Here is a 69,897-nt window from a genome sequence, read left to right on the forward strand (position 1 = left end):
TTCTGCAGAAATAAACTTATCACATTTTAAGAGTAACTCAATGTCGACAGATGAAAAAAAAAAGTTTGTCCCTAAGTTGCATGGAATTGCTATTTTAAATTTAAGGGTGGGAGCAATCTCCAGATTCTGTCCTAGTGATTCCTTTGAGTGGCACCAATGTTTGGGGATAAATGACAAGTGATTCCCTTGGCACAAATGGTAACAAGCCTTTGGATTTCTGACTTACAGTCTTACAGTCTGCCTTACAGTCCAAAAAGGCCAAGCAGAAGCAGGGATGAAACAGAAGGACAGGAATTTGCTATGAGTCAAGGCAACCATCCACCCAAAAGACTCTAAAGGCTGGTGCCCATCTCCATTTCCTAATGAAGGGAGCCAGTGTTGTCCAAAGATCCTTCCATGGTCATATTGCAACATGACTATACGCCAGTGCTTCTCAATTATTTTCTGTCATGCCCCCCCTAGGACGAAGAAAACATTTCGCGCGCCCCGCGCAACTGTAAATAGTATCATTTGTCTATAAAATTGTTATAAGTACACCTCTGCATAACACTGTATCCTTATTAACGTATAAGAGAATAAAAAAAGAAAGAAATGTGGATCAATTTACAACAAAGAATAGCTTTATTAACTGTAGCAGAAAAGATTTAAAGGAGCACAGGATTTAAAGGAACACAATATTAAAAAAAACTTTAACCTGCAAAACAAAAATATATAAAATAATTTGAGCTGAGCCCCCCTTTACGGAGCCTCGCGCCCCCCCTGGGGGGCCCGCCCCACTATTTGAGAAGCACTGCTATACGCCAAGGTGCACGTTCTGTTACCTTCCCAGTGTGGTGCCTATAAATCAATAGGTGGTACCTATCTATCTACTCGCATCTGCATGCTTTTGAACAGCAAGGTTGCCAGGAGGTGAGCCAAAAACAGGAGCTCACCCCATCACTCAGTACTTGGGTCTTGAACAGTCAAGTCCAACATCTTAACCACTAAGCCACTGTGCCCCAAACCATCTTCTACATCATCTTAATAAGAAGGCTACAGTTAGAAAAGCTGATATGGCCTCTTCAGTATCTGCTCTTGGCCTAAGAAGTTTCTTCCTTCGGGCTCCATAATGAGACCTGATCAGTGCTGGCCTTCAAAAATTTTTACTACCAGTTCTGTGTGTGTGGTTTGGTGGGCGTGGTTTGGTGGGTCTGAGAGGAGAAGGATACTGTAAATCTCCATTCCCTCCCCACTCCAGGGGAAGGTTACTGCAAAATCCCCATTTCCTCCCAATCAGCTGGGACTCGGGAGGCAGAGAATAGATGGGGGCAGGGCCAGTCAGAAGTGGTATTTACCGGTTCTCTCAACTACTCAAAATTTCTGCTACCGGTTCTCCAGAACTGGTCAGAACCTGCTGAATGTCACCTCTGGCCCTGATCTATGTATCATGAGTTGAATTTCAAGTGCTTTGCCCTGCCTGGGAACGTGCAAGAGAGGAAGGCATTGTCTTGCATTGTCTCCTGCAGAGTGAACTAATTTAAGACACCTTTACTAATGCCACAAGGGATGCAGTTGTTCAGTGGCTAAGACTCTGAGCTTTTCAATCAGAAAGGATGGCAGTTCAGCGGTTTGAATCCCTAGCACCGTGTAATGGAGTGAGCTCCAGTTACTTGTCCCAGCTTCTGCCAACGTAGCAGTTCGAAAGCACGTAAAAATGCAAGTAGAAAAAGAGGAACCATCTTTGGTGAGAAGGTAACAGCGTTCCTTGCGCCTTCAGCGTTTCATCATGCTGGCCACATGATCATGGAGACTTCTTCGGACAGCACTGGCTCTTCGGCTTTGAAATGGAGATGAGCACCGCCCCCTAGAGTCAGGAACGACTAGCACATATGTGGGAGGGGAACCTTTACCTTTTTACTAATGCCACTGTATTAGAACACCAGAATATATGTTCATCCAAATTTTAAAATGTAATGAAAGTACCCTCTTTTATGAATACAGAAGGTATAATCTCACCATGGCGCTGTGAGTAAAAATATTTATTCTTTTGGAAGGCAGATGGGTGGGCAGGAACCAAATGCTACATATAGACAGTTGCTGTTTTCTTGAAGGGCAATTCTAAAAGTATCTCCCAGAGACCATGATGGTGAAAAAGTAAAGCCCTAAGGATGTTCTTTCTCCTTCTCCTTTCATTCCAGCAGGGGCTTCTCAAGAACTCGAGAACTTCGGATGCCAACTGGAAGACATTCTCAGCTTCTCCATGACCATGATGTGATTAGTGATAATGTTAATCCAGTCTGGAGACTGTTCTTTCAGGAGGTCCCTGGAGATGAAGCTTCCATTACAGCATCACACAACCTGTTCTCCAAAAAGCCAGATGGAAAAACACAGGAATGAGATCCAAGAGGTACCAATTAGTCAGGGAATTAGGTTGCAAAGTTTGGACTGTAACATTCTCTATTTATAATGTTCTTATGTCTCTATGTGCAGTTAAAAGCAATGGATAGTATATTGGATTTGAGTGGCATGGTGGCCTAATGGTGAGAATGCTCACCTCCCAATCAGAAGGTTGAGATTTCAGTCCTAAGTAGTGGCAGATGTTTCTCTCTCCTAGGATGCAAAGAAAAAAAAATCTGCTGTGAACTCCACATGGCATCAGGAAGGGCATCCAGCCAGGAAATGCTCAGCTCTATTCTGTTGTCCCAACACTATCCTGAATTAAGGGATTATAGCAGTGGTGATTTTTTTTTACTACCGGTTCTATGGGCGTGGCTTGGTGGGCGTGCAGGGGAAGGATACTGCAAAATCCCCATTCCCTCCCCACTCCAGGGGAAGGATATTTCCTCCCCACTCCTGGGGGAAGGTTCTGTGGGCGTGGCTTGGTGGGCATGGCAGGGGAAGGATACTGCAAAATCCCCATTCCCACCCCACTCTGGGGCCAGCCACAGGTGGTATGTGCTACTGGTTCTCCAGAACCTGTCAGAACCTGCTGAATTTGACCCCTGGATTATAGGATCATAAGAGGGGAGCTTTTATTGTATATTGAACTTTTTTCTGCGTAGAGGGAGCCTCATGTTACTGCAGCCTCAGTACTAACTAAGCTTGGGAAATATTCTCTGGGGTTCCTTCTTATAGCTTATTCCAACTGGAGCAAAGAAACCCAGTGGAGAAAATATCCTTGAGTGTTGGAAAGTGGATTGAATCAAGCCATTCTTAAATTGAAGTCCTCAAGAAGTTTTGGGATAATAACTCTTTACGTCCCCACCCACCCCAGGTTTGGTATTAGTTGCTGAGTATTGTTCCTATTGGGATACAGTGGCTCAGTGGCTGAGACGATCAGAAAGGTCAGCAGTTTGGCGGTTCGAATCCCTAGTGCTGTGTAACAGAGTGAGCTCCCATTACTTGTCCCAGCTTCTGCCAACCTAGCAGTTCAAAAGCATGTAAGCATGCAAGTAGAAAAATAGGAAACACCTTTGGTGGGAAGGTTAACAGCATTCCATGCACCTTCGGCATTTAGTCATGCCGGCCACATGACCATGGAGACGTCTTCGGATAGCGCTGGCTCTTCGGATTTGAAACGGAGATGAGCACCACCTCCTAGAGTTGGAAATGACTAACACATGTGCGAGGGGAAACTTTACCTATTGTTCCTATCAGCAGATATAATGTTCATCAGAATTGGTCTTGGAAGGTTTAGTGATGTTAATTTTGTTGTAAGGATACTTGCAGTCATCTTCTTTATTAAGTCATAGACAGTTTGATTAGAACTAAATTTTTAGTTCCACCATTTAGTTCTTTCTTTTATAGCTCAAACTAACTTTCCATTGGGTAGAGGCTCTTGGCAACTGGACAATCTAACCTAAAAATGTTCATAATGAAAGGAATGTGATTGGTTTTTAAGGCTCAAAAAGCATAGTGCTAATCAGAAGACAGTCTCTGCTGCTGATGTCACAGGGGCTACCAGCTCTGGGCTGCTAAATTCCAGTCATCACCAAGACATCCATCAGCATAAAGATTTTGCATTCTTGGTAAAAAAAAAAAAAAAAGAGGAAGAAAGTTACTGAGAATTTCACTCTGCACAATTTATAATCATCCCTTCACTGCAAACAGATGCAAAAACAGAAGCTGTGGCTCAACTTCCTGTTAGGGCAGCCACCTCCGATTGCAAAATCCTGGTGAGAAATATCTTTGGCTCAAAACAATAGGCATGGGCAAAAATTTGAGACTGAGCGGAGACACAATAGAGGTTGTCTCTTGGGGTCTTCTTCGAATCAAATCTATGAGAGAATTTCCCCATGATCAGATCAGGACTGCCACAGTGCAGAGAGACACCAGGTGGCAGCAGAGAGACAATGAAACCATTGGCTCATTGCTGCTCTCCAGCCTTCATCTCTGGTTTTACAACCCCAATTAGAGCGTTACCTGCTAGAAAGGACCAAATGAGCCAACCTTTTTGAAGACCAAAAGAACTCAGGGCCAGGACAATCACCTGACACTCCTTACCTCTGATTTCTGCACTGGTTTTGTGCATTGAGATCAACAACCAGATTGCTGTCTGAAATAACTAGTTTGGTTGCTGGGAACAAAAACTGCTGATTCCTCTGACCATGTCAAGTGATAAATTATGTTTTGAATAAGTCCCCCCTCTATGTGGGAGACTCAAATCATTCACCCTATTGTCTCCTTGATGCCCTGAATGGCTGTGAGCAATGACATATGCAAAGGCAATTGGATACATCTCTTCAGGTTTACTGCTTTACTGGCTGGGGATTATAAAAATTTAAGATAACTTAAGCCAATAATGATTGGACAATCATTTGTTTGAAATGGTATAGAGTGTCATGCCTGAGCAGAAGTTTGGACTTGAAGACCTCCAACATCCTGTAGGAAGTTAGCACCCACCCCTCTCCTAGAAAAATGAAATATTCTAGGAAATATTAAAAAGGCAGAATATTGTATTTCTCTGGATGAGAAATGGAGAAACATGTTTTTAGGCGGGAAACAAATTCACTCTTAATAGCCGCCACCATCCTCAATAGCCCACAGCATATGTCCGTACTTAGGAGATAAAGAGATAGCTAGGTCTATTCATAGGCAAATGCCCTCACCCAAGATCCAACAAAGGTAGGATTAGCCCTCTACACCTCTCACCACATGGCACCTGGGAAGATTACATCACCCAGCAAGGCTCAACCAAGCTTGGGACTCAGAACAGCCTACAGAGTTGCCCTGCATGGCCCCATGGGAATCTGACAACCAATCAGAATACAAGCTGAAATCCAAAAGCCCAGAGAGGGTATAAAGCTCAGGCACTTTCATCATCTCTTCCTTTTTTTCTTCTTCTTCACCCAACATCTTCAAGGCACGTGATCCTGTCCACCATTAAAACCATCTTTCCAAACAGCCTCCATTGTTTCCAGTGTCTTTTTCCCCACTTGGAGCTGAACGCAGAAGGGCATTTCTTCCAACACTCCCTTCCAACATTGTTATTCTGTTATTCTGTCAGAGCAAGAAACAGACTTAACTTAGACTTAAAATAACTTTATTGTCACTTTGAATGTACACTAATTGGCATACATTAAAATGTATCTTAAGGGCATTTGGAAAGCCTGGGGTTTTCCCTGAATATTAAATCTCTTAGATTGTAGAAGTGAGCATGCAAAGATCTTTCACAGCACAGCTAATAGATTCATACGGATTGCATCAGACACCTCAAGGAAGCAGAAGTGAGAAAACGTCTAGTTTTTCTTTAAGGTTTGGTGATGTCTTTGGCTCTGTTTTTTTGTTTTTGTTTTTTGTCAAATACCTTTTTTAGAGCTTCAGGAAACTACAAGTATTTGTCTGGCTTTTTTTAAAAAAAAGATTCAGCTTCCAGAGAAAAGGAATATGGCTCTCTCTCTCTTTAAGCGTTGAGCTCTGTTTTTGTTTGGTTTTGTCTTTTGAATTTCGTCTGAAAGCTTTGCTGCTGCTATTCCGAGTTGAATCTGGGAAAAAGAAAGAAAATTCAGCCTGGCACAGAAGGCCGATGCTTGGAAAAATCTGACAGTTGCAGGGAGCACTCCATGAAGTATAAAAGCGACAAAGTTTTTTAAAAATCCACCAACCCACGAAAAGCAAAAGGCAAGGACTGCAGACTCGGTAAAATGTATTCAACAATAATTGTGGAGGAAGAAGAGGAGGAGTCATTAATCAAACTTCTCTTTGACATTTTTCAGTAGGTGGTGAAGGGGGGGGGTGAAGATCAGGAAAAAAAGAGCAAAAAGAGCTAACTAATTTTCGAGAAAGGTTCTTTCCCTGCCTGCAAACATGTTTTGAAGTGGGGGTGAAATCCAGAAGGTTCTGACAAGTTCTGGAGAACTGGTAGTGGAAATTTTGAGTAGTTTGGAGAACCGGTAGCGGAAATTTTGAGTAGTCCCGAGAACCAGCAAATACCATCTCTGGCTGGCCCCAGAGTGGGGTGGGAATGGGGATTTTGCAGTATCCTTCCCCTGGAATGGGGTTGGATTGGAGATTTTGCAGTATCCTTCCCTGCTATACCCACCACACCACACCCACCAAGCCACATCCACAGAACCGGTAGTAAAAAAAAAATTGAATTTCACCACTGCTTTGAAGCTCACCTCCTCAAAGACAACGTGGGGGAAGAAACTGCCCAAATTGGAGGAGGGAGGAGCAAGAGCAGTAAATAAGTTGTTGTTGGTTCCCAGAGGTCTCCCTACAAATGCTGTTGGGGCTCACTGCACAACCACAGCTTAGGCAACTGTGGTCGGAGGGATTTCAGCACAGTTCCTGCCCGAGAGAGAAAACAACCCACATCTGGACAGACAGGAGGATCTCTGTGGCCAGTGGTTGGCTGAGACCTCTTGGATGCTTCTTTGGTTGATGAGAGGGTAGGATGGGATGCTCAGAAGGCTTCTTTTGAATGCACAAAGGAAACGCTATTTCTTGAAAAGTCCTAGCTTGGCCAGATGCTGAATCTGAATTTCAAGGAGCAAAAACTTCAGTGACAAAAGGGTCCATTTCTGAACTTTAATTGAAGCTGGTGGGACTTGTGAATGGTGTCTATATTCTCTTCTGTTGGAAGATTCACATGTTCCTGTGTGTTTATGAATTCTTCTCTCCCATCAATAAATCTGGGAGTCTTACAATAGCTCATTACTCTTACTTGAACTTCTGGGCTGGAAACCCTGTCGCCCTCCAGCCATTACCAAACTGCCATGCCACTTCCTTCCTGTCAAGCACAGGAAATCAAGAGCCAAGTCTCCAGGTTTATTGCCCGCTAACATTCTGTACAAGAATCTGTACTACCTAAGAAATTTGGCGGTGGATAAGGGTCAATGGAATTCAAGGTAGCTTGGACTTAGATCTCTTATGGGCAGGAAGGGACTCAAGAATGATCAAGACACTTGAACCCAAGCCTGGTCATCTCCTATATCAGCATTCCCCAACATTTTGGGCACCAGGGACTGGTTCCATGGAGAGAGGTTTTTCCATGGACAGGAGGGGGTGTGGTTACATGTGCTGCCTGCATCCCACGGATGGGGCTTCCCTTGTTTGTGTGGTCCCGTTGTTGGCATGCCGCGGACCAAGGCCAGTCCACAGATTGGGGATTGGGGACCCCTGTCCTACATCTTCATGCTGATGAGCACTGGGAGGGTACAACTTCTAGCTCAGCTAACACTTGTCCAAACTGTACTTTACGACTGTCAATTTTATGCTACGGCCCCCATTCATATCTTAGGACTGTTTGAGACCTCTCGCAACTCCCATTTGCGCTGCCCTTTCCAAAGGACCAACCCCAAATATGGGTTGTGTGTGCAGGCAGATCGCAGGGGGAGCTTCTCCGCTGTGAGCAAAAGCTGAGCTGCCACTAATTATCCATACTATGCAGTTTTGTGCTACCTCGATGTGCTCTTCACACCACACTTCCTGTTCCCCATAGCAGCTCTGGAGTTGGGCCCACAGGTTTATCCCCCACGGAAACTCCTGCACATCTTCGAGACTCTTCATGGACGACACTTCCCTTTTCTGTTTGTGTGTGGCATTGTGAAACTGTTCAGCTCCCTTTGAGGATCCTGCTGAGTGCAAAGAAAACTGGCTAAACTTGAGAGTGCAACAAGAAAAAGTAGCCAGCTTGCTTTTTAAATCAGCATAGACGGTGTGCCCTCTGTGTTTTTTCCTCCCTTTACTTTACTAGTCAAGTCACATCCTAACCTTGGAACTTCTAGTCAGTTTCACTTGAAATTGATAGGATTCAGAAATAGAATAGAGCAGAGCAGAACAGAACAGAACAGAACAGAATAACAGAGTTCAAAGGGACCTTGGAGGTCTTCTAGTCGAACCCCTTGTTCTTGCAGGAAACCCTATACCATTTCAGGCAAATGGTTGTTCAATCTCTTCTTAAAAACTTCCAGTGTTAGAGAATCCGCAACCTCTGGAGGCAAGTTGTTCCACTGATTAATTGTTCTAACTGTCAGGAAATTTCTCCTTAGTTCCAGGTTGCTTCTCTCCTTGATTAGTTTCCACCCATTGCTTCTTGTTCTGCCCTCAGGTGCTTTGGAGAATAGTTTGACTCCCTCTTCTTTGTGGCAGCCCCTGAGATATTGGAACACTGCTATCATGTCTCCCCTAGTCCTTCTTTTCATCAGATTAGACATACCCAGTTTTAGCAACAGTTCTTTGTGTCTCTCCTTTGGCATCCTCTATTCTATTCTATTCTATTCTATTCCATTCCATTCCATTCCATTCTACTGCATTCCATTCCATTCCATTCCACTCCACTCCACTCCACTTTACTTTACTTTACTTTACTCTACTCTACTCTACTCCATTCTACTCCACTCCACTCTACTCATTTCCAATCACAAACAGCCCATAAAACTACTCTACTCTACTCATTTCCAATCACACACAGCCAATAAAGCTACTCTACTCTATTCTATATATTCTACTCTACTCTACTGTACTCTACTCTACTCATTTCCAATCACACACAGCCAATAACCTACTCTACTCCTACTCTACTCTACTCTATTTCTTATTCTACTCCACTCCACTCCATTCCACTATTAATTTGATATTAGTATAACTCTTGTCCTAAGCGAGTTGTCCCGTGACAAGTTGGTCATGATAAATTGTTCCCTGGTAAATTGGCCGCAGCACGTTGGCTGTGGCAAGTTGGCATAGACCCCCTCATCTATGCCCGTTTGAAGGACAGAGACCCAGATCATGTCTAGAAAAATTCCAGTTGGACACACACGCTACATCAAATTGTCACACAATAGCCCAGGAACATTTTTATCAGGAAAGCATTATGTCAAACTGCGAAATTTTTAACCTTCAAAGCTCTACCTGACCCTGGCCCAAATGATCTCAGGGGCCATCTCCAATCAGAAGAAAAGCCTGCCATCAGCGAGAAATATTTCAAGCATACCGTTTTCAGCAGTAATCATGCAAGCTCAGCCTTTTATTTAAATATCTGCTTCCTCTTGGGGATTTTCAGCAAGCAAAAAAATATATATATTCAAGATCTAGGCTGGTCATTTGCTTAAAAATGTCTAAGCCACTAAAAATAATGTGGTTCATTTGCCTGAATACAGATGCCAAACTTTACTAAATTCATTTCTGTTTTTTTTTTAAAAAAACATAGTTAATTAAGGTTGCACTAATTCTGAAGGAATGCAGTGACTCAGTGGCTAAGATGCTGAGCTTGTTGATCAGAAAGGTCGGCAGTTCGGCAGTTCGAATCCCTAGCGTAACGGAATGAGTTCCCGTTACTTGTCCCAGCTTCTGCCAACCTAGCAGTTGGAAAGCATGTAAAAATGAAAGTAGAAAAATAAGGACCACCTTTGGTGGTAAAGTAACAGCATTCCGTGCTCCTTCAGCATTTAGTCATGCCAGCCATATGACTACGGAGACGACTTCAGACAGGGCTGGCTCTTCGGCTTTGAAACGGATTATGAGCACAGCCCCCTAGACTCGGGAACAACTAACACATATGTGCAAGGGGAACCTTTACTTTTACCTAATTCTGTGGTCTCATTTATACCATTTCTGTTGACACAAACTTCAGAAAGATTTAGAAGTATACTCTGATGATTATCTCAAGTGCCGTCTAGCAAAGAAACTGCAGATATCTGAGCTGAGCTGGTATCATCAATCAATAAATTAGATTTTGGGTTTCAACCCGCTATGATTTCTGAAAAAAAATCCTGGTACATCCATCTTCAGAAAACAAAACTCACAAGCGAATATTTAGTAAGTTCTGTGAACTATCACAGAAGTGCGCTCTTTTTCTTAATTTTCAAGCAAGACAGACTGTTCTGACCGAGGCTTCCCAAAAGCATGAAGCAAACTCCTTGTCCCGACAAAAAACCCTTTTATTAATTGACTGTGAATTCTGCTCATTCACATCCAGCACGCATGCATACTTACTGCCCACGATGCTCCGTGATGCCTCCGCGATGCTCCAGCTGCTCGGGGGGGGGGGATGTACCTTTGGGACAGTCTTATACTATAGCAATAGCACGCTTTACAATGTTTTACAGCCCTCTCTAAGTGGTTTACAGAGTCAGCGTATTGCCCGTAACAATCTGGGCCCTAATTTTACTGGCCTTGGAGGGATGGAAGGCTGAGTCAACCTTGAGCCGGTCAGGATCAAACTGCTGACAGTTAGCAGAATTAGCCTGCAATACTATATTCTAACCTCTGTGCCACTATGGTTTGTTTCCTTCCTTCCTTCCTTCCTTCCTTCCTTCCTTCCGCCACTCATGCGGAACCATCCCTTCTTCTCCCCCCCTGCCAATCCGCAAAGCAGAAAACTTTGGGGAACTCTTGCTTGATGGTACCCCATCTCATTTCTGCTGCATTCAGCCACCAACTTTCCATTCCTTACACAAATCACTCTGCAATGCCGTTATTTACTTTACACCGTCTCTAAATCAGCAAACACACAACACATCCGCCCACGCTTCTCCACAATCTGAGGAGCAGCCAAAACCTCTTCTGTGCGCGTCCTGTGCGAGACTGTGAAACCGTTCCAGTGTTCCCAGAGGGTGGGGCTTTCTCATTGATCCCCCCCCCCCGTTTCATGTAGGATTCTGCAAAATGGAAAGGGACAACTCATCACAGCCTACAAATGGTCTCCCCGGGCTCTGGAGGCTGGAATCCCGAACCTGCGGTAGGCCCGTTTTTTCACTCTCCCAGAGCCTCCGTGCTCACCTTGCACTTACCTGCATCCAAAAGGGGCTACATGGGGACTCCTGGAAGGGTGGGGCGAGGTGGGAAGGGGTGGGCGTGGCCAGCCAGGAGTGGGATTCGGAGGTTCTCCGAACTGCACAGAATCTTAACTAGAGGTTCTCCCGAACCCCTGCAAACCCCCAGCAGCCCACTCCTGCCTACACCATTTCAGACAAGTGGTTCTCCAATCTCCAATCTCAGTGATGACCGAATAAGATTAATGTGATTCTCACTGGCCTTGCCCTTAGCAAGAAATTATGTATACGGCATGAATGGCAGCTTTTTCTACCAAAAATAAACAAGAAAAGGATTTGTGTCTGCAACATTAAGCCTAAGTAAAAAGTGAGCTGAAATGGACCTGATCTTCTGGAGCAAAACTGATGCATACAGAAGAGGAAAATGAGGGTTTAATGTATGAACAAAAGGGCTACCTGGTACAAATTGGTATCATCAAGATTGTTGTGGATGTGAATCAAAGGATACGTTGGTGATTGCCTTTCTCTGCCCATGATGACAGTGTAAGAGCCAGAGGGGAAATTATGCAATATTCTGAATGAGGAATATGACACAGAGAAATGGAATGATCAAATGAAAAGGATTGCAGTGAGAGAGAGAAACCCAGGCAAAATATAAACGTCATAAATAATAAAGTTAGAACTACCTTAAAAGGTAAAAGAGCAAGTGAACCTTACCCCACAGAAGGAAGATTTGGTTCATCAGAAGGATCGTAGGGCAAAGCTACCTCCACTCAAGGCCCAAGGAAGAACTTTGCATTACTGTTGCTGGTGGAAAAACGGGACATAAATGAAATAAAAAAGGAATTGATTGTAAATTTGATAACGGCAGCTAGATGAGCGATGGCAAAAATATCGGGGACGAAATTGGGATATTCAAAGAAATGAGCGATATAATGATATTTGGAGTACGGCAACAAATGATAAAGTAACAGCAGAAATTAAATTTTAAAAAGGGATGATCAAAGCAAATAATTATAATGAAAGATGGGGGCATTTTACAAAATCAGTGGGTGGAAGGCAAGGGAAATAAACCTATTCAAGAATATATGTTGTTTTGGGGGGGGTAAGGGCACAATTGGAATCTATTGCATCTTTTAGTTGCTTCTCAACCTTGGTCACCTGAAGATGTGTGGACTTGAACTCCAAGAATTCCCCAGCCAGGTCTGCTGGCTGGGGAATTCTGGGAGTTGAAGTCCACGCATCTTCAGGTGGGCCAAGGTTGAGAAGCACTGTTATAGATGAAGAAATATAAAGGGGGGGGAGGAGTCTCCAGAAGGTGGAGGCACATGGTAATATTTGGTTTTTTTCCCTTTTCCTTTCTTTTTTTTGTATCTAGATTGTATTATGTTTGTATCATTTGTATTAAAATAAAAATAAAAATATTATTTTTCTTAAAAAAGGAGCCAGCTTCCCAGGCAGTTGTGGGATTCACTTAGGTTTACCACCGGTTCACAATTGCAAACCTGCACACACATGCTTGCATTGTGCGCAGGCACACCTTCTGCACATGCATGATGCCTTCTGCACATGCATGATGCCTTCTACGCATGCGCTTTGCTCCTGTGGGTAGTGTGCACGCATGCGCGTAGTAGCAAAAATTAGACTACATAGTACGTTTTGGAGCTGGGTCAGGTGGCACTTGCACTTTGCCACTACCAGTTCAATGAATCGGTCCGAATCAGCTGAATACCCTCTCTGTTCCCAGCAGTGACGTGCGGTGAGGGTTATGGCTGGGGAGGCTGGTGACGTCATCAGGAAGGCGGGGAATGGGATGTGTGCAGCACACGTGGTCTCATTCTCCGCCTTCCTGAGTGAACATTAAGGGGACCGCGGCGTAGCATTGCTTCCTCCACCGGCACCAGTCCCTTCTGCCCCCCACTCCTTCAAGGTCTCCCACCAACCCAAAGCCCGATCCCCAGCTCCCTCGGGCAAGGTTTGAGCGGGGTGAATGGGAAAGCAACGAAAGGGGCTGCGCTTTCACCCCGCTCAAGCCTTGCCGCCTGCAGCCACCGCCCGCCCTCGCTGCCCCTTTCGTTGCTTGCCCGCCCGCCAAAGCCTCCTTCGTCCCCCCCCAGCGCGCGCCCTTTTTATTTCCCGTGACACCCCCCCCCCCATTTCGGGAAAGCTTTCCCCATTGCCTGGGGGGTGAGGGGGGCGGCTCCTCTCCTCCCACTCCCTCCATCCCTGAATGGGGCCGAGGCAGTCCGGTGGACGAGTGACCAAAGATCTCGCTGCCTCGCTCGCTCGCTCGCTCGTTCGCTCGCCGGACTGCTTCGGCGCCATTCTGGCTACCTCCGTCCATCCGCGCCCGGGAGCTGCGGAGGCAGAAATGTTGTCGGCGCCTCCGGATGACGAACCAGTCGCTTGCTTTCGTCATCGGGAGGCCGATAACATTTCTGCCTCCGCAGCTCCCGGGCGCGGATGGACGGAGGTAGCCAGAATGGCGCCGAGGCAGTCCGGTGGACGAGTGACCGAAGATCTCGCTGCCTCGCTCGCTCGCTCGCTCGTTTGCCCGCCGGACTGCTTTGGTGCCATTCTGGCTACCTCCGTCCATCCGCGCCCCGGAGCTGCAGAGGCAGAAATGTTATCGGCCTCCCGATGACGAAAGCAAGCGACTGGTTCGTCATCCGGAGGCGACGACAACATTTCTGCCTCCGCAGCTCCCGGGCACGGCCGGACGGATGTATATAATATTATATATATATAGTATATAATATTATATACTATTATTCCATGAAGAGAGGTGAGGCCCTGCCTCCCTTGCCTCCACTGACCGCACGTCACTGGTTCCCAGGTACTCCAAAGCCAGGCTGCCTTGGGGCAGAAGCTCCCCCGCCATCTCCTCAATTATGCCTCCTTCCCAATTCGGAGCAGGCCTTCCTGAAGATCTACCTTGACAGGTCCACACCTGGAGAAGGGGGTGGGTTTTATTTTTAGCCTTAGAGGTTGTGCCTTAAAACCCTCCCAGGAGTGTGCAGGTAACTAGGGCTGCTCCCTTCCAATAGGTGTGCTTGGATCAGTGGTGGGATATGACCGGTACGCCCCAGTACGGGCTTACCGGTGCCTGCTGGGAGCACCAGGTACCGTTCTGGTACGGTGCTCCAAAGAGCCTACCTGCCCGCCCACGCTCCTTACCACTATTTGAGCCGATCGGGGCATTTGTGCATGCACACGTAGCGCATGGTACCTGCCTGACATTCCACCGAGCTGCTGGAGCGTTGCGGGCAGTAGGTATGCGTGCGCATGACGTGCGCATGACGTGCGCATGCCGTGCGCATGCCGTGCGCATGTTCCGTGCGCATGTTCCGTGCGCATGTTCCGTGCGCATGTTCCGTGCACGTTTTTGTGCGCATGTTCCGTGCGCATGTTCCGTGCACATTTTCTGTGTGCATGTTCCGTGCGCATGTTCCGTGCACATGTTCCGTGCACATGTTGCATGCACATGTTGCATGCACATGTTGCATGCACATGTTGCATGCATGGCATGCACATGGTGTGTGCATGCTGTTTGTGTGTACATGGTGGACGCCCAGCCCCATTGCACCGTACCAGTTGCAATGGGATCCGGAACCCACCACTGGCTTGGATCCCTAGAACATATTGATATTTAGGGGGAATCCTGCAAATTCTGCACCAAGAGAGGCCCTAAGGAGAGACCCATAAGAAATGGTTCAAAAGATGCTGCAACAATCAAATCTTCACCACTGAAAATCAGGAAGCAGCTCCAGAAGCCACTCAAGATGCCCAGGGTTGACATCCTCAATGCTAAATGCTGGCAGCAGCTGCTCTCAGATAAAGCTCCAAGTGCTTCAACCACCCTCTAAAATGATGCAAGTGACTAGATGTCTACAAGGAATATAAATCCTTCCATTCCCCACTATCCTGTCAGAGCTGAAGAAGCTTCTTGGATGAGAAGTGAAGCGTCTTCAAAAGAAGGAACGAGAGGGTCGCCTCCTGAAAAAACACCTTTGGGACAACCATGGATGACTGAGAATCTCTCCAGATGTTTTGCTATATAATTTGGGATGGACACCCTTGGAATGATGTGGGAGTAGGAATGGATTTCCAGAGGGAAAATTGCAGACTGCAGGAATCAGGAGCACCCCTCAGGTGACTCTGAGGACACAGAGAAACTTCCAAGTGCTTCAACCACCCTCTAAAAGGAGGCAAATTCCTTGCTGTCTGCAAGGAATATAAATCCTTTCATTCCCTACCATCCTGTCAGAACTGAAGACGCTTCTTGGATGAGTCTTCAAAAGGGAAAAACCAGAAAGTCCAGTTGCCTCCTGAAAATGCACCTTTGGGACAACCATGACCTGGATAACTGAGAATCTACAGACTCTCAGGGGAAGTAGTTGGAGCAATAGATGGATAACAAGTTGGAAGGCTGAACTGGCTGCTTTAATGAGTAGTAGAGAGGGATTGATTTTTCACATTGTCCAAATTGCTATGTTCTCCAGATGATCTGAGGGACGTCAAACACTGTTGCTAAGTATTTAGCTCATGCAGTGTTTGTTACCCAGAGCACAACCATTAGAAATCTCCAGTTATTTTATTATATCTGTTTTATTTGAAAAATAATAATAGGAGCTTTAGAATACTCTGCTTTCAAACACACATTCATGGATAAAAATACAAGAATCTTCCTGTATATATTTTGCAAAACGAGGGGTTGCATTTTAGCTTCACAAGGAATTTAGCTGTTGATTCAACTTCAAGCAAATAATTGTAGACATATATTTTCATAATTCCATTTATATTCATACTGAAGTCTTCCCCATATAAATCGATACAGGAACACAGTTTCATATTAAAGCATTTCATCCAGGTACAGTTTACAGCATATGAAATTTTTTTATAGCACTAATAAATGAATAAAAAACTAAATGATTCGTGTAAAATGTTTATACACTTTATGTACACACACCAAGTCACAAAATTCAATTCAAAACACCTCCATTCATGACTACCGTGACAGACTTAATAAGCTACAGTACAAGATTTATTTTTGGGAAAAAAAACAGGAAAAAAAGAAGAAGCTTAGAACTTATTTAAGCACTTACTGAAATCTGGATTGTTTACAAAAATTTAGAAAACACAGTTCAGAGAGAAATACTCCACGTGTAACTAGAAAAGTCTTGCAACCGCCTTTTGGGAATGACGTCTTAACAATGAATTTCAACCCATATCTTCTCAACTGCAATCGAGCTGAAATATGCACAAATGGGATCATTTTAGAGTAAGGCTTAGAGTAAGAGGGATATATCTCTTTTCTGGAAGCTCTCCACAATGCAGTAGCTTATTGCTTATCCTTTTTAAAAAATCTCTCTCTCTCTCTCTCTCTTTCTCTTCCTCCTTTCCTCCCTTCCTCCTTCTCTCACTCACTCACTCTCCCTTGCTGACTTCTAAAAAATAACCCTAATTCCCAATTTACAGACAGTTCCCACTAAATGAAGCTACCAGACTCAAATGTTTCAGCATTTGGGAAAATGCGACTGGTTTTAATAAAACTTCAGCTAGAATTTGCCTATGGAGATTCACAATTTTTCAGGTCAAGGTTGTGCCAAAGGTGCTTCCCCCCCCCCCCCCCAAAAAGTAACTGGACTGGACTGTTTTTTTTTTCTCCTTGAAAACATTTCGCTTCTCATCCAGGAAGCTTGTTCAATATTTTCAAGGAAAAAAACGAAGGAAGTCCAGTTGCTGGTTGAAAAGCACCTTTGGTCCAGCTGGACTCCTAAAAGTTTTGTTTTTTAAAGTCACTAAGCAACTTCCCACTCATGAAGGGAGATGCACTCTAAAGCAGCGGTCATCAACTGGTGGTCCATGGACCACTGGTGATCCATGAGAAAATTTTGGTGGTCCACAGAAAAATTATTTGCATTTTTTATATTGCACTAAATACTATTTATCTTTTTTTTTAAAAAAAAAAAAAAGTAGTCCATGGGATTTAAAATTATGAATTTAGTGGTCCCTGAGGTCCGAAAAGTTGGTAATTTCTGCTCTTAAAGGATGATGTGGTCCAACAAATAGGAGACCTTCAGTGTCTTCCTTAACTAGAAGAGAAACAAAACAGGCTTGCTGTTGGAAACAAGCCAGGAATCAGGGTTTTACAGAGATTCTGGTTGAGTAAGCAAGCCAGTTAAGCCAGCATTTCTGGTTCCTTAAGTAGCAAAAATATCAGGAAAGAATGAGACCAACCGGAATCTCGATTATTTCCCCCCTTTCTCTTTATGCATATAGACCGAAACCCCAGGGTTATTTTTTTTAAAAAAAAATCTCTAATAGGCAAGCCCTGGATTAAAATCATCTCTCTCTCTTAAAAAATAAAAAGCACTAAACCTCAAGCAACCGTAAAAGGGGGAGAAAAAATTAAAACACGGGAGAATTCTTTGGTTAAAATAACTCATCCGAGTCTGCAAGAATCAAAACACTGTATGAGCCGAATTTTGAAGGACCAGGAGATTATATTGCAGCATACCCTAATTTGGGAATTAGGCAAGAAATATCTGATTTAGTCTGGGCAAGAGAGAGCAGTGGCCTTGGGTGCTTAAATGCCAAAAAGATGAACTCAACGGGTGGGGGGGGGAGAGGAGAGGGAGGAAGATGTCCTGCTGTTGTGCTTGTCTTTATTTAGTTAAAATTCTGCATCCTGATCTGGCGGGGGGGGGGCGGGGGGGGCGAGAGAAATACTTTTGGAGGGTTCTTTCGATGTAGCACCAACGCCAGCCAGCTCCTCAAGCACTCAAGTCCTATTTCTACACCGAGGAAGAGGATGATGTCCTCTTGTCTCGGCTGTCATGTCTCTTGTCATGTCTCGGCTGCCTTTGGGGAGGCAACCCTCACCCCCACCCTCGCTCTGAAAGCAGCCCACTTCAGCAACCTGCCCCCACCCCGTCCCACGACCCACCCGCAGGTTCTTTCAACCCTAAAGCGGGGAGGGGCTGCTGCAGGAGGCCCGGGGGGTTCGATCCCCGGAATCCTGCGTGGGGGGGAAGGATGTGATAATTCCACGGAGGTCTGCTTTTTCCAGCTCGGATCGAGGACCCCGCGTCCCCCCAGCCCTCCACCCCCAGCCTGCCGATGCAGTGCGCAAAGCTCGCCTTCTGGTGAGAGAGGAAGGTGCGAGGAGCTGAGCCACTTCTCCGAGTCCCACGTGGCGCCCGTCGGGAGATGCTGCTTCGAGATGCCGGGGCGCTCGGATGCCGGCGGAACGGAGTCCCCTCCGCTCGCTCGTTACCCCGGGCAGCTTTGGCTCCAAAGCCATTGAAGCAACCGGGGTGGGTGGGGAGCCAAAGGAACGGACGAGAGGGAGAGCGGGGGTGCAGCAACAAGGAAGCCGTCGGCCTCAAAGAGGAGAAGCAAGCCACCGGGCAATTGGGCAACGTTGAGCAGAGGAGGCCAGCTTAAAAGTCTCCATTGCCCGCCGCTAGTCCCGGGAGCAGCGCGCCGCCTCGTCTGGGAACAGGGGGACTCCCCTCCACACGGGGACGGCTGGGGAATCTTGTTTGGAGGGGGGATGCTTTAAACTGGGGCGGGGTCCCCCATTGAGACCCAAGGACCCTCGAGGGGCTGGGCTGATGGAGGTCCGCATTTCTGGTCAGCTTTGCTGGACGGGAAGAGCAGCGCCGACGGCCGGCGGGCAGGGCAACAGGAGAGCCGGCCCGTGGGAGGTTCCGCTAGGGCAAAGCGGGGGTTCTCCGGCGAGGACCCGGATCTGTCTGCCGCAACAGCCCCGCAGACGGCCGCCTTCTCTCCCCCCAGCCCCTCTCCGCCCCGGGGACGGGCCTCGGCGGCGCTCACTCGCGGCAGAAGACGTACTCGGTGTAGCTGGTCCAGATCTTGTCTTCGGCGGGGCCGCCTTGCTCGGGCCCGAAGGCGCAGGTGCCCGTGGAGGAGCAGGCGGCCATGCGGAAGCCGGCTTCGCTCAGCCGGTCGAAGGCCTGCTCCAAGAAGTTGAACTTGAGGTAGTAGCGGGCCGTGTAACGCTCGGGGGGCCGGTCCGGGTCGCGGCTCTCGTTCAACGTCTCCCCGAAGACTTCTTTGGCCAGCGCCGTCTTGCCGCAGACCGTGATGCGCGCCACCCGTCGGAACTTGGCGTCGGCTTGCGCGTCCCGACCGATGGTGTAGGAGCCCCGGTAGCCGATGGTGATGTAGCCCGAGCGGCGCCCGCCCGCGACGCCCCCGCCGGCGTCCAGGGAGAGCGAGGCCGCCAGCATCGGCGGAGGCCCCGACGGGCTGCGGCCTGAAGTCGGCGAGGTGGCCGAGGCCGGCGTCTCGGTGTAATCCGCTTCTAAGTAGCCCAGCCCCGACGGAGGCTCCTCGACGCAGACCGAAGAGTCGCGCAGCAGCCCGGCGAAGCGCGGCGGGCCCGGGGAGGAACCCGAGGCGGCCAGACGGCGCACCAGCTCGGGCAGCTGGAAGTACTCGGCCTCGCGGCGCAGGCGGCTGCGCTCCGGGAAGCCCTCGGGCAGCACCAGCTCCTGGTCGCGCAGGTAGTCCAGGACGTAGCGGAAGAGGAAGCCGTCGCGATCGAGAAAGAAGCGGCCTTTGGCGTCGCGGGGCAGGTCGGCCGGCTCCTGCTGGGAGAAGAGGCGCCACAGAAGCGAGCCGCGCACCGACAGCACCGTCCCTCGGCGGGTCACGTACACCTGCCCGCCCACGTTCAGCTCCACGATCTCCGGGATGGGCTCCGACGACGGGGACGAGGCCAGCTCAGTGGCCATTGGGGCTCGAGGGACGCCGCTCCGGGCGCCGCCGCCGCCGCCTCCCCCGCCGTTGGGGAGCCCCCGGGCGCTGTCGGCTAAGGCCATACCGATGGTCCCGGGCGAGGAGGAGGCCCTCGGCCGCCGCCTGCGCTCCCGGGGACTGCGACCGTCGACGGCCCTGCTCCGCTTGTTTTAAACCGGCCGTTCCGCGACCCTCCGACGGTTCTGCGTCCCTTTTCGCGCGTGGCTCCGCTGGGCTGCGGCCTCCGGGCACTGCCGGCGAGCCAAAGGACGGGGCGGCGGGGCTGGCTTTATGTAGCTCCGCCGCGCTGCCACCGGCGGGAGGAGCGAACGGAGGAGCCGGAGGCGGCCGGAGGCTGACGTCGCTCGGGCGCTTCCCTCCCTGCCTGCCTCCACCGCTTGCGCGGAGCCGCGGACGACGCGCCCGAGCGCCCACCCTGGCCGCGCGGCGCCTTGAGCGTCTGGAGGATGCCGGACAGCAGCGCTTAGCAAGGACGCCGCCGCGGGTCTCCGGCTCCCGTCACTCCCACGCGAGACCCGGGAGGAGCGCGGGCTGCGCGGGCGTCCAGCCCCCGCGTGGGCTGCCGCGGCCCGGGGAGGAGCCTGGCTTGGTTGGGTTGGCAGAGGGGGATGTTGGCCGGAGTCGTCGCGCGGGAACGTGGAGCGAAGGGGGTGGGTGGGAAAGTTCCGCTCCCCGCGGAGTGACGGCTGGCCGCTCGGGACTACCCGCTCCTGGTTTCTGGCAGCGCTTCCTCTGACCCCCCCCCCCCCAAACCCCTCCGGGCCGGTTTCCCTTCCTCTCTATTCCTAGAATAAGGGTAGAATCAGGGCTTCGCTTTTATTTTCTAAGCCTATTCAGACAATGTGTCCGTGTTAGGGTGGGATGGGATGGGATGGGATAAAGTAGGGTAGGATAGGAATAGGAATAGGAATAGATGGGTAGGGTAGGACAGGACAGAACAGAACAGAATAGAGGATAGGATAGGATAGGATAGGATAGGATAGGATAGGATAGGATAGAACCGAATATAGAATAGAACAGAAGAGAACAGAACAGAACATAGAATATAGAACAGAACAGAACAGAATAGAATAGAATAGAATTCTTTATTGGCCAAGTGTGATTGGACACACAAGGAATTTGTCTTTGGTGCAGATGCTCTCAGTGTACATAAAAAGACAAGATACATTCGTCAAGAATCATAAGAATCATATTCGGTCCTTCAGAGAGGTTTCTCCGGTGATGCTCACACCAGTCGAGTGGCTTGCCTCCAGAAAGATGCTGAGACTCTAGAAAAAGTGCAGAGAAGAGCAACCAGGATGATTAGGGGACTGGAGGTTGAAACATGAAGAACGATTGCTGGAACAGACCTGATAGCAGTGTTCCAATATTTGAGGGGCTGCCACAGAGAGGAGGGGGTCAACCTGTTTTCCAAGGTACCTGAAGGCCAGACAAGGAATAATGAATGGAAACTGAACAAGGAGAGATTCAGCCTAGAAATAAGGAGGAACTTTCTGACAGTGAGAACAACCAATCCATGGAACAGAAGTTGCCTTCAGAAGTTGTGGGAGCTTCATCCCTGGAAGCTTTCAAAAGGAGACTGGACTGCCATCTGTCAGAAATGGTATAGGGTTTCCTGCTTGGGTGATGCAGGGAGGGAGTGTAGGACTACACCCACAAGGTCCCTTTCAATTCTGTTGATCTGTTAAATTGTGAGTGCTGCAATACTGGAGGTTTTTAAGAAGTGATTGGACAACTATTTGTCTGAATTGTTGTAGACTCTCCTGCTTGAGTAGGTGGTTGGACTAGAAGACCTCCAAGGTCCCTTCCTACTCTGTTATTTTGTTATTCTGCTTTGTCTACCCATTTCACGGTCTTTCCCCTAATTCCAACAGCTAGTTTTCCACTTCTGGATTCTGGAAAGTTTGCCATCCATACTCTCTGCACCCTTCTCCAGCACCTCCAGATCCTTATCGTGTTTAATCTCCTTTATTAGCTTTCTGGGTCTTCTAGAGTTGGGGGGAGGGTGTTGCAATATTCTGATTGAAGCTGCAAAAACTCACAAATTTCTCTGCTACAGACACAGGTGGGTTGCTGCATTATAGCCTGAAGGCAGGTAAAATAAAGGAGAAATGCATTTCTCTTCTTAAAGCTACACCCTCCCCTCTATCAGTAACTGCCATAAATCTGTGTGTAGGGTGGGTTGCCTGCTTAGATAAGAGTTCAGTTTTTCCATATTTGGACTGGGTGAGTGAAATGGCTAATGCCTCAGAAAGCCATACAACTGGTCAAAGGTGAATATCTATTTAAAACTGTAGGAAGTTAAAACCCATCCCTCTCCTAGAAGAATGAAATATCCTAGGAAACACTGAAAAGGCAGAATATTATGTTTCCCTGGATGTGAAAAGGGAGAAACATGTTTTAAAGACAAAGTAGCTCCCTGCAGCTTCTTGCCCACCCCGCTTTGTCAATGGGCCACTAAAGCCTGAGGCAGTCTACTTTACATAATAAAGGTAATATCATCCTTTCACAGAAACTCACCATGTGGCATCTGGAAACTCATGCTCCCATGGGAGTCTGACTGCATGGCCCCATGGGAATCTGACAACCAATCAGTATACATTTCTTATACAGGAAACAGAGAGCTGGGGCTGAACACGTTATAAAAAGCCCAGTAAGCCCCTTCCCTAGCTCTCTTCTTCTTCACCTAACATTGAAGCATGTGATCCTCCTTTTCTGTTCAGGACTCGAGCCATGTGGTCCTGTCCACCATTAAACCATATTTCCAAGCAGCCTCCATGTCTCCACTTGGAGCCGAACCCAGAAGGAAATTTCTTCCAACAAAACAATTAAAATAGGTACAGTTGAAAATAACAAGCAAAGAGCACTGGAATCAACCACCTCTTCAAGAAAGGAATTTCCCTACGTGCTTTTTTTGGAGTGGAGGTGAACTGTCAGGCACAAGAAATCAGCAGCCAAGGAGGTTTGAACAAATACAGGTTTAATGCATGTGCACACCTTCTACAAAGGTTGGAACTATTAATGTTCAAACCAAATTGGTGATAGATAATAGACAATAGAATTCAAGGTGGGCTGGACTTAGGTCTCTGGTGGGTGCGAAGGGGCTCGAGACTGATTACATGTTTGACTCCTCCCTTGGGTTCAGCCTGGTCATCAACTTGTATTCCTTGAGCTTTTTAATCTTCAGTCTCTACAGCCAGACTTCTCAGGCAGGCTGACTAAAGGATGCATGTCAGGAAATCTCAGAAAAAGAAAAAGAAAGAAAGAAAGAAAAAGAAAGAAAGAAAGAAAGAAAGAAAGAAAGAAAGAAAGAAAGAAAGAAAGAAAGAAAGAAAAAGAGAGGGGAGGGAGGAAAGAACAAGAAAAGAAAAAGAAAGAGGAAAGAAGAAAGGGAGGGAGGGAAGGAAGGAAAGAAAAGGGAAGAGAATAAAGGAAAGGAATTAAAGAAAGAAGGAAGGGAAGGAAGGAAAAGAGAAAAAGAGAAGGGAGGAAGGAAGGAAAGCAGGAAAAAATGATAAGAAAGAAAAGGAAGGAAAGAAAGAAAATAAAATAAAAAGAAGGGAATGGAGGAAAGAAAGAAAAAAGGGAAGGAAGGAAAGAGAGAGAAAGAAGAAAGAAAGATGGAGGGAGGGGTAAGGAAAGAACAAGAAAACAAAGAAAAGAGAATAAGAAAGGAAAGAGGAAAGAAGGGAGGGAGGAAAGGAAGGAAGGAAAAAGGAAGAAAAAGAAAGGAATGAAAAAGAGAGGAAAGGAAGGAAAGAAAAGAGAAAGAAAGAGAAGGGAGAGAGGAAGGAAGGAAAGCAGGAAAATGATAAGAAAGAAAGGAAGGAAGGAAAGAAAGAAAAAAGGAAGGAAGGAAAAGAGAGAAAGAAAGAAAGCCCACCCCAGAAAAAAAGGGATAAGAGCAGAAGTTCGGTGACCACAGACCCTCAGGCTACAACGATGCAGCTCCGGGACAGGAAGGAACTCTGAGCTCCTCAAATTCATTTGAACGTGGAAAGCCCAAGGAGCCAAGGCGCCTGGCTAGAGGGATCCCAGCACCTAGAGAGCCAACATTGAGCAGAATGCTACCAAAGTGAATTGCTAGTGAGGTCCAGAGAGATGAGGAGCATCCTGTTGTCTGGAGGCAATACAGCATCTTTGGTTGTCTTTCAGTGGAGGAAGGTGTCAAGGAAGCTGGCAGAGTCCATGTTGGGAGGGCATCTCCTTTCCCAGCAAAAATCTCTTCGGGGTCCAAGCAGGCAAGCTGGGCTCTCAGAAGGAAGAGGTGGTGTCTCCCCCCCCCCCCCCCAACAGCCCCCAAAGTTGACCTTTAGGAATAAATAACTAGCAAAGATGCTGAACTTATTGATCAGAAAGGGTGGCAGTTTGGCGGTTCAAATCCCTAGTGCCGCATAACGGAGTGAGCTCCCATTACCTGTCCCAGCTTCTGCCACCCTAATAATTCAAAAGCACATAATAATGCAAGTAGAAAAATAGGAACCACCATTGGTGGGAAGGTAAGAGCGTTCTGTGCCCTTTGGCGTTTCGTCATGCCAGCCACATGACCACGGAGACTTCTTCGGACAGTGCTCTTCGGCTTTGAAACGAGGATGAGCACCGCCCCCTAGAGTCAGGAATGACTAGCACGATTAGATGTGTGAGGGGAACCTTTACCTTAACATCGGAAAAGCTAAGAGATCTTTGAGCTGCTTGGAGGTCAATGCTTGCCGACCCTCTTGGCAGAAACAAGGAAGGGCTGACCATTGGCCATTGTTTTCTTCTAGGAGATGGGTATCCAGGCCATTCCCCAATGGGAGAAATAACCAGGATCTGGTTTTGGCTTTGCTCCGGAATTAGTCAATGTTGGTTAACTGTGGGTAGTTGCTGCCCTCTGCTGATGACAAGGAAGGAACAGACCTGAGAATCTCTACAGACTTTTGAAGAAACAGAGCAATTTCACCATCAGGCTGGCAGTCAGTCTCTCGTCACTGGTGTATTTGACAAGTTACAACCCCCGGATGAAGGATGATTATGGTCAGGGTGTCTCTCTGAGCTCAGGTAATCAGAGTAACAGCATCCAGAAGGTAAACAACAATACGTGAAAAATCGCACAACGTGGAAGACGGGAATGAAAGGAGGGATTGTAGAAACAGATTTGGGGGCCATTCAGAGACCAAAAGTACAACTAAAGATGGTTGTTTAATGTATTAGGTATAAATGAGCAGGTCTGACTCCTCTATTAATTATAACTAAGGATGTGCATCCTCTCTCTCTCTCTCTCTCTCTCTCTCTCTCTCTCATTTTTTCTCTCATTCTCTTTCATTCTTTCTCTATCTCGTTCTCTTTCATTCTCCCTCTTTCATTCTCATTCTCTTTCTCATTCTCTCTCTTTTATTCTTTCTCCTCTCTCTCATTCTTTCTCTCATTCTCTGTATTACTTTCATCTTTCTTTCTCCTTCATTTTTTCTCTCATCTCATTCTCTCTATTTCATCCTCTCTCTGTGTCTGTATCTCTCTTATTCTTTCTCTCATTCTCTCTCTTTCAGATTCTCGTTCTCCCTTTATTCTCTCTCACATCTCATTCTATCTTTTTCATTAATTCTCTCTCTTTCAGACTCTCTCTCTCATTCTCTCCTTCATTCTCTCTCTTTCTTTCATTCTCTTTCATTCTTTCTCTCTCATTCTTTCTCTATCTCATTCTCTTTCATTCTCCCTCTTTCATTCTCATTCTTTCTCATTCTTTCTCATTCTCTCATTCTTTCTTTCTCCTTCATTTTTTCTCTATCTCATTCTCTCTTTTTCATTCTCTCTCATTCTCTCTCTACTTCATTCTCTCTCTACTTCATTCTGTGTGTGTGTGTGAAAGAGAGAGAGAGAGAGAGAGAGAGAGAGAGAAAGAGAGAGAGAGAGAGAGAGAGAGAGAGTGAAAGTGAGTGAGTGAGAGAGAGAGAGAACTTCACCACTCCAGCACAGGCTTCCCCTTTCCTTGAAGGCTGCCCTGTGGGATTCTGAACAGAGGAGAAAATCACAGGGGCAAATTATTCTGATCAGCAGCTGACGATTAGGAAGCCAAATATTTGCCATCCTTTTGAGGGTGAAGATTCCCTCTGGAGCTGCTCCCACTATCTCCAGAAAGGACCACCAAGAGCCACAGCAGAGTTAGGAAATACCCTCCCCACAGGTCTTCTTTTCCTTCCGAGACCAAATGCTGGCATGCAGATCCTTCCTCGCCCTTCCCAAGAGACCCTCAAGGCTCAAATCCACCATGGAATGAGCTGGGAAAGAGACCCTTCTGTGGGCAGCACAGGCACCTGGCTGGACCCCGCTAGGAAAATATGGGAGGGGCACTTTCCAGGAACAGGCGGAGGAGGCAGATGAGGACACGTTCGGGGGACGCCACGAAAAATTCATTATGGATTTTAATTTAAGCAAACCAGGATCTGTTTTTAACAGGTTAACAGAGTTGGAAGGGACCTTGTAGGTCATCTAGTCCAACCCCCTGCCCAAGCAGGACACTCTACACCATACTTACTGTTTGCAAGTGCGACAAGCCTGGGAAGCTGCAACACGGCAAGCAAGTGAAAAACCAGAAGAGGGGCTCTTGGCCCGGCCTCCCCATTTCCCACCTCTGAATGGTGAGGCCGGAGGCGACTTGGCCTTGGAACCGCCACTTTCGATGGATGAAGGGGACGGAGCTGTCAGCCTTCTCAGAAGTGCTGAAGGAAACGGCGGAGGCAGGAGGGTGACTCACCTTTTGACAGTCAAGAGTTTCCACGCCACCATCAAACTTCGGATTTCTTCTCTCTCTTTTTCTTTTTAAAAAGTCAAGGAAAGCTTCCTCTTCATTTTATATTTATTAAGAGGCGGTAAATCTTCTTTTGGTACCAATTTTTTTAAAATGGTGGGATCTTCTTCTTCTTCTCCTCCTCCTCCTCCTCATTCCCCCTCCTCCTCCTCTTCTTCTTCTACCTCTCTTTCTCCTCCTCCTCATTCCCTTTGCTTCCTCCTCCTCTTCTTCTTCCTCTTCCTCCTCTTCTTCTTCCTCTCCTCCTCCTCATTCCCCCTCCTCCTCCTCCTCTTCTTCTTCTTCCTCCCTTTCTTCTCCTCCTCCTCATTCTCCCTGCTTCCTCGTCCTCCTCTTCTTCTTCTACGTCTCTTCCTCCTCCTCCTCCTCCTCCTCCTCCTCCTCCTCCTCCTCCTCCTCTTCCCCCCTGCTTCCTCCTCCTCCTCATCTCCTCCTCCTCCTCCTCCTCACCCCCCCCCCACTACCTTCTCCTCTTCCTTTCCTTCAGATTGCTACCAAATGAAACAGAAAAGGTGGAGGAAGCGGAAATTAAGGGGATTTTTAATCAATTGTTTTTTAACAGTTTTAAGGGATTCCAGGGTAGGGGGGAGGGTGAATCAGGCCAGGAGTGAAAGTAGAGCCAGGCAAATAGGTGTGGTCGGGAGGGGAGGGAGCGGAGTGGGGGAGGAGAGGGAAAATAGCATTCCAGCACAGGGCTCTGTCATACCAACGGTCGTGGGGAGGGGTGGGTGCAAGGACAGACTAAGAACCTGCAGTCGGTTGGGAGACCGTGGCTGTTGGTCACACCCGGTCGCTTGTACCAACCCCCGCACTCTAGGTGGCCAGGATCTACAGAGCCAGGGCCTGAGGCTGATGTTATGCAATGCGAGGTCCGTTGTTAACAAGGCCCCCCTCATTAATGATCTGATTTTGGAGGGGGAGCCAGACCTCGCAGGAATAACAGAGACCTGGTTGGGCCACGAGGGAGGTGTACCCCTCGTGGACATGTGCCCACCAGGCTATCGAGCATTCCACCAGCCACGGGCCCAGGGTAGGGGCGGTGGGGTAGCGGTGATTATCCGGGAAGACCTGGAGCCGAGAGAGTTCACTGTGCCACAGACATCCGGGGGTGAATCTCTTGTCGTGAGATGGGGCCCAGGGAGACAGTTGGGCCTGCTGATAGTATACCTGGCTCCTCGCTATACATCAGTGGCCCTGCCTGAGCTCCTCGAGCTGATCACAGCGATGGCAGTTGAGACCCCCAAACTTTTAGTTATGGGGGACTTCAATCTGCCATCGATGGAAGAAGCATCCGAGGCAGTTCGGGAGTTCATGGCTTCCATGACAGCCATGGACCTGACTCAATTAATTCAGGGTCCCACGCATGAGGGAGGCCACACACTGGATCTTGTTTTTGTCTCTGGCCAGTGGACGAGTGATCTGGGAATAGGGGACTTAGCTATTATTCCCCTGTCATGGTCAGACCACTCACTTCTCTGACTTGACTTCCTGGTGCTACCCCCCGCTGCGGGGAGGCGGAACTGGAATGTCCTAGATGGTTCTGCCCCAGGCGCCTGATGGAACCGGATAGGTTCCAGATGGAGCTTGGGCCACCTCCTGTAGACCTGACCCGCTCCCGGATAGAGGACCTGGTAGCCGCATGGAATAATGCGGCCGCCGGGGCCTTAGACCAGGTGGCGCCTTTGCGGCCTCTCCTGCGGCAATGAACCACCCTGGCCCCTTGGTTTACCGAGGAGCTAAGGGTGATGAAACGCCACAAGAGACGCCTAGAGAGCCGATGGAGATCCTCCCGTTCCGAACTTGACCGAACACAGGTACGAACCTATTTAAGGACATACCTTGTGGCAATAAGAGCGGCCAGACGTTGACATTGTGCTGCTCTTATTGCGTCCGCAGATAACCGCCCTGCTGCCATGTTTCGGGTGACCTGCTCCCTTCTGTCGCAGAGGCCGCGGGAAGCCCCTCTACAGGGCAGAGCAGAGGAATTTGGGAAATATCTGCAGGATAAAATCGCTCAAATCCGGAGGGAATGGGTCCCCCTCAGTGGGCTAGGAGGGACGCCCGTGGCGAGTCTTGAGAGACCATTTTGGGAGGAGTTTGACGTTGTTGCCATCGAGGATTTAGACAGGTTGTGTGGGCGACTACGAGCTACCACATGTTCATTGGACCCGTGTCCCTCCTGGCTTGTACTGGCATCCTGGGAGGTTACACGAGACTGGCTCTTGGGACTAGTGAACGCTTCATTGGGCGAGGGGTCTCTACCGGCCGCCTTGAAAGAGGCGGTTGTGAGACCCTTACTCAAGAAGCCTTCCCTGGACCCAACGGAGCTAGCCAATTACCGTCCTGTCTCCAACCTTCCCTTTTTAGCGAAGGTTGTAGAGAGTGTGGTGGCCCAACAGTTCCCACATCACCTGGAGGAAAATGATTATCTAGACCCGCGCCAGTCCGGCTTCCGACCCGGGCACACCACAGAGACGGCCTTGGTCACGCTGGTAGATGATCTCTGGAGGGCCAGGGATAGGGGTTGTTCCTCTATCCTGGTCCTATTAGATCTCTCAGCGGCTTTTGATACCATCGACCATGGTATCCTATTGCACCGGCTGAAGGGGCTGGGGGTAAGGGGCACCATTTTACAGTGGTTCTGCTCCCTCTCCGACCGGACGCAACATGTGTTGGCAGGGGAGCAGAGGTCGACCCTGAGGCCTCTCACTTGTAGGGTGCCACAGGGGTCGGTCCTCTCGCCTCTCCTGTTCAACACATATATGAAGCCGCTGGGTGAGATCATTCGTGGTTTTGGGGTGGGATATCATCTGTACGCTGATGATACACAGCTGTACATCTCCACCCCGAACCACCCCAACGAGGCCGTCGAAATGATGTCCCGGTGTTTGGAAGCCGTACGGGTCTGGATGGGTGACAACAGACTCAAGCTCAACCCCTCCAAGACGGAGTGGCTGTGGCTTCCGGCCCCCCGGTTCAACCAGATGATTCCATCTCTGGCCATTGGGGGTGAGCAACTGGCCCCCATGGAGCGGGCGCGCAATTTGGGCATCCTCCTGGATGCCCGGCTGTCCATGGATGACCATGTGGCAGCCGTGGCGAGGGGGGGCGTTCCACCAGGTTCGCCTGGTGCGCCAAATGCGCCCCCTATTGGACCGGGATGCCCTTCGCACAGTCACCTACGCGCTGGTGACATCCCGCCTAGACTACTGCAATGCTCTCTACATGGGGCTTCCCTTGAGATGCACCCGAAGACTACAGCTGATCCAGAATGCGGCCACGTGGGTGATTATGGGGAGTACCAGATACTCCCATATAACACCTCTCCTGCGCGAGCTGCACTGGCTCCCTTGGTCTATCGGGTGCGTTTCAAGGTGTTGATCACCATCTTCAAAGCGCTCCATGGCACAGGACCTAGCTACCTGCGGGATCGCATCCTACCCCATACATCCCTACGACCAATTCGCTCTCACAGAGAGGGACTTCTCCGGGTGCCGTCCACTAAGCAGTGCCAAAGGGCGGCGCCCAGGAGCAGGGCCTTCTCTGTGATGGGCCCAGCCCTCTGGAATGACCTCCCCCCCGACATTAGGATTACTACCGACCTCCGCTCCTTCCGTTCAAAACTCAAGACCCACCTTTTTCAACTAGCCGCCCTGGCTCAACCATAGTTCCAGTTTAATCCTCCTGGCAATCTTTTAAACTTGTAATTTTATATTGGGGTATTTTAATTTTTAATCTTATTTCTATGTACTGTAATGATTGTTGTGTGATTTTTTACCTCCTCCGTGGAATGTTTAATTGTATATTATATGCTTTTTTATTTATTGTACGCCGCCCCGAGTCCCTTTGTGGAGAGGGAGCGGCTAACAAATCTAATAAATTCAAAATTCAGATTCAAAACCCTTTCCCAATGCATAGGACCGACATTTATCAAGATCTGTTTTAAACCATGGGCTTGAAGTAGAGGTTTCTGCCACGTGTTATTAATCTGCTGTGTTTCTGTTCTGCTAACGGCAGCAAAAAAAAAATACTGTTCCTGAGGCCGGTTCCTCTTCTGCAAAGGTTAGCCCACAAATTCCTTTCAATGCTTCTGCTATAGTATCAGAAGTTAATGGCTATATTTAGCCTCCATCATCCGGTTATGGGGTCTTATATGTATCAAGATATATTCTCTGTTTAAACCTTCACCAAGTTCTCTCCCCAGCGATCTTCCCTTCCTTCATCAAAGCAGCTCTCTAGTGACCAGACCCTCAAGCCTGGGACTCAGCTGCCTGGCTGGGTGAAAAATCCTGAGGAGCCATGCTTAGTAGGTGAATTCATGGTCCTCATTCCCATTAAGTGGCACAGAAAGCTGCTCCTTCAAGTCTAGATTTAATGTGCATAGAAGACCCTGTGGATGTCACAAAATATCCCATCCAGCCTGTAGAATGATGCTATGAGCCACAGTAGCAGTACTGCAGGCTACTTCTGCTGACTGCCCTGCAATTTGGCAGTTCGAATCTCACCAAGGTTGACTCAGCCTTCCATCCTTCCAAGGTGGGTAAAATGGGGATCCAAATTGTTGGGGGAAATATGGTGACTCTGTAAACCACTTAGAGAGGACTGTAAGGCACTGTAAAGCGGTATATAAGTCTAAGTGCTGTTGCTCTTGCTATGAGAGGTAGACCCTTTTGAATCTGAACATGGGACTCAACCTTGAGAACCAAGGAAAACTAATGGGAGGACCTGTAGGCTTAGAAGATATCACTTGCTGTGGGGATTTCACCCTATTGGACCAGTGGTTGAAATAAATTTGAATGTTTTTGAAATGAAGAAGCCAATAGAAGAATTTGATCTACCATTCTACTTGAATCTATTCACCAGAAATCTTAAGAACGCTAAATCTCCGAAACATCCAGCTGGAGACCCATCTATCCTGGCTTTGATTTCAACCCTTGATAAACAATAGACTTCATGCATTTCTCCAAGGGTTGGAAAAGACAAAAGAGGAAGGAAATCATCAGCCATCATGCAGCCATCATTGGTCAAGAGACGAAAGGGTGTTTGGGGCTGTATCTATGTTTAATCTTTTCTGCAGAAGATCTAGCAGATGTGTGTGTGTGTGTTTGTTTGTGTGTGTGTGTGTAAATAGTGTTTTGCCAGAAGGCTGTTTTTGAGATATTCTCTGTATTTTCCATCTACTAACTTTAATGATTGCACAACCAAGCTCCTTGAAGTATACCTCTCTCCCCACCTCTTCCTCGACTTTCTCTTCCCTGTCCTCTCGTTTTCTCCTCCTCCTCCTCCTCCTCCTCCTCCTCCTCCTCCTCCTCCTCCTCCATGTTGTCTAGAGGGATAACATTTTAGGGAATGGTAACATCGTGGTCAGCCCAGGTTGTCAACTGACCTTACATTTGTGACTCCAATAGATTTGCAGGCCAACTTGGGAGGAGAGTTAGTAGCCCCCTCTGCTTTTGTTTCATTTGTATGAGAAAATAAGACATATTCACAAAATGTTTACCCTTGAACTGTGAAGGTCTCACTGCTCAGAAAACTAGCATGTCCCTTTTCAATGGGTGAATCCAGAATTTTTTTTTGTTTTTTATTTATTTTTATTTTTTACAAACATATCACTGTGCGAACAGTGTGGCACCTGGGTGTCATGTCAGGGGAAGTTTCACCCTGAATTAATGAGGTGTGGACCGTTGGTTTTCCAAGCAGCATATTTCTGAATAAGCAGAAAATAAAAGGCGGAGCATATTCTAATTAAAAATACTTTAATATAAAATAAAATAAAATACAAATCTTATTAACTTAATTAAGTACATTTTGGCGGAGTTATGTTTGCCTGCGTCCTCTTGGCAGGCGAACGGAAGATCAGAAGGAAAGTAAAGAATGTGTGACGTATTATGTGACATGCCCATTAATCATTGTCAGATAAGAAACAGTTCAGTCTACTGTATAACTCAGAATATAAGCACAAGTTGGCAAACCAATTAACGCAGTGACATGTCATATATTCTAATACAAATGAAACTAATAGCATTAGTCATAGTTATTACTTTCAACCAACTTATATATTTCTAATAGTAATACATATTTATATAAAGTTACAATCTGTCATTGTTCGATTATTCCACGTTTTCTCTTATTATTGCTCTTAAATTATTATATAAACGTGTATACACTAATATTCCCCTTTTCTCTTATTTCTATCTCTTATTCTAACTTTTAATAATGTCATCCTTTGTTTAAAAAAAACATTTTCTTTCTATCCTACCTAACTTCTAATCATGTCGTCTACTTACAAAGAAAAGAAAGGAGAGAGGAAAAGAGAAGCAAATCAAAACAACACCAAAAAAGAAAAATAATCTATCCATCATCTCTTGCCCGCTTCGATACTTTAATTGCTATGCTTTTTTTTTTCTTTTTGACTTGTGACAAGTCAATCCAGAATTTCTGATGGTTAGAGAAGAAAACCCTCTTATCTCTCAGGAGTTCTGTGTAAAATGTGGGTTAAACTGGATCCTAGATGTCTAAAGAGAGATTTTTACACACACACACACACAAACACACGATTCCTAGCATCCGTGACATTTCGTTTCAGGGAAGGTTTGAAGTTTTGTTTCTGTAGAGGAAACGGTGAGATTCCTATCTCGCAATGGGCTTTCTGGCCTCTGTACCATTTATTTTGGAGGTCATAAAAGGAGAAGTTGGGATGGTATAACGTTATGCAACCTGAAAGTGAAACGGATAAACTGGCGTGAAGAAAGTCATCCTTTCGTGTTCAAGGGAGTTTCACAAGTTCAAACTTTTACAGGAAACCTCGTGTTTGTGAGAGAAATGCAGCCCTACCCAGAAGACAGTCTGAAAGGAAAGAGAAGAAGAAATAGGGTGGGTTGTGGGAAATGAGAGGAACAGACAAGTTTCAGGTGGGACCCGTATAGTCATTCTTAGTGGAGATCATGAGGGGAAGGTTCTCTGGACCTCAATCGTACACATGCTGAGCTCTGTTCTCCAAACTGAAGAATGAATTGTGCTGTTTCATGAACATAATAAGGATTGGATTGGGGATTGGCCTTGGGCCTGGGCCTTGGGCTCTGGGGCTTGCCTTGGGGCCTGGTGCCTGGGCTCTGGGCTTGGGACCTGGGGCTTGGGGCCTGGGCTTGGGACTTGGGGCTTGGGGCCTGGGGATGGAGCTTGGGGCTTGGGACTGGGGCTTGGGGCCTGAGGCTTGGGGGCTGGGGACCTGGGACCTGGGGCTTGGGACCTGGGGCTGGGGCTTGGGGCCTGAGGCTTGGGGCCTGGGCCTGGGGGCTTGGTACCTGGGGCTGGGGCTGGGGGGCTGGGGGGCTGGGGGGCTGGGGGGCTGGGGGGCTGGGGCTTGGGTTTGGCTTGGCTAATGAGCCGAGAGCAGGGGAGATTTTGGATCTCCTGCTTAAGACAAGAATGCCTCCACTGTCATAATTGACAGAAAGTAAATTTATGAATTTACCAGCTTTCTGGATTTGCACAAAACTTAGCCAAGAGGTATACACTTGTCAAATGGAAGAAGTCAAGGAAGCGGGACAGAGTTCAAAAGTACTGCAAGTTTATTTCATGCTGCCAATACACAAGAATCAGAGAGTCAGTCCTGCCTCGACTTGAACTCTAGGCAAGAATGATTTGTGACTACATTTTTGGAGTGAGGTATAGTTTTACTAAAGTCAAATGAAGTACAGCAAAGCAAAGCCAGGCCTGAGGTTCCAACACCAATTCCCTAGTGAAGACCCCCGTTTCCCAGTCCTGCTCTCCCACTGATCCCCATAAGTCTAACCATATTCAAACCAGATGTTTTTGGAACTGCCATCCTTGGAATGCAGCTGCATTCTTCTCTCTGGCCGGCTGTCCTTGAAATGTTGTCTCCGCCCGCACAAAGTACATTGGAGGTGCTCCTTTCCCCCCTCCTAAATGGCTTCCCTCCCCTCCTCATCATCCATGGCAGGCTGGCACTGAAGTGAGGAGAAAGCGGGAGCGAGGTGGCAGATCTGACCCAGAGTATTAATGATCAAGGCAAATTGGTGCCACATAAAAGTCAATGGACTTGAAGGAGAGACTGAATTTAGGTCTACTATGAGATGTAGAGATTCCAGGCTGATGATGCATTTGATGCCACCTTCTGGCTCAGCTACCTTGTCTCCTACAACACTACGATGAAGGGCAGAAAGAGCAAACCAAGGTTTAATGAATAAAAGTTCACTTTTTTCATTGGTGCAGCTGCTGGCTTTGTTCAGAACATTCTAGGAACTGTTCTGAGCTAGGCTTCCCCAGCAACACGAAGCCGAGTCCTCGTCCCGATAAATCCCTTTTATTTAATTTACAGTGAATTCGTCTCCAGCAAAGTCCCAGCCCACAGTCTTTCAAGAGAGTTCACAATTACTGAACTTTATCAGGCTTGGAGAGTGGCCAGGCCAATATCTTTCAGACACCGCAATATTTGGCAAGAATGCAGGAATGAACGAATTGTCTCCTGCAAACTCCACTCCCCTTTTGCTCCTCTTTTATTTTCTCTGGGAGGGGCCATTCACTGTCCACCTGTGGCCTTACTCCCAACTCAACTCTTGTTCCTCAGCTGTTCCCTTCGTCCGGCAACTCTGCGCATGCACACACTGGGAACAGGTTCCAGCTGTTCGTCTGCCTCACTGATATCTGACTCTGAAGGCAGCTGATAACTGGCATACGGCTCTGGCCCTCTCTCTGCCTCCGACACAGAGCCCTCACCAGAGCCTTCCCCAGACTCCAGGATTGGCCCATGTTCCTCCCCAACCTCCTCACTGTCCGAATCTGCAGCCAGCTCCACTGGCTGCTGGCAGGCACAACAGGAATCCACAGATTTCTTTAGCAGCCGAGATGGTCCCCAACTGAACTGGATGGAACAACTCCAATTTTCCAGCTCAGGCAGCGAATGGTTTCCATGGATAAAACCTTCCTCTTCCTTCTTCTAGTCTCAACATCTCACAACCGTTTGGATAGGTTTCTCTGTGAAACTGTCTTTCAGACTTTGGACTCCCTGCCCAAATGACGGACACCTGCCAGAGGTGGTTGAAATAAAAGGAACACTTTCATCAAGGTTTAAAACAAATGAGCAGAAGGCTCAATCAGATGTCTTAAGTTGGGCTGCATCATTTTGGACCATGTGTGGATGGACCGAGAGATGCTCCTTCCGCTACTTACCACTGGCAGACAGACATATACCTGAGGCCTCTACTTACAACAGTTCATTTAGCAACTGTTTGAAGTTACAACAACACTGAAAAAAGGGGCTTAGGGCCGTTTTTCACTCTTACGACTGCTGCAGCATTCCCAGGGTCATGTGATTGAAATTCAGACACTTGGCCACTGACTCACATTTATGACGGTTGCAGTGTCCCATGATCCTGTTTTTTGTGACCTTCTCATGAGCAAAGTTGATGGCTAAACCAGATTCATTTAACAACCGTGTTACTAACTGAACCACTGCCGGGATTCACTTTACGGCGATGGCAAGCAAGGGTGTTCAAGGGGGTAAAAGTCGCTTCACAACCGTCTCGTTTAGGAACAGAAACATTGGGCTGGATTGTGGTAGTAAGTCGAGGACTGTCTGAAGTACCTGCGTTTTGGCCATCAGGCTGACAAGACATAGAGTCTGCTACTGTCGCTTCTACTGTGGGAATCCTTGTAAATATCCGTTGTGTCCTTAGCCAGGAAGCCTCACTTGTGAAAGAGGCTTGGGGACTCCCCTCCAGCTGTGTCCTTTCATAACACACAAATGCCCCGGGGATAGGTGGGGGCCTAACTCTACGTCACTCACAAAGACTTTTTGGGAAGTCAAAATCATCTTGTTTGACTCAGCACGTGAATTGCTGTTAACACAGTGACAGAGCCTGTTGCAATCCGGGGCATCAGCAGCCAAAGGACCATGTAGAGCAGGGAAAATTGGAGATGTTGAAAGGCCATTGGTAGTCGCCGCCCATCACTCCTCCTCCAACATGTATAAAAGGAAGAGGTTCAGTGCTCTCCAGCCTGGGCTTTGAAGACACAGGACATCATCCGTGGCATCATGTGGGCGAAGGTAGGTTCTTCCATGTCTTGCTTCCAGGAGGAGGTATGGATGCTTCATCTGAAGCAGAGGAGACAGGGGGCTTAGGCAGGGAGAGACATGGGGCTTTATCTATAGGAGGTGAGAGACCTACCGTATTTTTCAGAATATAAGATGCACCTTTTCCCCTCCTAAAAGAGCGTGAAAATTTGGGGGTGTCTTATACACTGAATCTAGCCTCACCCACCCACTGACCCCAACCTTTTGGCCTCTGTCCCCCAGCAATTTACCTCTTTGCAACAAATGGGGGCTTGTGGAGGCTTCAATAAGCTATAGCAATCCCTGCAGTCTCTAACAACTGATGATCGGGAGAAATTGAAAGTGAAACTTGCTGTTTGCTCCACGGGGCAAATTGCTGGGAGGGAGAGGCAGATATTTTTTTTCTTGTGCTAATCAGGCTGTTTGCTGGAAGGAGGTAAGTCAACAACTATAAATGCCTATAGAATGTTCAAATTATTAGACTTATTTTTTAAAGACTGCTTTATTATTATTCTAGACAACTTAACAAAATGAAGAAGCTTTTTAAAATAAATGCTTGATCTGAAGAGGCCCAGTGCTATTGTTTTAAAAAGTGATATTCTTCTATATAGCAGAGAATAATTATACTTCCAGAAGGCACATCAATTTTAACAGCATCTGTACAAGTATAGTCTGAAATATAACACTACAAACAGTGTATATTGTCTGTACTGTTTGTTGCAAGGAAGCAAATTGCTGGGAGGCAGAGGCAGATATTTTTCCCTTGTTTCCCCCAAAACCTAGGTGCATCTTATACTTTGGAGCGTCTTATACTCCGAAAAATAGGGTAATCTATGTTGGCTTTTGAGTAGAGTCAAGTAACAGAGATTTGGGGAAATGGTCCTTGAGGTCTGAGAGGCCCATCAGAGACCAACACAGACTGGTTAAGCTGAGCCAAAATGGGAAGGAAGCAGCTTCCTGTGTTCTAGGCAGCGCCCGTAGAGCCAAGGTTAACATTATGGGCTTCCCACAGGTTGGTGTATGTGCTATTGCCATGGCCAATGTTGTTGGCAAAGCTACCAGGACTTTGAAGCTAGGTGAGGTAGAGACCATCCAACCTCAGCCTTCAAAAACAGGGCAAGAGCGAAGTGTGGGTCAAAACGGACCTCACCCCATTCCTAAGAGATCCGTAAAGGGGGCGTGCATAAGCACACCAGTGTGCCTAACGTCCCTGTCCCCCTGTCCCCCTTCATCTGTATTTACTTCCTTCGTTCACATTTATGTTCATACTTATACCTGCTATCTTGCACGTTTGACAAACAAGTAAAATTAAAAATAAGACAGGAGGGAGAAATGAAAGTTATCGGAACCAAAAGATATTTCATTTTCTGATAGAATTGTGTTTCTGCTCCATTGGGGTGGCTGGCCAGCAGGAAGGAAATGCACAGGGTATTACAGCTAGTTCTTGATTTATGATCACAATTGAGCCCAGCATTTCTGTTGCTAAGCGAGACGGTTGCTAAGCAGGTGTCCCCTCCCCCCGTTTTACGACTTTTCTTGCCACAGCTGTTAAGTGAATTGTTGCAGTCAGTGGTGAAATCTATTTTTTTTTGCCACCGGTTCTGTGGGCGTGGCTTGGGGGGTCATGTGTCTGGGTGGGCGTGGCCAACCTTTTTTTTTCACTTTTTAAAGCATTTTTACTACCAGTTCTGACGAATAGGTAGTTCAAAATGCTTTAAAAATGGGAAAAAAGGTTCTGAGAATCACGCAGCTAATAGCTGAGTGTCAGAGAACTTTTCCATCCCACACTTTTTAAAGCTTTTTTTAACTACCAGTTCAGGCGAACTTTAACATTTTTTGCTACCGGTTCAAATGAACCAGTCAGAACCGGCACCCCTGGTTGCAGTTATTAAGTTAGTAATAGAGTTGTTAAATGAATCTGGGCTTCCCCATTGACTTTGCTTGTCAGAAAGTCCCCAAAGGGAATCCCAAGCCCCCCCCCCCCCCCCCCGGGACACCACAACCGTCAAAAGTACATGTCAGTTGCCAAGTGTCTGAATTTCCATCCCCTGACCACAGAGAGACTGCAATGGTCCTAAGTGTGAAAAACCATCAGAAGTCCCCTTTCCCAGTGCCATTGTAACTTTGGATGGTCATTAAATGAGCAGTTGTAGGTCAAGGACAAGCTCTGATTTGCTTCTGCAAAGATCAATCCAAACAATCCAAAGGTTAGGGTCTGGAGAAAATGGCAGGGGAGGAGAAACGTGTCTGTCACACTATACAATACAATACAATAGTAGAGTTGGAAGGGACCTTGGAGGTCTTCTAGTCCAACCCCCTGCCTAGGCAGGAAACCCTAAACCGTTTCAGACAGATGGCTATCCAACATCTTCTTAAAGACTTCCAGTGTTGGGGCATTCACAACTTCTGGAGGCAAGCTGTTCCACTGATTAATTGTTCTAACTGTCAGGAAATTTCTCCTCAGTTCTAAGTTGCTTCTCTCCTTGATTAGTTTCCACCCATTGCTTTGGTTTCTCTTTGCCAGAACATTACGGGGAACTTTGCGAATGTGATCCACGGGTTGAATCCAAGCCACCTGACTGACCGAGTCGTTCACAGGAGCAAACGGATGATTTTGGATACTTTGGGAGTCGGGCTGGTGGGCACCAGAACTGACGTCTTCCAGAAGCTCATCCAGTACAGCAAGGTAAGAGTATCTGTTGTCTAATTCTTATCTGAAATCAGATCAACAGAGCTGGAAGAGACCTTGTAGGACATCTAGTCCAATCCCTCGCCCAAGCAGGAGACCCTATACTATTTCTGACAAATGGCAGTCCAGTTTCTTCTTGAAAGCCTTCACTGATGAAGCTCCCACAACTTCTGAAGGCAACTTCTGTTCCATCAGTTGATTGCTCTCACTGTCAGAACATTTCTCCTGATTGAATCTCTCCTTGTTCAATTTCCATCCATTATTCCTTACCTGACCTTCAGGTGCCTTGGAAAATAGTTTGACCCCCTCCTCTCTGTGGCAGCCTCTCAAATATTGGAAGACTGCTATCATGTCTCCCCTGGTCTTTCTCTTCACTTGACTAGCCATGCCCAGTTCCTGTAACCGTTCATCTTATGTTTTAGCCTCCAGTCCCCTAATCATTCTGGTTGCTCTCCTCTGCACTTTTAACTAGAGTCTCAACACCTTTTTTTATAGTGTGGTGACCAAAACTGGATGCAGTATTCTAGGTGTGGTCTTACTAAGGCTTTATAGAGAGGTAATCGTACCTCACTTGATCTTCATTGATACCTTTTGGCCTAGGCAGTTATTTGGATGATCTTTTAAGGCAGGAGTGGGAAACTAGGACCTGTGGCTGTTATCCTCTTTGTAGGAGATAACCAAGCTAAGCCAGAGAGCGGGGTCAAATGCACCATCAGTTTGGAGTCACTACGTTGCTGTAAGAGACCTAAGTCCAGCTTCCCTTGAAGTCCATTGACTCTTATTGGTGCTAACTCACCTTGACCGTTCGTAGTTCAGATTCCTGTGTATAGATTGCATGGAATAAACTTGAAGTACTTTTGAACTTTATCCTGGTTTACTTTATTCTGGTCTTGGACTTGATAGATACACTGTTGTGCAACAACACCCCGTACAAATTGTGCAACAAATTGCCTTGATCATTAGTAGATCAGATTCTTGTGTATAGGGTTGCCTGGAATAAACTCGTAGTACTTTTGGACTCTGTTCTGGTTCCTGATTCCTTGTGCTTGATCCTCTTGGTGGAAGGAGCCTAGGAAATAATAAAGAGAAGTAGTTGTTTCGTTTTATATGCAGAAGTTCCTCCTAAACAAGATTGTGATTTTTTTTTCCAGATTTACACCTCGGATTCATCCAGTTCTGTCTGGGGATGCTCAATGCTCAAGCTGCCTCCGCTCTACGCAGCCTTGGTGAATGGTGTGGCGGTAAGAAGCCCTTGGTACTCCCTACCACCCTCTGATTCCACCTAGCTTTTTTGCTGGGAGAAAGTAGCTGGGGCCACTACTCCATCCATTTACTCTAAGTGGGGATGTGCTGGGAGCTGAGGAACTGTCATACATACATACGTGCCATTTGCCAAATGTTGGCAGTGTGACCATGGGTATGCTGCAATCATGTGAAATGTGGTTATAAGTCACTTTTGTCAGTTGTCAAGTCAGTTTTTCATATCAGCTCAAGGTGACCTGTGTAGCAGTGGTGGGTTACCAATTTTTTTACTACCGGATCGGGTGCGGTTGGGCGCACGCTTCTGTGCATCCGGGCGGGAGGGCGGAGCTTCTTACCGCCGCAACTACCGATTCGCCTGATCTGGGCCGAAACCGGGAGCAACTCACCTCTGTTATGTAGGTGTCTTTCCTAATTTTGTCCACCCAACAAGGAGCCTGGAATATGCTCCGACCCTCAATAGGCACTGCAGAACTTTATACGGGCCCCACATGGGGAATGTTAGGATCCCAGAGTCAGGATTTGGGTTGGGTGATTGTGGGGGTGAGGTGTTTTCTCCCATCATTGTGCCCAGTGATTTCCTTTCGGGATATCCCTTAAGAAGAGAAAAGAGGGCAGGAGAAGAATATCACCTGCTGGATTTAATTAGGTTTTTCTTCCTTGGAAATTCCTGCTGTCTATTGGCTTTTTGCTTCACCATCACTGTAGATGAGAGGTGTCAGACTCAACTTCATTGAGAGCCGCATCAGAGCTGTGGTTGACCTTGGGGAGGGGACAGCCGGACGTGGGCAACTGGGTGGGGGTGGCCAGCTTGATGCCATTCCCCAAACTTCTGGCATGTTTTCTCTTTGTACTGGGTAGACCTGGCTGAAGCCAAGCTGGCCTGATCTTTCCTCTTCGCACTCCCCGTGGGCCGGATCCAACCCCATTGGGGGCCGAATTTGGCCCACGGGCCTTGAGTTTGACATCCCTGCTATAGATGGCCTTGATGAGAAACTTTGGTCATCTTGATTTCAGCACAAGGGAGATGATCCCCAAGTGGTCTGAAAATGCAGGAGAGAAGGTGAAGCCCCAACCTCAGTTGCAACGCCCCCGACTCAAAATTTCTTCTCTCTTTCTCTGCTTCCCCCTTCACAGATACACTCCATGGATTTTGACGATACATGGCATCCCACCACCCATCCGTCGGGGCCAGTGTTGTCATCCCTCATGGCCGTTGCTGAAGGTCTGGCCGAAAAACAAAGGGTGTCTGGCTGCGACTTGCTTTTGGCTTTCAACGTTGGGATCGAGGTGCAAGGCAGACTGATGAGCTTCTCCAAGGAGGCCAGCAATCTTCCTAAAAGGTCTGGTTTTTTAAAACTTGTTCTAAACAGGCCCCAGAAGGACCCTCCTGATGTGGGCTTAATGGTCAGCCACGATTCTAACCTAGCATCATCAAAGCTTCCTTTATTCCTATCTAAGCTGAGTGGGCTTCTTTGTTAGATGGTCATTACTTGAGGACCAGATCAGTGGTGAGTTCCAGATCCCGTCGCAACCGGTACATTGCGATGGGGCAGGGTGTCACCTCATGCATACGCAAAGCATACGCATGCACAGCGCACGCATGCGCATGCCACCGCCCTGCAACACTCCAGCTGCTCAGCGGAGATTGCGCAGGTGCCGTACACTGCACATGCGTGCGCAAACAGCCCGGTTGGCTTAAAATTAGGTAAGGAATGAAAGGTGGGCGGGTGGGCCCACCATAACACCATTCCGGTACCGTGGCCGCTGCTCCCAGCTGCCACCAGTATACCCCTACCGGGTTGCACCACCTGGAACCCACCACTGGATCAGATCCTGAATGGGCTTTCTGATGTGGCAGATCAGATCATTTATTGGCACCCCTTGCTGGGACACAAACTATTGTTCTCTTTGCACTTAGGTGATGTACAGGTTTTGACTTACAACAGTTTTTTTAGTGGCCATTCAAAGTTACAACAGCATTGGAAAAAGTTACTTATGGTCAAACTTTCCAGGCTAAGGGATTCACCAGGAATGTTGAGAAGGAGAGTTCTGTAGGTCAGGGGTCTCCAACCCACCAGTCCATGGGCTGGCAGTAGTCCATGGCATGCCAGAAACCAGGCTGTGTAAACATGCGCAGCCCATCCACGGGATGAAGGCAGCATGAAAAACCATGCCCCCTTGGGTCCACAGATAAACCTCTGTCCAGGGAACTGGTCCTCACGGCCTTTCTTCTGCTCACGGCTGCTATTTGATTTTTCCAGGTTCCACCCGCCCTCCATTCTCGGCACCATGGGAAGCGCTGCAGCCACCGCAAAGCTCTTGGGTCTCGACCAACGCAAGTGCAAGGAAGCCCTGGCGGTAGCCACCTCTTATGCCGGTGCCCCACTGGCCAATGCAGCCACGCAGACCAAACCGCTTCACATGGGCAACGCCAGCCGGCACGGGGTGGAAGCAGCTCTCCTGGCCTCTCTGGGCCTGCAAGCCAGCAAGCGAATTCTGGACCTCGAGTCAGGCTTTGGGGCCTTTTACATGGATTACCTACCTCAGACGTTGCCCAGCCTCCAGTCCTATTCTTGGTTGCTGGACCAACAAGACGTGGCCTTCAAGAGCTTCCCGGCGCATCTGGGGACACACTGGATGGCCGAAGCTGCCCTGGCGGTAAGGAAGCATCTTGCCCAGAGTGGGGAACCTCTGCCCACTACACGCATCAAAGCCATTGTGCTTGATGTCCCCAGTATTAGATATGTTGATCGGCCATTTCCTTCTTCCGAACACGAAGCCAGGCACTCCTTCCAGTTTGCCGCCTGTGCAGCGCTGCTGGATGGCTTCATCTCAGTCGAATCCTTCACGCCGCAGAGACTGTCTAGGCCGGAGTTGAATGACCTCCTCCAAAAAACCAGCCTGGAGCATTCTCCGGATAACCTCCCCAGTTTCAACAGCCTTTACTGCGGGGTCAAAATCATCCTCCATGATGGAGACACCTGGGCAGAGCGTTGTGAAACCTTCTATGGGCACTGGAGGAAGCCCCTGAGCCACGGGGATTTGGTGAAAAAGTTCCATGCCAATGCCGTTGCCGCGGTCTCCCCAGAAGTGGCCAAAAGCATCGTAGACACGGTTGATAAGCTGGAATCCCTGGACGACTGCGGGGAGCTATTCTCACTTCTTCGAGGAGCTGAGCTGACAAAAGATTTGCGGCAACGCAAGAGGGAAACTTTGTGAGACCTACCTGGTCCCAGGAGAACCTTCCTGGCCTGCACTTCAGGGTCAGCTATGACCTAGCTTCATTGATTCCTGTCTAACCTTAGTACAGGTCGTCCTCGACTTACAACACTTCATTTAGTGACCGTTGAAAGTTGCAATAGACTGAAAAAAGTGACATGACAATTTGTCAGAATTACCTTTGCAGCATCCCCATGATCATGCGTCCAAAATCCAGGTGCTTGGCAACTGTTTCATACTTACGACCATTGCTGTGTCCTGGGTGTTTGTGCGTCCCCTTTTGCGACCTTCTGACAAGTCAACGGGGAAGCCAGATTAGCAACCGTGTTACTAATTTAAGAACCTGGTTTGCCCTTAGGGCCGTTTTTCGCCCTCCGGAGCCTTCAGGAGGGCAAAAAACAGCCGAAAAAGAAGGCCGAAGTCAGCTGGCCAGAGCGCCCATGCACACTGGAGCTGACAAGGCAACACCTCCTGTACACTAACAAATGGCTCCATGTGCCACCTCTGGCTCATGTGCCATAGGCTCACCATCATGAGGCTAGAGAATAGAAGCCAAAACAGGAAATAAAATTTGCAAAAATTATTAATTATAATATGAAGAAAAATGTATGTATGTAAAATTTGATGATATGCATTATACTATTAGATTACAATATAATTCTTACATTAGTATATAGAATTGTTAAAATCTACGAGAAGGCAATCATCGAACAGTAAACTACAAAAGCAGATTATGCATGCAGACACGGGAAGCTGTAAAATTATATTGTATTGTTAAGTTGTTTGGGTTTTTATCTGTTTGTATTTGCGTTTGTATTTTTTCTTGGTTTTTTTTCCTTTTCCTTTTTTTAGTTGTTTTTTTAAAAAACTTGAAAATATTCAATAAAAACTATTTTTAAAAAAAGAATGGCGGCTTTTAAAAAAAATATCCTGTACGAAGAACCACTTTCATCTGGATTCTTCTCATTTATTTCTGAGCTCTTTCTATAAGCCCGTTCTAGAAAGCAACAGACCCCGAGTTTAACAGACCCCTGAAAGTCAGTTGGGTGGCTTTGGGCCAGTCACTCTCTCTGAGTCCAATCCACGGACAGGGTTGTGGTTAGGGGGCAAATAGGAGGAAGAGGAGGAAGGTCTATTGGATACATTGCCTCCTTGAGTTTATTGTACAACTGATTAAGGTGGGACATGAATGACTGAATGAATGAATGAATGAATAAATGAATGAAACAAACAAAATAACATGCTCTGGGGGAAACAGGCATGAAGCCATCCATCCATAAATAAATAGAATAGAATAGAATAGAATAGAATAGAATAGAATACAAAACAATATATTAAAACAAAACAAAACAAACAAACAAATAAAATAATAAATAAATAGATTAAATAAAATAATAAATAAATAAATAAATAAAATAATAAATAAATAAATAGATTAAATAAAATAAATAGATTAAATAAAATAAATAATAAAATAAATGAAATAAATGAAATAAATGAAATAAATGAAATAAATGAAATAAATAAAATAAATAAAATAAATAATAAAATAAATAAAATAAATAAAATAAATAAAATAAATAAAATAAAATAAATAAAATAAATAAAATAAATAAAATAAATAAAATAAAATAAAACAAAACAACATGCTCTAGGGCCGTGATAGCAAACGTGTGGCACATGTGCCACAGGTGGCACATAGGTGCCCTCTCTGAGGACATGCAAGCTGTCGCCCCAGGTCAGCTCCACTATGCATACACGAGTGCCTCCTGCGGGTCAGCTGGTTTTCGGGTCTTTGCTGCACATGTGTGTGGGGCATGCAGGAGATGCGTGTGCATGCATGGAGGCGGGAAAGCATGGGGAGTCATGCGTGTATGCAGGGCACAAATGGGGGAGGTCATGCACATGAACGGGGGGGCGAGCGGGCTGTGTGTGTCGCATGTGCCTTGCATTATTGCGCTTTTGGCACGCAGCGACGAAAAGGTTAGCCATCGCTGCTTTAGGGGAAATGGACATGAAGCTCGTGGAATTTGTTTGATTTCCCACAGAACTTGTCTATTTACTGAATTTAATCCAACTAGCTAAAGTGTGTGTTTGTGTGTCTGTGTGTGTCTGTATATATGTGTGTGTGTGTGTGTATATTTATATTTGTCAGTTCATATTTATATTTATTTATCAGCACAAATATAACGTGTGTATGTGTGTGTATAACAATATATATAACAATATATATATTGTTTATTTATATATAAAATTTATATATAAAATATATATAAAATTTATATATAAAATCCATATCCATTCCCTTTAAAGAGGAATAGAAAGGTTAAACAATATTATTTAGTCCAGATGCTTCTGCAGCAATAAATCCAAGCTACCTAAAGCTCAACATGGAAGAAAAACCTAGTTTGTTTTCTAACCCAGGTAGATTATTTCTCACCAGCATTTCTGCACATGGCCAATAAAGCTATTCTACTCCTATTCTACTCTACTCAAGTCCAATCCCACACTGCCAATAAAGGTACTTTACTCCTATTCTACTCCACTCATTACTAATCACACATGGCCAATAAAGGTACTCTACTCCTATTCTATTCCACTCATTTCTACTCACAAATGGCCAATAAAGGTACTCTACTCCTATTCTACTCCGCTCATTTCTAATCACAGATGGCCAATAAAGGTATTCTACTCCTATTCTACTCCACTCATTTCCAATCACACATGATCAATAAAGCTACTCAACTCTTACTCTACTCCACTCATTTCCAACCACACACGCCCAATAAAACGATCCTACTCCCACTCCATTCTATTCCCTACGTTTTAGCCTCGTTCCCAGCTGGCGCAGCCTGCAAAGAAATCTTTCCCCAGCCCAGCTGATCTCCGGGACGGCGAGGCTCGTCCCCGCCCAATCCCCTGTCATGTGCCTCCCCGGGACCCGGCTCAGCTGACGGCGGGAGCGCGCACGCTCTGGAGCCGCCGCGCAAGCCGGAGCGGTTTCAGTCTCCTGGGCGCCCGGGATGGCGCAGCGGACGGCGCCCCGGTTGCTGCCGCTGCTGCTCCTGCCGCCGTTGCTGGTGCTGCTGCTGCTACCGCTGGGCGGCCGGGCGAAGGTGTGCGAGGGCCAGGGCCGCTGGCCGGTTCCATACAGGCGAGTCTCGGAGCGGAAGCGGTGCAGGGCTCGGTTGGAGGGAGGCAGAGCGGGGAAGCCCTTCGGCCGGCCGGGCTTGGAGAGGTTACGCCTTCTCTCTCGTCCCGCAGGCGCTTCGATGGCCGTCCCCGGCCGGATCCCTTCTGCCAGGCGCGGTACACCTTCTGCCCCAGCGGCTCTGCCTTGCCGGAGATGCGGGAGACGGACGTCCTGGCCGTGTATCGTTTGCAGGCGCCGGTCTGGGAGTTCAAGTACGGGGGGCTTCTGGGCCACCTGGTAGGACCGTTTCCTCCTGCCCCTCCGCGCTCACCCCGGAGTAAAAAACTCGAGGTTGATTGGGTTGGGAGTTCCACCTTTCCCCGGGAGGCCCAGGACTACCGCGGAGGCTTTGCCCGGTTGCTATCGAAGGAGCCCCGAGAATAGAATGGAGTTGGAGTTAAGAGTTAGGAGTTAAGAGTACCATTATTGGCTTTGTGGTGGAAACTAATCAAGGAGAGAAGCAACTTAGTATTGAGGAGAAATTTCCTGAGAGTTAGAACAACCAGTGGAACAACTTTCCTCCAGAAGTTGTGAATTCTCCAACACTGGAAGTTTTAAAGAAGATGTTGGGATAACCGTTTGTCTGAAATGGTGTAGGGAACTCCCTGGCTGAGCAGGGGGTTGGTCTAGAAGACCTTTAAGGTCCCTTCCAACTCTGTTATTCTATTCCATTCTATTCGTGATTGGAAATGAGTAGGAGTAAGAATAGGAGTAAGAATAGGAGTAAGAGTAGAGTAGAATAGCAGAGTTGGAAGGGACTTTGGAGGTCTTCTAGTTCAAACCCACCCACCCACTTAGGCAGGAAATCCTACACCACTCTTTTGGAGCACCCACAACTTCTGGAGGCAAGTTGTTCCACTGGTTAATTGTTCTCAACGGTCAGGAAATTTCTCCTTAGTTCTAGGTTGCAAGTTCTATTATTTATTTATTTTGAAAGAGCAAATTTCAGCACGAAAACGAAGATGCCTCTTTTTCAAATGGACATTTGGAAGGTTGGAAACAAATGTTTTCAAACAGAGGATGATTTATTGATTTGCCTAATATGGATCCCGCCTGTATTATTTTTAGAAAGAACTCAAGGCGGTGAACATATCCAAGGCATCTTCCTTCCTCCTCTTTTGACCCACAACAACAACCCGGAGAACTATGGTTTTTTTTTTCTTAGAAACCAAAGAACAGATTGTGCTAAATTGAGTTGGTGGGAACCTTGCAGCTTTTAAAAACCCGGGTAGAATATTTGCCTGTTTTGCTTTTTCCTGAGTTTGGGCAGGGTGTGTGTGTGTGTAAAACTTAGCTTAGTTAGCGCCTCTGTAACTTGTTCGTTTTCTTTCCCAGAAAATTATGCACGATGCTGTGGGCTTCAGAAGCGCCTTGACTGGGAAGAACTACACAATGGAGTGGTACGAGTTGTTCCAGCTTGGCAACTGCACCTTCCCACACCTGCGGCCTGAGGACCCCGCCCCTTTCTGGTGCAACCAGGGGGCGGCCTGTTTCTATGAAGGGATTGAGGATGCTCACTGGAAGGAAAATGGCACCCTGGTCCAGGTGACTACAATTTCAGGTAAATAGGTGTAACTCATTGTAGATATATGAGTGGCTACCTGCTTCTCATGTTCTAAACTCTGTCCACCCACCCACCCACTATAAAAATAGCCTTGACTCCAACGGCTAAATCAATTCTTTCTATTCTTTCCTGGAGTAGCCTCAAGAACATCATAAAACATTAAGCATCTATCTATCTATCTATCTATCTATCTATCTATCTATCTATCTATCTATCTATCTATCTATCTATCTATCTATCATCTATCTATACCTACCTACCTACCTACCTACCTACCTACCTACGTCTGTCTGTCTGTCTCTCTGTCTGTCTATCTACCTACCTACCATCTAACTATCTACCTATCATCCATCCATCCATCCATCCTTGCCCATTTTTGCCAGCGGATCTGGGTGGTATACAGGCAGTCCTTGATTTAGGACCTCAATTGAGCCCAAAATAGCTGTTGCTAAGTGAGACGAGTGAGTTTTGCCCAATTTTACTTTTCCTGCCACAGTTGTTAAATTCATAGCATGGTTGTTAAGTGAATCTGGTTTCCCCATTTGACTTTGCTGGTCAGAAGGTCGCAAAAGGGGATCGCATGACCTTGGGACACAGCAACAGTCATAAATGTGAGTCAGTTGCCAAGCATCTGAATTTTGATCACGTGACCATAGGGATGATGCAACGGTCATAAGTGTGAAAAATGATCATGTCACATTTTTCAATGCTGTAACTTTGAAAAGTCGCTAAACGAACTGTTGCAAGTCAAGGCCCACTTGTAAATCATGAGGTTCTGGACTTTATAAACAAACATGTAAGGCTTTCACGATGATGCCAGGTGAATTACCAAAAATAAAATCCGATGCTGCAAAACAGCAAAAATTGTACATCTTTCTACCACCTCCTAAATTGGATTATTCTATACAATAGCAGAGTTGGAAGGGACCTTGGAGGTCTTCTAGTCCAACCCCATGCCTAGGCAGGAAACCCTATACTGTTTCAGGCAAATGGCTATCCAACATCTTCTTAAAGACTTCCAGTGTTGGGGCATTCACAACTTCTGGAGGCAAGCTGTTCCACTGATTCATTGTTCTGTCAGGAAATTTCTCCTTACTTCTAAGTTGCTTCTCTCCTTGATTAGTTTCCACCCATTGCTTCTTGTTCTACCCTCAGGTGCTTTGGAGAATGGTTTGACTCCCTCTTCTTTGTGACAGCCCCTGAGATATTGGAAGACTGCTATCATGTCTCCCCTAGTCCCTCTTTTCATTAAACTAGACATACCCAGTTCCTGCAACCGTTCTTCATATGTTTTAGCCTCCAGTCCTCTAATCCTCTTTGTTGCTCTTCTCTGCACTCTTTTTAGAGTCTCCACATCTTTTTTACATCGTGGCGACCAAAACTAAATGCAGTATTCCAAGGGTGGCCTTACCAAGGCATTATAAAGTGGTATTAACACTTCACGTGATGTTGATTCTATCCCTCTGTTGATGCAGCCTAGGACTGTGTTGGCTTTTTTGGCAGCTGCTGCACACTGCTGGCTCATATTTAAATGGTTGTCCACTAGGACTCCAAGATCCCTTTCACAGTTACTACTGTTGAGCAATGTATCACCTATACTGTACCTGTGCATTTCGTTTTTCTTGCCTAAATGTAGAACTATATGTAGAATTATTTTGGAGAATAGAATCTGCAGTTGTGCAAGAAAGTTTCTAAAATACAATGGTGTTTTGCCCCCCTTTTTTAGGAGCTATCTTCAATCAAATGGCAAAATGGGTGAAATACGACAATGAAACTGGCATTTACTATGAGACCTGGATGGTCAAAAGCAGCCCAGAAAAAAATTCCCAGGTCTGGTTTGAAGCTTACGAGTGCTCCAAATTTGTACTACGGACCTACCAGAAGCTGGCTGAGCTGGGGGCTGTTTTCAAGGAGATCCAAACAAATTACACAACCATTACTCTCTTCAGCGGAGAGCCTGTTTGCCTGGGCAATGAGACAACTCTCTTTGGGCCGCTGGGGAACAAATCCATGGCGTTAGCGATTAGGAACTTCTACTTGCCCTTCAAACCGTATCACTCGGTGAAGGAGTTCTTCCTTAACCTATTGAAGATACTCGAGGTGGTCGTTCTGGATCATCGGTTTTACTTGTTTTACAATCTGGAATATTGGTTTTTGCCCATGAAATACCCCTATCTGAAAATAGCGTATGAAGAAATCCCGTTGCCTAACTCAAATGCTACCAAATTCGATGCGTAATTCTTGCCCGTTTTAAGCCACTCTTGGTGGGCTAGAGTCCCTTTGTAAGATGGTGTCGGTCTCGCCAAATTCTGGCTTTGTGGCAGTATTAAGGAGCAGGATGGTTTTAACCGGGTCTTTAATTCACCTCTATTACAGTCTGTTTCAGTGGAATCACGCTTTGGCGGATAGCGGTGCGGTAGGATCACAAGGATGAGTGGCTGTGGATGATTGTAATTGTAGTCTAATGGAGGTCGGGGAACGTCAGATTAAGTTGTGCATTTCTCTTCCTTGATGAATGTCTTGAATGGCAAATGCTGAAAGTTTGTAGAACGCTGGATGGATCCAAAACAAAGGTGCCTCGAACCTGTTAGCAGTGGGCAATTTGTCAGATGAAAGTAAGCGAGCACTGATGATGTTACCTAGCTTGGTATTGAAACAGTCTGCAAGAAAACCACCAAGGCCAGAGAGCACTGAGGACCCCACAGAAAGTAAGCTAGTAAACTCCTGCAGGAGAAGACCGAAAGATTGATCCTGTAACGTCTTAAATAAAATTCATGCCTGAATGACCGCATGTGGTTTTCAGGAATGCAGAGAATGGTACACAGGTTTTCAACACTTGATATTCAGTTGATCAGCAGTTATCCATTTCCCTAGATGGGTACACAGAGGATTGTAAACTTTGGCACGTGCCTCTGTAGCCATACATCAATATTTGGTACGGATTAACAACTGCATTAAGTGTTCCTCCTCCCACATCCTATCTAAGAACAGACCAGAACAACAGAGTTGGAAGGGACCCTGTAGGTCATCTAGTCCAACCCCCGCCCAAGCAGGAGACCCTACCCCATTTGCGACTGATGGCAATCCAGCCTTTTCTTGAACCTGAGATCCAAACTTAGCAAGCTCAGCACAGCAATCCTGTGGCAGCTGGCGGGCCACAACAAAGAGGTTATAAATGTGAGGATTGGTTGTAGAGTTACTTTTTCATCATCATCATAATTACAAATGGTCTCTAAACAAGGCTGTTGCTAAGCAAGGACTACTTTGCGCAGACTGGTAGCCCACAGAGATTAAATTGTTCTTTGTGAAAAATAAATGGCTTCAAGATACTTTTTGGTTTCTATCTTTGATATACTAGTGTTTATGATTACAAAAGCCTCTGCTAAATGTGTTTGGGAGTTAAAAAATAATTGGAAGTTAATCTCCCCCCATCAGATTCTAGTCTGGTTCGAAAGGAGATGCAAAATTTTATTAAATTTCTATGCCGCTCATCTCACTGATACTGCGACTTTGGGCAGCTTTATAATGCCTGGGAGTTGCTTTGTTTTCTGGTTTTTGCTAAGAATCCATTTTTTTCCTCTGAAGCTAGATAAAATGAACTAAAGCAGTTTTACCCATTATGAGATTCCATTTTAATACCAATGACCCTTAGGCTTATATCCCACTTCATAGCCCTCTCTAAGCAGTTTACATAGCCAGCCTATTGCCCTCAACAATCTGGGTCCCCATTTTAACTGAGCTCGGAAAGATGGAAGGCTGAGTCCACCTTGAGCCGGTCAGGATTGAACTCCTGGCAGAGGGCAGAGGTAACCTGCAATATACTGCATTCTAATCATTGTGCCACCATGGCTCTTTTTAAGACCCCCTGCTTCTAAAGGGTCTTCATTTGTTTGCTTAGCCTTTTTGCGTTGGAAAGAGGAAACACTTTCCTGTATGATTAGGAAATGAGTGTTTTGGTGACTTCCTCTTGCATTCATAGGTTGCCTTTTCCTCGGTTTCAGTGTGGTAGAATTTCTAGCCAGAGAATCTTCCCATGAGGCAAAATGTCTTGATGACAAAAACTCAAAAGTATGTAATCATGTTTACAAACTGACCCAAGCGTATGGTCTTTGCTGGGAAATTTCTCATTTTGCATTTTTTGTGCAGCTGCAAAAAAATACCTCTACCTCCACCCCGGTACCCGTGGGATCAGCTGCTCAGCCAACTCTCCTTGAAGAGACCTGCTTCAAGCAGAGATTGTCCTATCAATTTCTAAGCAGTTCTCAGGTCCACTCATATCCCTCATCTTGAACCCTGTTCCGTAATGCTAAATAAACCCTACCCTCTCTTGGATGCTTGCTCACAAGGGGAACTTAGACGGGAAACAAATTTTTTAGCCTTCTCATGTTTACAAAGGTAAGCAATGCCAATAGTGTTGAAGGATATTCACTTCTCAGAAAAGCTGTTGCGGGGTGTGAGGCAATTCAGTTTAAGCCTTCCCCAGTTTTTCACGCTCCTCCTCTTAAGCTGTCAAAATATGTATAGAAAGACAGGCAAAAAGAAGAATCACATCAACGTATGGAAACAAGCAAACTTATTTTTGTCTTCTTTAAAAACTATCAACCAACTAGAACTAAGTACGTGGTCAGATCATAAAGACACACAACACTACATTAAATTCCAATCAAATTTAGCTCCTAAATGGACATCATTCACATACCTTGACAAAATTCTGCTTACATGTTCTAAGCTCAATCCCTTCAATCAAGTCGAATTAGACATTTGCAGTTAAGTATTTACACCTTTCACAGAATAACACTGAATGGTTGATTTTCTAATTACCAAAGGATTAAAATACATAATAATTGGGAAAGCTGGTCCTTTTTGCAATACCTGTACAGAAAGTTGCCAAAAAATACTCATCAGCTGCAGAGAAACAAGTCATCCGGCTCTGTTTGAATCCTAACCATTTTAACAAAGTTGTTTAATACAGAAGGGTAAAACCTTAAAACCTGCTAAACCCATTCACTTGCTTAGCCTGTTACTTCTCTTTCTCCGTGTCATCGTGAAGGTGACTGCTATGAAGTTTCTTTTAGACACAGGCTACAAATGAAGGGTGTGGTGGGAAGGAACAGCTGATCTGTTAATGGTGTGAGATTTTTGAAATGGGATTTAAGGTATAGAGGGATGCTTTTGCACCTGAAAAGCCATTCTTTTTTGTCGTTGCAACACCTCCAAATTGACCTTAAGTTGACTGGCAAAAGTGTCAGTGCCTGAAATCAGACCATTTTGAGTGTGTGGAGTCACACCGTTTTCCATTCAATGGTCTATTAGAGTCACTGAGGGCCCAAGCTGATTACTAGCAACTTCTCGTATTTTCGTTGCCTTTCAACCTGTGGAAGTCATAGGATTTACTCGAAGACCTTCACAAATGGCTTCCATTCTTAGAAAACTCGTATAGTGCATCTTAAAAAGTCAATGCTCCAAAATAATTAGCACACACTTTTAAAAAAAACCAAAATACAGACTATAGCTCCCATTAACTATTTTTGCTTACTGGGCTTCAGCAATATTTTAAAACATGTTTATTATAGATCTTATTGCCCTATGATTATTACATTTTCATTTAAAAAAACTCTAGAGAGGAAACAAAAAAAAAAGAAATACACTGCTAATAATTTACACACCACTAGATTTTCTGGAGAGGTTTAATAAGCAGCAAATACTTAATTTTTCACACACAAAGATACCCCAGCTACCATGTCCCAGGGCTCTATATAATGTTACGGAAACACCAAACGACCCACAGTTATGGTTTGGGATCTAGAATTATAAATCTTGAAGCAATTCATTGTTATACATCCTGGGTTAATGCCTGCAGCTTCCCGGATTACGTCATTAAAGCGATATATGCTCCTTTACAAAGTCAGTTGCAGTAATATTTCCAAGAGGCAAGCTAAAATACTGTAATTTAACAGAACAAGATTTGGGAACTGCAGCCTCTGAATATGTAAACACATGTCAACGTCTACATATAGTAGCATCCATCTTGTTGGGACAAAAATAGGCCAATGATAAAGTTATATGAACACGTTTCGTTCATCTCTGGTTACTTTTTAAACCCAGATTTTAGAAACCAGCACTAAGGAGTAGACTGATTTTCTACAGTGCTTGAGAGATCCTAAGATCACAAAGAAGCTTCTTATGATGAAGCTTCCACAAGGCTGGCCCAAATTAAGGGCTTGTCCCCAATAGCTCTACCAGGTGGGCATCATGTCTGGAAACCAAACTCTCCCGAGATGCTTGGACACTTCCCAATGAATCTGCTCCAAGCTGTACTTCTGATCGGGGATCAAGACCTCTTCCTTGATCGACAGCTGAGACAAGCGGCCACCACACATTTTCACAAACTCCACAAAGGCACTGCAGGACACCTCACATTCTCCGAGGCCAATGGCCGACAGGTTCTTACAACGCTCAGCAATGCGGATCAACTCTTCATCCAGGGGCCGTAGCCCGTTGGCGCACACCACCAGTTCAACCAGTCGCGGACACGTCATTCCAACCCGTCCGAGGACTTCTTTACTGACCGATCTCCCAAAATAAAGATGGGTGACCGGAGTTTCGTATCGGAAGAAGGGATCAAATTCTTCTTCGTACAAGAAAAAGTACATAACCAAATTCACTTTAGGGGAATGTCTGAGGAAAGCATCCCAACTGCTTTTCTCCAGAGTGTGAAAGTGCGTCTGTCCCGGGTTCTCACTGACGACGTCAATGCGCAAATGTTCCAATCGGACATGTTTTTCAGACGACAGAGCAAGAAGGAGCTCATCGCTTAACAAGTGGTAGTTCAAGGCCAGCTCTCGTAAGCCGTGGCACTGGTCAGCTACACAAAGGATTCCTAGAAAACACAATATGAATTCACCTTCGGCCTGTCATAGAATAGAAACACATGCACTACAGTAAATGCAAAAACAAACAACTTTGAATAGTTTAGAAATAAGAATCAGGCTGAGGAATAAAGCATTTCCTCACTGGTGATAACAAAGCTGACTTGGAATTTTAATCTGGAAATTAAACCTGCTAATAGATCTAGATTTTAATCATGCAGTAAAATTTCTTCAAGTTGAATACACTTTCCTATGATTCATTAGAGGCAGTCCTTGACTTACAACCATTTGTTTGGTGACTTTTCAAAGTTACAACAGCACTGGAAAAAGTGACTTATAACCAACCTCTTTTTACACTGATGACCATTGCAGCATCCCTGTGGTCACATGATCAGAATTTGGTCACTTGGCATCTGGCATGTATTTATGACTGTTGGGGTGTCCCTGGATCATGTGATTCTCTTTTACGACCTTCTGACAAGCAAAGTCAACGGGGAAGCCAGATTCACTTAACCACCATAGTATTAGCTTAACAACTACGATAATTTACTTAACAACTGTGGCAAGAAAGGTCATAAAATGTGGCAAAACTCACTTAACAACTGTCTTGCTTAGCAACAGAAATGTTGTCTCAATTGTCATAAGTCAAGGACTACCCACAATTAAAGAACCTCCACCTGCTTCTAGAATAATAAAATAACCATTCCTCCTTTGCCAGAAGCTATTAGGTCATTTTTTAAAATATGCAGCATATTATTCAGGAAAATGTTTTGCCAGTGGCAGGAATCACGTGTGGTGGAAGTGACTAAAGCAGGAAGAGGCCTGGCAGAAATAAACTGCACAAGAGGTGCATTTTGGCAACGGGTTGAAAAAAAAAAAGAACAAAACAAAGATTTCACTGTTTCATCCAATTTCAAAAGAACTGCTGCTGAGGTGCTTATTTTATGTTATTATTTATTTATTGTCTGCCTTTATTATTATTTTTTATAAATAACTCAAGGTGGTTATTTTTATAAATAACTCAAGGTGGTGAACACATTCCTTCCTCCTTTTTCCCCTCCCGCAACAACAAATTTGTACAGATCATCCTGAATTTTTGGAAATTTCTGATATAGGTTGGGTATAAATGCTAATTCAAAACATTCATTGTACAAAAATATCCCCCAAACAAACTTACCTGCTGGAGAAACATGGGGACAGCTGCTCATTTTTAAGAGTCTTAGGGTATCACTGTTGTTAGCCACCAACACCTTGAGAGATGGATCGTCTACTGGCGTATCGTCTATCTTGAGTGAAGAAAGGGATTTGGAGTTTACAAACACCACAGTTAGGGCTGACACGAAGTGTGACTGTAAAAAGGGAGGAAACATTGAAATCAAGAAACGGAATGTAATAATCCCATTCTAAACTGAAGTTTATCCACAGAAAATAAACAGCAAACTCCAAAAAACTTGACGTACCAACATATTTTTCAGCTTCTCAAAATAATATATTGTGAACCAAAAACATTTCTGGGTTTGCTGATTAGATTGGTATTGGGGGGAGGGGAGAGGGGGGAAGGATGTGAAATTATCCTGGGGCAGAATAAATGAGACCACCCTGGTCACCCATCCCAGAAGCCAGAGGGTTTTCTGGGTAGCTGCCAAAAGGGCAGATTGTGGGCTCTTGCTGAAAGGAGCAGGCCGGGGTGGATTCTTTTGCAGCTGCACCAGGCCTTCCTGCCAGGGTGTGCGCCCAGAAGGTGGTGCCATAAAACCACAGTTCTTATCCAGGCTGTAGCTCAGAGCTGGACTCTTCTGAGCTCACATACAAGTAAAACCATTCAGAGCTTGGGAGGAGGACTTCACTCCCCACCTTCCATCTTCAAAGGAGCCCTGCCCAATTATTTTAATAATAGGCTTGATAAGGGAGAATCCATTGAAATTAAATCCAGGCAAACAGAAGTGCTGCGGAGGAAGAGAAAAGTGGGATAAAGGGGAAGCTTCTCTGGATGGGGCTGACCTCCCCAGGAGGAGCAAGATCCCCAGTTGGCACAGTATCTTTGGGTGGCAGCAGTGGTGAGGACGGGCACCACTTGTGGCACTGCCCACTTGACTGCTCCTGAGCAATAGTTTTGCAGGCCTTAGTTACAACCTCTCTCAACTACGTCAGTGCTCTTTAGTTGAAAAGGGTCAGAAAAAATACGGCAATTTGGCTATTCTCTGCCTGTTCAGGTAGTCCTCGACTTACAACAGTATTTTAGTGACCATTCAAAGTTACAACGGCACTGAAAAAGGTGACTTATCGCCATTTTTTCACACTTATGAGTGTGGCAGCATCTTCATGGCCCGTGATCAAAATTCAGATGCTGGGCAAACCGTAGTCCTGGGGTTCCGTGATTCTCTTTTCTGACCTGACAAGCAAAATCAATGGAGAAGCCAGATTTGCTTAACAATTGTGTTATTAACCTAACAACTGCAATTGTGGCCAGAAAGGTCATAAAAAGTCTCTCTCAGTGACAGAATTTTGGGGCTCCATTGTGGTCATAAGTCAAGGACTAACTTGTACTGAATGATCTAAAAGGTCTGTTGAACACAACTTGGTTTTGGTATTGACCTTAAAGGCCCTAAACGGCTCGGAGTGAGACTGCCCCTCCCGCTGTGATCTCACACAATAACCCTGCTTGGCAGGAAACGCCCTTCTGAAGGTGCCACTGCAACCTGGAGCTCAACTCCCAGGTAAATGGAAAACAGGCTTTTCCTGCATGGCTTCCAGATTTCAAACCACACATCAGTCTCTTCCTCTCACGGTGTTTAGAAGGTAGTTAAAAACTCAACATCCTTTCACAGACCTTGACCGTTCATTACTTTAACAAGTGGTTTTATTGGGGAGTTTCAATTTGAATTGTATTCATTTTGCGATTTCTACATTCTTGTCTTTTTTTAAAATTATAAACTGCCTTGAGGGTCCCTTTTTTTATATATACAAGCAGGTTATAAATCCAATCTTCAAGACAAATAGAGTTGTTGCATTCTCAAGTTTTTTTCCGGGAAGATCTGGATGGTTTCTCTTTAAGTTTCACTAGCAAATTCACTCAAATACTTTGGCCACCTAATGAGAAGGAAGGACTCACTGGAGAAGAGCCTGATGCTGGGAAAGACTGAGGGCAAAAGAAGAAAGGGAATGAGGTGGCTGGATGGAGTCACCGAAACAGTAGGAGTGAGTTTTAATGGCCTCGTGGGGATAGTAGAGGACAGGAAGGCCTGGAGGAATGTTGTCCATGGGGTCGCAATGGGTCGGACACAACTTCACAACTAACAACAAAGCAATGGTGGAGTCAGAGCTTCTGTTGGAACTGATAGCACTGACTTTTGATACAAACTGAAGGATGCGTTTTAGTTGGAAAAGGGGCTACCGACATCATCTGATTATTATTATTTTTTGCCAGCATGGACTAACGTGGCTCTCCCTCCTTCTCTGTGTGCCTGGAAAAGAAAGCTTGATCACGACAGCATGGTCACGATTTGTTTCAGACTTGCTGGTAACCAACCACACCGGATTAAAAATCTGCTCAGTACCTTTGGTAAATCCATGAAACTCGGTCGAGCAGTGGAAATCAGTCCGAGGGTCTTTAAAGAACAATTCACAAGCTGGGATAAGATATCACAAGCAGCCTCAGCCGATTCCTTGCTGCTATCCACCTGAGTGGGGGGAAAAACCCAACAAGAGTCAGTGGGTAAACAGTCCCTTCAAACACTATCTACAGGTAATCCTCGATTTACGACCACAATTGAGGCCAACATTTTGGTCGCTAAAGGAAACATTTGTTAAGTGAATTTTGCCCCACTTTATGTCCATTCTTGCCACAGCTGTTAACTCAAATCACCGCAGCTGTTAGCTTAGTGACACAGTTGTTAAGTGAATATGGCTCCCCTACTGACTTTGCTTGTCGGAAGGTCGCAAAAGGGGATCACTTGACCCCGGGGACACTGCAACCGTCATGAATACAAGTCAGTTTCCAAACAACTAAATTTTGATTACGTGATCATGGGATGCTGCCACGGTCATAAGTATGAAAAATGGTCATAAGTCTCTTTTTTCAGTCCCTGTTGTAACTTTGAATGGTCACTAAATGAAGCGTTGTAAGTCGAGGATTACTTGTACTTTGCTGTTGACTGAAAAGTATTTCAACTCCGAAAATATACTAAAAAGAAGAATGCTGATGTTGTTCCTGCTATGAGCCACTGGATGAAAAAAAACCCCATTTTAGGTAATACTGAATGTGAAACATTCGGACAAAGGATGCTGCATTACTTATCACCAGGAGCAGAATCTGCAACAAAATGCCACAGATTGTCTTCCTGTTTATAACAAGCAAGCAAACAAAAAAAGCACCATCCTTGCAGGCAGTAACTCACTCCAAGCAGGTGTTCTCCATTATGCTGTATTTTGCTTTGTTTTCCAACCATCTCTGTTCCTGAGTATGCCAAGTCCTCTCTGAATTGTTGTGGTGTATGTGTGTACCCATGTGCATGGAGAATAATTCACAAGGATGCATTAATAATAGAACTCACATACTGAGCTCTCAAGAAGTAAACGTAGAGCTGGCTATCAATGCTTTTAGGTCAAAATGTGACTTGTTGTACAGAACAACAACCAGCTCTATGGGGAAACAAAACAGGAACTTGGTTTATACGCCGTCATAAATCATTAATCAAGATTGTGCCGCTTATTTTTCCTTTGCTTTGCCTTCTTCGGTTATTCAGTTATGTTGGCGAGCTATGATTTGTGTGTTTGGGTGTGTGTGCATGTGTGTGTATGTTCTCCAAGCTCAAACAATGAACAACTTTAATTTCCTGTTGGCAATCCTGATTTGAACTTCAATGTGAAAGACAGTTATGTTCTCCAAAAAAGGACACACTTGTCGAAGAACCAAAAAAATAGATAGGCATTCATTTGACACAAATGGGGAAATGTCTCTGTTGCTAGGGAAGTAGAATACACACTTCCCAGCACTTTATTATTATTTTTAAATAAAGGAAATATTCATAGCTGGGGGTTAAAATGAGGGGCCCTTGGTCCTCCCTGAGCTGCTTTTTTTTCTCGCAGACGTTTCATTACCCAAACTAGGCAACATCATCAGTGTAGTCACTGTGCTGGTCTAGCAGTGATGATGTCACCTAGTTTGGGTAATGAAAACAAGCAAGCTCAGAGAGCACCAAGGACTCCTCACCTTATCTTATTTTCTCCCTGACTGTCTCCAAAGGTGCTTCTTCGGGAGGCAAGCGGACTTCCTTGTTTTTTCTTTGAAGACATTTTGCTTCTCATCCAAGAAGTTTCTTCGGTTCTGACAGGATAGTGGGGGATATAGAAGGATGACCTGGGTGACTTGAGAATCTCTACAAGCTTCTCCCTGACTCATTTCTATGCCTTCATGCAAAGTGGAATTGAACTTCTCTACTGCTTTATTTATTTATTTTTTGGATCTGCAAGATCCTTTGAGGCTTCAGGGTTTTTCCTCATACAGAAACTTCAGACATTTTAAAGGTTAGGTGTGCTTTGCATGTGAGCAGTGTTTAAGTCTGATCCATCATTATCCATCAGCAGGCAATTGACTAGGAAGAAAATCTGTTCCTTCCACTCAGCGCTCTCCTCAATGGGCATTAACCTTCACCAAGTTTACACATTCATCCCTGTAGCTCTTCTTTCATATCAGGTCATTGTTTAAAACAAAAACAACTGCAGGATTGTCTACACCAAAATCAAAGCAGGTGGGAAAGCAGATCCAACCATCTCAGCAGTTCTTGCCTTCTGGAATATCATCCTGTCCACGTTGTTTGGCTACTACAGGAAGAAAAGGCTCAGAAGAGCAACTTGCCATTTGCTAGGTTTGAAAATTCTAAAAGAGCATTTGGGAGCTTCCCTTCTTTAGCTGGAAATTTACCCTTATATCAGGGTATCAGAACATTCCAGGAGTTAATTCAAAATGCAACCAGATCTTGATTTCTTATTAGATATGGAAATTCCAGTTATCCAGAATGCAACAACCTTCCTACCAATCCTTCCAAATCTGTTCTCACACTTTCAATCCCATATTTGGATCCACCTAGCTTCCAAACAGGAGATTTACATATCACTAGAGTATTAAGATTGCCATTTCAGCATTCCTTTGTCCGGAAAGTAATCTACATATCAAGCTGATGCAAGAAAAGAGTATACAGACAAGAGGATGGGCTAGAGGCCTAATGTGTCTTGAAGCCATGTTCTCAGATCTGATTAGAGTGGGGGAAAAGTATATTTCACCTCCACATTTGTGTCTGAGGAGTAATCCTGTCAAATAGTGCTGCTATTCTCTGGCTCCTTATCTGGAGTCTACAAATGACTCTCAAAAACCTGAGATGCCTCCATCAGAATCTTCATATTTAATCTCCTCAACATTACTACCAAGAAGGGTTGGGTTTTTGGGGGGGCATCAACCCCTTTTTTTCTCAGGTGGAAATTACAAAACAAGCTGACTGTGGTCTATCATTAGAGCTCATTCACATACTAAACTCACATTTTCATGTAATACATGAATACAATTCATGTAATGCAATTTATTCCTTCCTCCTTCTGTCCAAAACCTTCCTGGAAAACCCATGGCACAGACTGGCTATTCATATGGCGCTTCACATTTCCATTTAGAATTTTTGTCACTTTTCACCCAACCTCCTTAGGGCCCAAGATGTCTAACTCTACTCTAGTATGCTGCTTAGAGCCTGCTACTTTCTGGCTTATGAGCTTTAACAGCTGTCTGGCTTAATTACATCAATCTTCTGACTACTGCCCGTCTTGCAAAAACCTTCTGCTAGTAAAAGGTGTTAGAACAGGGGTGTCAAACTCGCGGCCCATGGGTCAGTTGTGCCATGTGCTGGCCCTGCCTGGTTTAGCGAAGGGGGAAAACATCCTGATACATCACATGACATCGCCATGATGCTGTGAGTTTGACACCCCTGTGTTAGAAAATGGATTCCTAGGTGTTTGCTGAGGCTGTCCTCAGAAATTTCACAGCTGGTGGTTTCTCCACATACCATCTGGCATAAATGTTCTTCAACTGGAATGAACTCATGTAATTACTGAATTTGGTACAAGCAACTATACTGCCCCAACCAGAAAAGAAACACCAGAAGACAACTTCCTGTTTGACTAGAAGGAAGCACCCATCCTTTGGAAAACATATTTTTGGGAGAGAGGGAAATGGCATTTTTGTGTCAGGTTCTGAGGCCCTTTGTCCTGTTTTCATCTTTTTTTCAAAAAAAATTAGACTTATGAGCAGCTCTATAGTTATTTTATCTCCTTAAGCCTTTACCATGATAGAAATGGGAAGGAATTGGGATTAGATGAAGTAAAAACATGTCTTCTATTGTCCTGGAAAACATAAAAGACTTATCCACTGTGTAGATGTCTCCTTCACACCCAGAGGAAATATCCACTGAGGCAAATATTCAACATCCCTCCTCAGGTTCAGCATAAATGTAAAAATAATTTAATAACTACCTATTGTGCTCTTGATCTACTGTATCAGTTTCTTTTTTGAAATTATGACTCACAACATACAGTATAATTAAGATTATAAAAAATTAAAAGGTTGAGTAATCATTTTGTTTTAAATGAAGTGGTTAACATACACCACAGAACACCAAAATACAGATGGCTACGATACAATTAGAGCTTAAAAATAATTTGCAACCCAAATTTTTTTACTCTATTCCATTCCATTCCCTTATTCTATTTCTTTCCTATCCACCCCAACCCATCCTTCCTTAAACTATCCTTTCTTGCCATATCCTTTTTTTACACAAATCTTTATTGGATTATAAAAAATGTGCCATCAACTGACAAACCAGGGCTGGGGAATTTCTTTTCTACCTGTAGAAATGTACATCATCCTGCTGCAATCAATCTGCAAGGATAAATATTTTGCCAGCACAATTTCAAGCCTCTTCCTTGCAGCTGCTGGGAAATTTTAAAGATGGAGCTGAGCATTCTTAGCCAATCAAAAAATCCACACACAGACACCAGGCATAGGATGAAAAACGTAGCCCTCCCTCTCTTGATGCTTCAGAACATGACCAAGTAGGCTTCAGTGTTTCTCCACAAAGTGGAGGGATCAAGTTGAAACCTCAGAATTTCAAAGAATCCCTATTCATCTCAGATTAAATGGTTGAACTCCCGAACTGGTCAGTTCATTAATTTCCCAACCAGCTACTCTGCCAGCCTCTTATAATTCCATGAGGGAAGGTCCAATATATTTAGAGGTGGTTCTGCTCCCTTCTTAGCAAGGTGTTCCAAATTGTCCCCTGAGAGAGCATATGTTGAGCCCTAGGCTATCCCAAGGCCAGTATTCCAGATGCCAGTATTCCAGGTGTGGCCAAACCACTGAGCACCACAACAGCATCATAGTGTTGAACATTTTATTTTTTTAAGTTCCAGCTTTTGGATTTAAAATGTTTTCATGTCAGGGTCAAAATAGTCCTGCAAATAAGGTATTTTTCATATTTTAGCGTATTATCCCTTAAAAAAATCAATACAAATGCAACTTAAATAAACTCAAATAAAACAATGGACCCATACAGAATTCACTGAGTTCAATGATAATCCATCACGTGTCAAAAGATTTGTAACAACAATTATTAGTCAAGGACAACACTTCACATCCGTTAACACAAAATTTGTGTAAGCACTCCCAAGGTGAGTGATCAGTGTGTGGGCGGAACTAATAAAACATTCAATTGTTGTCAGCTATTTTTGCCATTTGTGTTAACCACAAAAGTGGCCCTCGCCCTGTCTTGCTTGCTGCCATTTTTCTGTGTCTGCTCCTTTAACTATCAAAGGAAGAGAGCGACTCCCTCAACAAAAGAGGCAGATTAGACCAGGTTTTCTAGGAAAAGATACTGGTTGGCATGGCATACTCTGCTGTGGAAAGGTTTAGCAAAGGTCTTTTCTCCCTACCAAGGGGTCTTTATTTATCTGAGTTGGACACCCGAGATGATTCTATGCCATCCAAATGCACTATAACTATACATCCTGATTGGAAGAAGCTGGAATTGAAAGTTTGTCAGACTTTCAAATCCACTTTCCTAAAAATCAGAACATTGCAAGTCCAGGTTTCAACTTTGTTAAACCTCACGTGACCTTTTGCTTTTAGCTAATGAGCCATGGCCTCATTAAGCTTTTCATGTATCTTACTAGATTGTGCAAATAATATTATTATTGACAGATGCCTACATCACCATGGATTATTCAACTTCAGGGGAATGAGTGGCTAAGCAGGCAAAGCCTTTAACCCTGGTTAACCTGATTGCACGGTCCCACTGACTGATTCCTTTCTCCTCAAGTACTCTGTGGAACACCCCACCTCATGTTTTGCCTCTCGTAGCCGGCTTGCTTGGGAGTTCCCTCTATCCTGTCTCTCTTTAGCCTGCATGTTATTTTACAGATTTTGTTCAATCTGTTAATCCTTCCTCAGAAACTACCATTCTTACTCCGTCACATCACTATTTGTAGTCTTCAAAACATCTCAGGAGCACCAATTTCACCTGCTGTCAATCTATATTTATTTCAGCCTCTCTTCAACTGCCCAGGAATTTGAAGTTTCCCTACTATGGTCATCAGCATCATCCCTAAAAACAGGTTATCTTCTGTTTTTATCTGAAGATAAATACCCTGTGAGGGCCTGTCACTCCTCTAGTTCTGTGAGCAAGTTTTTTATATTTAATCCACTGAGATTGAATTCATCTGCTCTTCGTCCACCAGTAACTCCTTCTACTTCTCCCCATTCTATTATTTCTTTCTCCTGCAATTCTCCTTCAATCCTCTCTCTCTACCTGTGCCCTCCGTCACAGGCAGGACTTCAGTAGGGCTGAAGGGAGTTGGGGAAAAGCCAGCCAGACTCCCAACTCCAACTGAGGGAAAAGCCAGGCTCCAAAGGAAACTCCAACTGAGAAAGATACTAGTGCATGGCTGGTATCTGGGCAAAAACCTTGGGGTGCTACCCCATTTTTAACGGGGAGAAGACATGCTGACTACAGGTTGAAAAGCACCCTCCTTCTCTCAGGGCCTCCCATTCAGTGGGAACTATCTATTGCCTCCAGTGAGCAAAATCCCCTTTTCCCTCTGCTGACATTTTCTGCCCTCTGCTGTCGGAACTCAGCAGACACTGATTTCCGCAAATCAACCCAGATTTTGATTGAACTGGATTTGGAAGATGTATTGTTCAATTCAGTGGCAAGGCAATTCAACCAGGGCAACGCTGAGATTCAGAGAAGAAAACAATTCATCCACAGAGCATGGTGGCGAAACGTGGAAACCTCTCCGAATTGGTGAGACGGGAGTGCAGAAACGAGAGGCTTTTAGAGGACATAATCCCTACTGACTACAACAGGATACTTCAGAATAACAAGAGCTGGAAGGGACCTTGGAGGTCTTCCAGTCCAACCCACTGCTGGAGCAGGAGACCCTATACCATTTGAGGCAAGGTGGCTGCCTAGTCTCTTCTTAAACTCCTCCAGTGATGAAGCACCTGTAACTTCTGGAGGCAAGTAGTTCCACCGGTTAATTGTCCTCATTATTTGGAAATTTCTCCTTAGTTCTAGGTTGCTTCTCTCCTTGGTTAAGTTTCCATCCATTGTTTTTTGTCCTGCCTTCTGGTGCTTTGGAAAATAGCTTGACCCCCCCTTCCTATTCTTTATGGCAGTCCACCAAATATTGGAATACTGTTTTCATGTCCCCCCTGAACCTTCTTTTCTTTAGACTAGACAGGAAACCCCCCTCCCACATTTGGGCTCGCATTCAGGCGACCCGAATCCCTTGGCCCAGGAAGCAGCAGCAGCAGCAGCAGCCGCCGCTGGGGCGCCCGGCCATCCTGGCTCTCGCTCACCTTGAAGCTGACGTACTGCAGGTGCCCGGCGTGTCGCTTGAGGATCTGCTTGATGAGCTCCGGGTGGGTGGCTCTGGCGCCGGGCTGGCCCAGCTCGAACTCGAAGCGGCGCCAGAGCTCCGGCAGGTGGAAAACCCGCTGCCAGCGGCGGCAGACCTGCGAGGCCCGCGCGCGGTCCAGCAGCGGCAGGTGCTGGAAGACGCGCAGCAGCAACTCCGGCAGCAGGGAGACCCAATCCGGCCTGGGAAGATCCCGTCGCTTGCCTTCGCTTCCGGGGTCGCACGTTCGCTCTGCTACCACCGCCGCCGGCGCCTGCTTCATGCTGCCGGGGTGGTCTCGGCGACAGCGGCGGCCTGAGGAAAGGCCTCGAGCGCCGCCGCCGCCCCCCCTTTCCCTAGTCGCCATGGCAACGTCCCTCTCCTCCCCAAGCGACGGCCTTAATCTAGGCCCCGCAGCCTCCTCCTCTTCCCGCGCTCCACGTAAGACGAATGGGGTGCCGCGTTTCCCTCAACCAGGCCGCCGCGGGCTGCGAGCCTCCCACCCGCCTCCTTAAGAGTTCCCGACCGCGTTTGCCGCCTTGTTTACTTCGCGCCGGCCAGGATGGCGGAAGGCGGCGCGGCGCATGCGCGACCCAGGCCCGTCCATTGCCTTCCCTCCCTCTTTTCCCCTGACAAGAATTCTCCTCAGGAGTCTCCGGTAGGAAAAGGCCCCGCGTGGCTTTATTGAGGCTACATTCCCTTCGGCGGCGCTGCTGGGAGGGGAGGCGCCTTTCAGAAGTGCACTTCGGCCAAGACGGCGCCCCCGGAGCCCCACAAAAAAATTGGAAGCCGCCGTTGTACAATCCAAGACTTCTGAGGCGGGACAGACATGGGACACGGCTATATATATATATAGTTATATATATAGATATGTATATATATAAATCTATACAACGCGGTTCGAGACTGGTTACATCGAGGACGCCCCACCCCCACCCGCTGTTTATCGGCCTCCCGCGGCAGCCACTGTCCGGCATTCAGGAGGAGGAGGAGGAGGAAGAGGCGAAGTCAGCGGCCTCCGGAGTCCCTGCTCGGCGAGGCTCGAGGGGGCGATGCGCAGCGCGGCCGCATGCAAAGCGCCTGAGGCGAGCCCGGCCCCGGGCGCCGTGCCGGCCAAATGATCCCCGGCCTGGGTTCCGACGTTGGCCTCAGAGGCGGCTAGAAAGTGTGCGCGTTTCTGCAGACGCCGCAGCCCAGCGCGAACTCCTCGCCCGTGGGAGGATGGACGACGTGGAGCGGACACTCGGCCCCTTCCAGCTGCTTGCTCTTGGGACCTGCAAGAGAAGGCAAGGCCGGCCGTCAAACCCCGGGGTCCCATCTGGGTTCTGCCCCGTCCCCGTGTGGGGGCAACGCAGGGCATCTTCCCTCTGGCCCAAACCAGCTGCGCCCCGAAAAATCCCTTTTTGACAAGCCGGGAGGGGAAAAGTATGTCAAGAGTGAAGAGAAATAATCCATGCGAGGGTTCCCTGGACCTAAGGATTATTTTCTTTCTCTAAAGTTAATTATTATTTAGGTTTATTATGTATAACATGTTTTTATATTTATTTTTATGTATTTATAAATTGTATTTCGATATTCAAGTTTGTATAATTTATAATACAATAATATAATTATTAATAATTATAAAGGTAAAGGTTCCCCTCGCAGATATGTGCTACTTGTTCCCGACTCTAGGGGGCGGTGCTCATCTCCGTTTCAAAGCCAGTGCTATCCGAAGATGTCTCCGTGGTCATGTGGCCGGCATCACTAAATGCCGAAAGCGCATGGAACGCTGTGACCTTCCCACCAAAGGTGGTCCCTATTTTTCTACTTACATTTTTACATGCTTTCGAACTGCTAGGTTGGTAGAAGCTGGGACAAGGAGCGGGAGCTCACTCCGTTATGCAGCGCTAGGGATTTGAACTGCTGGCCTTCTGATCGACAAACCCAGCATCTTAGCCACTGAGCCACCACATCCCTGAGATTAATTATTCTAAATGACAGCTATTATTTATGATTATTATAAGCCGCCCAAAGTTACCCTGTGGTAAGATGGGTAGCCAATACATTTTATAAATAATAATAAAAATAAAGGGCTATTCCGTTGTGTGATCCTAACGGCTGAGTCCCTAACTGAGTCCCTCCTAATACAGTTAGTCATTGACTTAACCACAGTTCTTCAGTGACTGTTCGAAGTTATCAGCAGCACTGGGGAAAAAAGTGACTTCTGACTATTTTTCACATGACCTTTCTGGCATTCCCATGGTCACATGATCGAAATTCATTTGCTTGGCAACCGACTCATATTTATGACGGTTGCCGTGTCCTGAGATCATTTTTTGCAACCTTCTGTTAAGCAAAGTTAATGGGGAAGCCACATTCATTTAATAGCCTTGTTACTAAACAACTGCAATGATTCACTTAACTGTGGCAAGAAAGGTTATAAAATGGGGCACAACACAACAAATGTCCCCCTTTGCAACATAATTTGTGATTGTAAGTGGAGGGCTACCTGTTTGCATGTTTGCCTGGGATTTAATCATATTTTCCCCTAGTTCTGTATGGCCTGGTGTGGTTTCACCACATAAACCACAAAACGAGCCCTTTAATGCCGTGGAACAGCTAGATAATTGCAACTGACTTTGCTTCATAAGCCTATTAATATTTTTTTCTTCTCACATTGTATGAACTTTCACATGCACAGCTGAATGTAACTAATCTATCGTGACCTGCATTGGAAATTCTTAGGCAAAATTAATCTAAGTTTATTTTGAAGTTTCTAAACCTCATCTGGAAGAACACCACTGTAACTGACAGTGATCACAGGGAACTCACCAACCACCCAGAAATATAATTCAACTGCACTTTAAAACATTACCTGCAGGGCAGTGAGGAAGTTCCTCTTTCGGAACACTTGTCATTCTCTGGAAATCATCGTGACAAGCGTTGCAAAAATGGGTGGTCCCGAAGCAAAAGAAAACAGCCACTGAACAACAGTAGCGGCATTTGTATTCTAGAAAATCTGTACCATGTTTGGGGCACATCTGTTGGGGGAGGGGGGAAGGAAAAAAAACACAGCTTAAGCTGAAGAGAGTAAACAGTGATTCTTGATTTAAGATCTATGAAGATGCATGCAATGCTGGCTGGGGAATTCTGGGAGTTGAAGTCCACACGTTGCCAAAGTTGGGAACCCCCTGACCTATTGAACATGCCCCCAAAATGGCAGAAGGAAAATGCTTCACTACCTGAGCTCTTGATACATCAGAACAGGCGCCGCAGATGAGTTCCCTGGGGTCATAATCATCTCCTTGTCCAGCTTCAGCATCACAACGGGCTTCTCCA

The 69,897-nt window shown here is 46.1% G+C and overlaps 5 protein-coding genes across 15 annotated transcripts in view; 2 read left to right on the forward strand and 3 right to left on the reverse strand.

Moving 5' to 3' along the window:
- Positions 1-16,819: 16,819 nt before the first annotated feature.
- KCTD12 (potassium channel tetramerization domain containing 12) lies at positions 16,820-20,228 on the reverse strand. The gene has a single exon (XM_081946001.1). It carries the CDS (start codon positions 20,042-20,044, stop codon positions 19,031-19,033), a length of 1,014 nt encoding a protein of 337 aa, XP_081802127.1. The 5' UTR covers positions 20,045-20,228; the 3' UTR covers positions 16,820-19,030.
- Positions 20,229-36,798: 16,570 nt separating this feature from the next.
- ACOD1 (aconitate decarboxylase 1) lies at positions 36,799-44,763 on the forward strand. Its single transcript, XM_081948630.1, has 5 exons — positions 36,799-36,838; positions 39,369-39,530; positions 40,685-40,774; positions 41,931-42,136; positions 43,058-44,763. The coding sequence occupies exons 1-5, from the start codon at positions 36,827-36,829 to the stop codon at positions 44,013-44,015; spliced, it is 1,428 nt and encodes a 475-aa protein (XP_081804756.1). The 5' UTR covers positions 36,799-36,826; the 3' UTR covers positions 44,016-44,763.
- A 2,225-nt stretch (positions 44,764-46,988) lies between these two features.
- CLN5 (CLN5 intracellular trafficking protein) lies at positions 46,989-52,101 on the forward strand. Its single transcript, XM_081949440.1, has 4 exons — positions 46,989-47,169; positions 47,280-47,445; positions 48,544-48,769; positions 50,499-52,101. The coding sequence occupies exons 1-4, from the start codon at positions 47,039-47,041 to the stop codon at positions 51,008-51,010; spliced, it is 1,035 nt and encodes a 344-aa protein (XP_081805566.1). The 5' UTR covers positions 46,989-47,038; the 3' UTR covers positions 51,011-52,101.
- A 2,218-nt stretch (positions 52,102-54,319) lies between these two features.
- FBXL3 (F-box and leucine rich repeat protein 3) lies at positions 54,320-67,100 on the reverse strand. Of its 3 annotated transcripts, none has more exons than XM_081949437.1 (4): positions 66,539-67,100; positions 59,199-59,321; positions 56,819-56,927; positions 54,320-55,652 (listed from the first exon to the last, which is right to left on the reverse strand). In XM_081949437.1, exons 1-4 carry the CDS (start codon positions 66,941-66,943, stop codon positions 55,009-55,011), a joined length of 1,281 nt encoding a protein of 426 aa, XP_081805563.1. In that variant the 5' UTR covers positions 66,944-67,100; the 3' UTR covers positions 54,320-55,008. The 3 variants fall into 3 exon arrangements, with proteins under 3 accessions (XP_081805563.1, XP_081805562.1, XP_081805564.1); XM_081949436.1 differs by having other exon boundaries at positions 56,819-56,990; XM_081949438.1 differs by lacking the exons at positions 59,199-59,321; positions 66,539-67,100 and adding an exon at positions 57,102-57,479 and having other exon boundaries at positions 56,819-56,990.
- Positions 67,101-67,235: 135 nt separating this feature from the next.
- The window catches only part of MYCBP2 (MYC binding protein 2), a 150,440-nt gene continuing 147,778 nt past the window's right edge, over positions 67,236-69,897 (reverse strand). For all 9 annotated transcript variants that reach the window (XM_081949416.1, XM_081949417.1, XM_081949414.1 and 6 more), the window contains 3 exons: positions 69,801-69,897; positions 69,434-69,599; positions 67,236-67,850 (listed from right to left, as the gene is read on the reverse strand). The exon at positions 69,801-69,897 is cut by the window's right edge and continues 11 nt beyond it. In XM_081949416.1, coding sequence (XP_081805542.1) covers positions 67,735-67,850; positions 69,434-69,599; positions 69,801-69,897 — 379 coding nt within the window. In that variant the 3' untranslated portion in view covers positions 67,236-67,734. The remainder of the gene's footprint in view (positions 67,851-69,433; positions 69,600-69,800) is intronic.

Source organism: Natrix helvetica (assembly GCF_964273705.1).
Source record: "Natrix helvetica genome assembly, chromosome: 3".
Lineage (NCBI taxonomy): Eukaryota > Metazoa > Chordata > Lepidosauria > Squamata > Natricidae > Natrix > Natrix helvetica.

What these genes read in the sequence shown, in the direction of transcription:
- CLN5 (XM_081949440.1), top strand. Translation starts at nt 47,039, where the DNA reads ATGGCGCAGCGGACGGCGCCCCGGTTGCTGCCGCTGCTGCTCCTGCCG. An exon ending in GGGGGCTTCTGGGCCACCTG is followed by an intron (nt 47,446 to 48,543) that starts GTAGGACCGTTT and finishes TTTCTTTCCCAG; the next exon opens with AAAATTATGCACGATGCTGT. An exon ending in CCAGGTGACTACAATTTCAG is followed by an intron (nt 48,770 to 50,498) that starts GTAAATAGGTGT and finishes CCCCTTTTTTAG; the next exon opens with GAGCTATCTTCAATCAAATG.
- ACOD1 (XM_081948630.1), top strand. An exon ending in AGCTCATCCAGTACAGCAAG is followed by an intron (nt 39,531 to 40,684) that starts GTAAGAGTATCT and finishes TTTTTTTTCCAG; the next exon opens with ATTTACACCTCGGATTCATC. An exon ending in CCTTGGTGAATGGTGTGGCG is followed by an intron (nt 40,775 to 41,930) that starts GTAAGAAGCCCT and finishes CCCCCTTCACAG; the next exon opens with ATACACTCCATGGATTTTGA.
- KCTD12 (XM_081946001.1), bottom strand. Translation starts at nt 20,044, where the DNA reads ATGGCCTTAGCCGACAGCGCCCGGGGGCTCCCCAACGGCGGGGGAGGC.
- FBXL3 (XM_081949436.1), bottom strand. Translation starts at nt 66,943, where the DNA reads ATGGCGACTAGGGAAAGGGGGGGCGGCGGCGGCGCTCGAGGCCTTTCC. An exon ending in TGCAGTACGTCAGCTTCAAG is followed by an intron (nt 59,322 to 66,538) that starts GTGAGCGAGAGC and finishes CCCCCCACTCAG; the next exon opens with GTGGATAGCAGCAAGGAATC. An exon ending in GTTTCATGGATTTACCAAAG is followed by an intron (nt 56,991 to 59,198) that starts GTACTGAGCAGA and finishes CCCTTTTTACAG; the next exon opens with TCACACTTCGTGTCAGCCCT.